Here is a 56945-nt window from a genome sequence, read left to right on the forward strand (position 1 = left end):
AAATACTGTATAGTGTGCAAGCAAAATGGTGATCACTCTGAATCCAGCTAATAAACACTAAATGACTATCTCACCTCCCAAAGGCTCTTAAACTCTCTCTGTTCAATCCGGAGCAGCTCACTGGTTTCTCTACTGACAATGGTCGCATGTCGTGGTGTGTTGTCCAGGATGGACTCTCCGAACGCTGTGCCAATCCCCAGAGTGCAGATAGTGACAGCATCCTTAACACATGGAAACACAATATTTATTCCTCACCAAACGCTCATTGGAGAACAAATGTAGTGGGTAATTCTGATGATGAGCCATTCTTGTCATAACATATTTCATAAACGTAAATTACTACACCAAACTAATTTGTGTGAATGTGAACGGTCGGATGTGGGAAGCTGACAAATTTATATATATGAGAAACCAACACATTTTATGCAAAATTCACCACTTCAGGTGGTGGAAATGAACAGCCAGAGGCTAGTCATCACATGGATCACAGAAAGAGATACATGATGTCTATCAAGTCACCAATATATTATGTATGCTATTAAAACCTTTTCAATTGTCTAAACTGACATTTCAAATATAGATAGAGAAAGTAGGCCACCAACAGCACTTAAGGGCTACATAAATGAAAAGGCTATTGTACCATTTTTTTCATCTTTCACAGGGAATAAATCCCACCCTCTCCCTCTCCCCCTCCCTCTCTCTAACCCCCTTCTCTCTCTTTCTCCTCTCCAATGTCATTTCTCTGCCTCTATCTTTACTGAATAATTCTTTTTCACACTCATTCTAAAATGGTGTAGCAGTAACCATGACCCTCAAAGGACTTGTTTTTTCGACTGTGCAGCTTTACTCTGGTACACCAAGCAGCATGATGCATGAACTAATGTGCAACAACAATGTCAGCATCCAAGACCGATATGCCAGAGTACTTCTCTGGCTTGAGAGGCACTTTGCAATTATTTTCAACCCTCTCAGACAATTTTTTGATGTTCCCCAAGAGTTATGCAAGTTGCGGCCGTAAAAAACACAGCATCTTCAAATCACATACACAAGAAATTATGAAAAATCTTAACATGAATAGAAGATCTTACCTGGTGGTTGGCGGTTTCAGACACTTTTACATCTAAAGAACCAGACAGAACAGCATACCAGCTGGTGCCAATGTCTCCCTGTCGAAACACTGTTGATAACATAAATACATTAGGGACAGTTTAGATCTACGGTTCTCATACTAGGTTCTGGGGACCCTAAGGTTGAACTTTTGGGTTCACTAGATAATTTGCAATCCATTTTTAAAGTGTTTAAAGGTTAAAAAAAGCTCACAACTATGAAAAATTTAAAGAATAATTCTTATTGCATTCATGGGTAAAATTGTGTTAAAAATTTTTAATTGGCATGAGGATTATGGGGGGGGCCCCTGCCAAATTATCTTCCCTGTAAGATAAGATGTAAGATGTATCCCTGAACCAAAGAGATTTGAGTACCACTGGTTTAGACACCTGCTCAACACATCTGTCCACTTATCATCATCATCAGATACGTCATATTCATCAGATTATTATATATTAACATTCCAATTCATTCTTAAACTACCTATATTCCTATTGTATTAACTTTTTAAAGGGAAGAATTTCAAATTTAGTTTTGAGACAGTCGGTAGCGTCCACCTGGAGGCTCAGAATGGAAACAGCTTTGCTGTATTTCATTCTGATACCTTTGGGCTTATGACAGTTGATCAAACAAAGCCTATTCCAAAATGACACCTTGGTATAAATAGGTTTTATCTAGAATAATATTTCTTGCCTTAGACTCTCAGGTATGTTTCTATCTGCCATTCAGTGTGTCTCTGCAAGAAGGGATTAAATGCCATTTATTTTCCTTCAAAGCAGTCTAAAGAAAAAGCGAAGACTGCAACATTACCACTTTAATGTGGCGTAAAAGAGAGCCCGCCTCTTTAATCCAAGTGTTGTTTATGGTTATGAATCTGCGAGTGATTCTTTTATACATACATGTGATGCCTTTCTCCAAGCATTCATAGAAGGCACAGGCACAGATCTGGAGTAAGAGTGGAGGTGGAAACCTGTGGAAGGCTTTTACTTCTCTCAGTCTGGTCAGAATAATATCCACATCCTCTCCTGAGCGTTCCGAAGGCCTGGACAGAGACCAGACAAGAAAAGGGAATTGTAATGTAAGAATTCCCAATATAATGATTCCAACTGTCTATGATTATCTTTATCAGGGTTGATTTGCAACACATTGTCAATCCACAGAAAAGGCACTGGCAAGAAAAATGGCTAAGCGATAGGCAGAAAATAATGATGAGCTCCATTTTTTAATATCCTGCACTATTAGTCAACCATAGCCAAACAGCTGGCATTTTTGACGAATGAGTGATTACATCTGGACATTTCCTGAACAATTCTTGCCATGGTGATCTTCTTTGAAATTCTATTTGGGTCACAGCTCAGACATACCTTTCCATCCTACAAATGAAACATCTTGCAGGCTACAAATCTATTCACAAAGAAAAGATCAGCAGCATCACAAGGATTGTGACTCGGAATAAATACCAGAAAGAAGGGGAGAAAAAAAAATGTGCATGTGTGTGTAAATGTGTATGCGAACAAGCTTGCTTCTTTGTTGTAGCTGGTGTCAAAGCAATAACAGTTGAGCACTGCAGGCGCCACCTAAAGCTTTGACCCCCCCAAAATGTGACAGTAAAAAACCTAATCGGTGTGGCTTCTTTTTCAAATGCAGTTAAAATCTCAATGTGCATGCATACAAGCACGTACGCACACACTGACAGAAGCATATCTTTGCTTCCGCGCAAGCACAAAGACAGAATAATGCAAAAGGTTGATCTGAGAGCTTAAACATTCTGTTCTACAGCAGGCTTGTAGTAGTGTAACAGTCTGGAGCCAAAACACCTCCAATTATAAAAAAAAAAAAAAACTGCAGTTAGTGTTATTCATTCATTTATTTGCCTACAGTGGTGACTCACTCTTGTATGTGTTCCAGTGTGTGTGTGTGTGTGTGTGTGTGCAGGTTCATACGGAATTGTTAATGCACTGTGGTCTTCTTCCATTACAGACAGGAGGCTGTCTATCAACTACCCTCTTTTAGCTACTTCCTCCTCCCTTGCTCCGAGCATTATCCTCTGTTTTTTCCCTTCTGCTAATCATTCCTCTCATCTCAATGTTTGTCCCTACCTCTCTCCTCTTACCACTTGCCTGTTTCTGACTGAAACATCGAAGACTGATTGAAAAAAATAACCTAATATTTTAAGTGGTCCATTTTCTCTCCTCCATTTCTGGTGCGGTCAATTTTTCCTCTAGCCATTAAGTCTCAACACTCGCACAACCTCACTTACTCTCATCCCATTATTCCATGCTTTGAAAGTGCTCAGGCAGTGATAACTGCTGCTTTTCCCCCACATGCACAACATAGTGATAAACACACACATATTTGAGTCACTGAGCGATGGTCTGCCCTGTCTTCGCAGAAAGGTACTCCCAGACAGAGCGCAAAACATTTTCCAGTCCCACATCTGCCACAAGCTTTGGGATATTACGGGCTGGTCTTAGCCCCCCCACCCCCACCCCCTTTAGTTGTCTCTGACTCATCCTCCCATCACCCACCTCTTCCTGCCGCTGAAGAGGCCGTCATTGTATCGACAGAGCAACATATACGAGTAGGATGGGATAATGATTTAGACATTTGGACTCCTGCACACTGCAATAGGGAGAGACAAGGACGTGGACAGTGTAGGGTTGAGTGCATCACCCCACTATCACCCTTCACCTATCCATCTACAGTGAAACGGTTAGGATCTGTCAGTCGCCTTTTCTCTTGTTCTTTTTCTGTCATTGCCTTGCTCCTGGTTGTGCCATGTCTGTCCAAGGGAATCTGAATCCTCCCGTTAGTGTGAGACAGATGTGACCTGAGAGCTCTTCACCTTGCTTCATTTTCCCTCTATCTCTGCTGTAAACCCCCCTCTGCTCTCCCACACAAATAATGGCAACACGTGTATTCTTGCACAAACATAGGATTTATTGGTCAAATGAAAATGAAAAATATGTTGGAAAGAACATTGTTGCAGGTAACAAATTGTCAAATAGCCAAAACTCAATCTCCCTAAACTACGTAACTATTTCATTATGCAAGAGTCACTTTCGTTAACTTTAAGTTCATACGTAACTAAGGACATATACAAAACACAAAAAAGAATTACCAAAAAAAATGTGAAAAATGAATCTCCATTTAATCTCCAATTAATCTTTAGTGGGATAACTTCAATTTCATGCCCCTAAACATGCAGTATTTCAGAATGCTATGACATTGTAATTCTGGCCAAATAAGGTTAATCTCTGCTCTAAACTTGTCATTTCCAAGTGTTAGAAGTTCCCCTATGTGTCCATTTCCCTTCAGGACAGAATATCAAACTCTCAACGGCATCTGGACTGGACTTTGTGCGTGTTAACAAGACCATCTATGACACACTCAGGGCGACGCTTTACAAAACAAATCAGATCTTATCTACCATACTTCACACTCAGCGGCCATAAATGTCTGTAGACAGATTTATTAGTCACAGTCTTATCTTAACCTCTGTATTTCCTTCAATGTTTCTTTCCTCCCCTCCATTTATTCTTCTCATGCACCCATCAACAGTTATCAAGGATGAAAGCTCCAAAGGACGCACACTCATCCACACACACACACACACACACACACACACACACACACACACACACACACACACACACACACACACACACACACACACACACACACACACACACACACACGTCTGGATATTGATTTAATAAGAGGAGCATTACTGAGGAGCACTTAGTGCTATACAATAAGATCCTGTCACAATCTAATCCGATCCAGACTGCTTTGTTGGACACTCATCAGTTATTCTATGTAGTTGGATGCTGGTTAAACACCTTTCTCTCAAAAAAAGTCTTGAAAGTATCGTGATGATCTGGATTACAATGATTTATATGATAATAAGATCATATCACGTTTGACACATACACCTGCAAATGAAGCAATTAAGTTCAATTCATTATGGAAATGAATTGAATGAAAACTATGACCCTTTCATTACAAGTTCGTGATAAGGACAAGAGCAAAGAGAAATAATAACGCAACTGGTTACTTCTCCAGCAATGCCAGTGATGATACAATGAGCTCTAGCACTAGATAGGAATGAATCCTACTTTAGGTGGGGATGAGAAGATGGTTGATTCACGTTGCTCTTGGTAACGTGATGATGTTTCGCACTGAGGTGTGTACAGTACGTGTGGGCGTAGGAACTGTGGGGTGCCTGGCATTTTATATCTTGTCTCAGGTGGCAACTGTATCTCTTTCGGTGGTTTGCTGTTTATTTGTTGATACTTAGTAGACAATTTCCCTCGTTAGATATTAGTTTTCATCACCTTCCATCACTGGTAGGGTAAAGCTTTTTTTTTCCCAATGCCAGGTAAATTTTAAAATCTGGATTGGGCCGCGGCGATAATTAAAAACATGTTGAAAATGCCGGTGTAGTTCCATTATTCTAAGCAGATAACGCACAGCCACGAACAACAGCATTGTTGCGGAAAGGCATGAAACCACGGCGTGACCTGCCTCCGAGCCTTTCGCGACGTGAAAACCCGTACATCACAGAACCGTACATGCCACGGGGGTTTTCATAGCGTAGACCGTGAATCACCGTGGGATTTAAGAGGACGGACATAAAAACCATGTGCGTCCAGTCAGCCATCTATCACAGCCTGTGCGGCGCGGAGACATCCCGGTGAACCGCGAAGCCACCAACGCCTTTTTGACCGAGGATACACAAAAGCTTGTTACCTTATCTTTATTACAGACTATAGTATGATGCACTGCAGCCCTTTGAAATCAGGACGTCACAACGCTAACAGCGCGTATTCATTTACCGCTCCTTTAATAAACCGCGTGGTGGAAAAAACAAGGCGCATCGTGTCATGATGGCACACACGCTACACATGCGGCGATCGCCGGCGCGATCGATCACGTTGAACGGGAGGCGATCGGTGAAGTGTGTCGCAGGGCGCGTTCACCCACCGTTTATCCAGGCAGCAGATCCACTCCGCCGACGGAGACAAACTGGGGGACGTCTGCACCGCGACCATCTTTCCCGGCCGTGTGTTGATAGAAGCTGCGATGCTGCCGGAGGCTTCCCGGCTGTCAAAGGGTGGTTGATGGAGGCTCCGGCAGCGCCCCCTCCTCCTCCTTCTCCTCCTCCTCCTCCTTCTCCTCCTCCTCCCCTCCGTTTCAAGCTGCCTCACACAGCCTCAGACTGCTGCTGCCGTCGTCCTGGCATGCGGATGACTGGTGTCAGTCTGCCGTAATGGGCCTTCTGGGGGCACGGAAACAGCAATGCAATCCGCGGATGACGGTATTTTTCTGCAGTTACCACATGACATTTGGTATGAACTGCTCAAGTTTAGGGTCTGTTGCCTCACTAATAGGTCACCTACACTGTGTGGACAAGCACCACACTGGATTCCCGAGTCGTGACCCCGACATAAACTTGCAATCTCTGTCACCTTATGGGGGCAGCTGAAGTTAGATGTGTCGCTGTGGAGCAGAAGTCCAATGCTGTAAGTGATGTGTGGCACCACACTGAGTTTCAAAAGACCTTGATGTTTAATCATAAGTGAAATTATGTCAAGTCCACACGAGTAAATAGATAACTGTTAAGTGGCCAGCATTCCAGGTTTAGGCGACAAATCTGTAGCACAGCTGCCAGAGAAATCAACTAATTTCAAATTTTTTGTTATGTATTTTTTTCAGCCCCCACACCTTTCTACAATCAAGATGTTTTCCAGTGAGTTCGTAACAAGTGAGCCTATCACAATCAATAATTTGGGGTGGGGCAGGACTTCAATCATAAGTGAGGTATAAAAAAAAAAAAAAAAATGCCATACTGAATCAGACACGCACCAAACACTTTCTATAGGACATCGTGCCTACAATGATCCGAGCAATGACATTCCGCAGCCTGCATCCAGCAGGGATGTTGCTGGATTCTGTATGTCTCCAACAAAAGAGAGTATATGGCAAAGGTTTGGACCACAGCATGAGGGAGGATTACTGGCTTGGGAATTAAAGCACACAAGGCATTAGAAGACAAGACTAACTACACTGAGAGGATTGTTGCGTTAATGAAAAGTACTATTTAAAAAAAAAAAAAAAAAAAGAGAGAGAGAAGCAGAGATATGGACAAGCACTGACAAAATGAATGCACTGGTAAGTTTAAGGCAGCAAAGAGGTAAGGCAGACAGTATTGGCCAACCGAAATACAGGCCCTATTTTGGGCATATGCTTACTGGTTATGGTTATACAGTAAGTCTTTTTCTGGTTCTGGTGGTGACTCTGTCCTGGTTGTGTGGAGGGTGCACATGGGCCTTTGTCCTTCAGGTGAAGGTGGACCGCGGAGTCCTGTCCTGAAGTGAGCGCCATCCAGATGGCACAACACAGGGGAGATTCGCACATCTGTACCCCCCGAACAACCAAGAATGATTCACCATCAAAACCAGCCCTCGGTAACTTCGACATGAGCCTCTGCTCATGTGATCCAACAGGTTACACTTCTCTGTCTAGCTTTACTTTTTCACATTCCCATCCAGGTAATCCCACAAAAGTTGCTCCTTTGTCCCCAACGAACGACACCCCATTAGCATAACAACCCCCTTAGACCTAGTTTCTGCCGATCAACTCATACATTTACGTAACAAGCCACCGTGACCTAGACCCGACCAAAACCCTGGCAGTTATATTCAGAAACTCCCCACAGATCATTAGAACTGAAGAAGCCTCTTGGATGAGGGATGAAACATCTTCAAGTGAGGAAATTCAAGTCCAGTTGCCACAACAAGAACATTTTGACAATAATTGGAGTATGGAGTATGAGCATTACAAAAAGGAGGGACACCTGTGTTGCAGAGTTGAGAGGACTATTACGAATCAGGCCAGGTTAATGAAAGCAATTTGCAAACTTTGACTGCTCAAGGAGATTATGGCTTACAAATTCCAGATTAATTTGCGAGAGGACTCCCATGTGCTTATTCATGGGTCACAAGGAACATTTGATTTAATTAGTGAATCGTGATCGAATGGGAGAGGAAATTGTGCCAGGCTGAAAATGCGACCTGGGTTTTGGGTCTGTCCTGAAAGGCAGTGCAAACAGTTAAACAATGCATTAGCTTTTTGATGTCTGCCTGGATGTGTTCTGGCCTTGTCATGATGAGAAGGCTTGTGCCTTGATCTGTAAAGGGTTACCCGGCAGAGCTAGCTCCTGCAGGGTCACCTTGGTGAGCTAGTCTCTCGGGGAGGTTTCAGACAAAGACTCCTGCTTCAGGATGCTCACTGACGATTACAACACTTCAACACGGTCACCCTCACAAACTCGCCCAGAAAATGTCCACCTATGTCCTGCAACCCGCCCTCTGTGACTGGCTCATAGACTTCCTGATTGGAAGACCCCAGTCTGTCAGGATAAGTAATTGAACTTCAGCCAGTATCATCACAAACACGGGCACTCCTCAGGGATGTGTCCTTAGCCCCATCCTCTAAACTCTGTTCACCCACGACTTTATCACCCCCATGAGGAAAACAGTATTCTGAAGTTTGCAGATAACATTGTAGTGACAGAATGCATCACTAGCAGGGTAGAAATGGCCTGTGGTTTGGAGGTGGTCAGTCTGGTATTATGGTGTGAGGACAAAAACCTCAGCCCTGACATGGTCTGTTCAGACGCCTAACTTCAGCTAGAGTTACAGGAGTGTTAAATGTAGGACAATACAACCAAAGAACTTGTTCTACACAACTGCCACGAAACTCCTGAACAACTGACAGGGGTCAACAAGCATGTACTACCCTGGGACAATTCTGCAATACTGTACAACCACTTCACATCCAGTAAAGCTAGTACTGGACACAACCTCACATTGCTTACATTATATGGCCAAAAGCATCCACTCACCTGCCTTGACTAGCATATGAACTTAAGGGACATCCCATTCCTAATCCATAGGGTTCAGTAAGATGTCGGTCCACCCTTTGCAGTTGTAACAGCCTCAACTCTTCTGGTAACGCTGTCCACAAGGTTCAGGAGTGTGTTTTGGGTAATTTTTGAAGTCACACATTGATGCTGGACAAGAAGGCCTGGCTTTAAGTTTCCACTCAAATTCATCCCAAAGGTTTTCCATCGGGCTGAGGTCAGTTCAGGCCAGTCGAGTTCATCCACACTAGACTCTATCATCCATGTCTTTATGGACCTTGCTTTGTGCACTGGTGTGGGGTCATATTGGAAAAGGAAGGAAAACTGTTCCCACAAAGTTGGGAGCATGGAATTGTCCAAAATGTCCTAGTACGCTGAAGCTTTCAGAGTTCTTTTCACTGAAACTAAGGGGCCAAGCCCAGCTCTGAAAAACAACCCCACACCATAATCCCCCCTCAACCAAACTTCATACTTGGCACTATGCAGTCAGACAATTAACGTTCTCCGCCAAAGACAGACTCAGCCATCAGATTGTCAGATGGAGAAGCACAATTCGTCACACCAGAAAACGTGTCGCCACTGCTCTAAAGTCATGTGGCAGCATGCTTTACACCACTGCATCTGACGCTTTGCATTGTACTTGGTAGCTTGGATGCAGCTGATCGGCCAGGGACACCAGCTCTATGAAGCTGTCTGAGCACTGTTCTTAAGCTAATATGAAGGTCACATGAAGTTTAGCAATCTGAAGCAATTGATTCTGCAGAAAGTTGGCAACCTCTTAGCCCTGTGCATGTCAGCATCCGCTGCCCCTGCTCTGTCAGTTTACGTTGCCTACCACTTCGTGGCTGAGTTGCTGTCATTTCCAAACACTTCCATGTTCTTATAATACAGCCGGACGGTAGAATATTTTGGAGCGAGGAAATTTTATGATTGGATTTGTTGCACAGGTGGCATCCTAGCACAGATCCATGCTGGAATCCACTGAGCTCCTGAAAGCAACCCATTCTTTTACAAATGTTTGTAAAAACACTCTGGATGCCTAGGTGATTGATTTTATAAACCTGTGGCCATGGAAGTGATTGGAACACCTGATTCTGATTATTTGGATGGGTGAGCAAATATGTTTGCCCGTATAATGTATTTTACTTATTTTAACTATTTGCACACAACCTGCAGCTGCCACTTTGTGAGTTGCACATTCTAAGCTGCACTAAATTTTAACTTGCACATCTTGCCAATACTGTTTACGGTACGTTCTCTGTACTGTTTGCATTTCCCTGCAATGCTACATCAAGTCAGGCACATGTTAATTTTTATTTACTTATCAATACTCATCCGTATTCACTGGGGGCGACAAAGTAAGAATTTCATTTTACATAGAAAAACATTTCCAGACTGCACACATGACACTAAACACTTTGAATCTTGAATCTAACAGTGACCCACCAGCGTTCCGACTGTTCTGCAGATGTTCATCACCCCAGTTTGGAGAAACTTGCCATGTAATTAAATCAATTAGAAGTACAACCCCAACATCACGTCTGCATACTCCGGCTTCAGCACCAATGCCTTCACCACCCTGGCTGACAACATCAAGAACTGAGAGATCTTCAAGCTAAATGTCAAAAAGTTCACCAAGGACATCTCTGGACTATGAACATTCGAAGAGCAACCTATTACAAAATTGTGATTACATAAGCACAAGCCACAGTGCCCCCCAAGATTTTATACTGGTTATGTAGACATGTGACACAGCTGTGTTTAACAGATGCCCAATTAGCTGCAAATTTGTCACTTTAAAGCTGTCCTTGTATGTCTGCAACTAACATGGGAACAGCAGCTGCTGCAGAGATGTAACCAGCCCCCAGGACTGCACCCACCACAGCAGACTGAAATTGTAAAACAGGGCGGTTTGTTGGTGTGGACCAACGATGTTCAGGTAATTCAGCTGTGTCACAGATTAGGAATTCATTGTGCATGTGTACAAAAGATGCAAATGTTAAAGGGGATAAAAGAGAGAGAATTAGGGTCTCAAGTGGAAAAAGGAATCTACTTTGGTGTTTCTATCTGCTCCAGAGAAGCTATACCAGTCAAACACAAAAAGGGAGGACAAAGATTTCTGACATGATAAAAGAGAAATATGCAATTACAACTGAATCACTTACTCCCACCGAGGTTAATCCGTTTTGTCTCATTTGCGCTACACAAAGTATCTAAATCTATAATGTGTATTATATCTTGTGAGTTACATTGCAGGAACCTGCTGCAGCAAAGCTTGTTTATGTATACATGGCAAGAGAAATTACAGATCTTAATAAAAGCAGATGATTTAGGACATATAATGAGTTGTTTTATTGTTAAGAATTCTTGCTGAAAACAAATTCAAGACAGCTTGAAAAGCAGAAAAAATTAAGTGTTATTCAAATACTCTACAGACTGTCCTTTTTAGACCAACCTCATGCATTTGATAAAGATAGTAAATCTGTTCAAATGTCATTTAGTTTCGCATTTGAATTTTAACAAATTTTAGTAATTGTAGTAATCTAGTTACGACAGATTGTGCCATAGTGGCACATAGAAATAGAAAGAAATGGGAAAAAAAGGCTCTTAACAAGATGTAGTGAGGCCAAAGCTCTGACCACTGCGCCACCGTGCCGCCTGAATACCAAACTTATTAATTAATTTGATTGGTTTTCCATATTTTGGTATTAGTGCTGTATGTTCATTTACCAGATGAAATCATGGATATTGATGCAGTTTGCAGTACACAAACCTAGACACAGAGTGGCAGCAGGATTGCTTATTGAATAAACAAGGGACACATTAGACTAATTCACTTCATCATCTGATCAACAGAGCTGCAGTAGCGTGTTTTTCAATATTTAAAAAGCTGACTTGTGCATTCATCCAAATCATGACTCAAGTTTTGTGTGTCTGCATTTAAATGTTCAGAGGATTGACTGCAATTCCCTTTACAAGAAAAGAGTACGGTTCACTGAACAGATATCCATATGGGGCATAAGAGTCTGCCAAACAGAATACACGATACAAAATATCACATTGAGTAAGCATGTTCTTTGCTCAAAATATTTGCCTAAAATGAAATAAGCCCCAATTGATCCCATTCTTATGTTAAAGATACATCAACAATATTAGTCAAATTAGATTGGTAAAGACATAGTGGTGAGATTAACACAAAAATTTAGGCAGCCACTAGTTAACAAAATGAAAACATTTGTTTATGCTACTGAACAAAATCCTTAAGGGTCATTTTACATTGTACTTTTCTTAATTTATATAGGATTCTGGGACTCACCCAGCACTGTGTTATGAATAAGCTCCCCTTAGAAAGGCAGATTACAGAGTAAACCCCCCCCCCCGGTGTGTTGTAGGTCTGCCTTGGGTTCTCCTAAAAGTTGAATATCTTGGAAGTTGGAATATTTTTAGAGACACTAAACATATCCACATTATTTCACCTACTATCTTTCAATGTAAAATACCAGTAGCTCTTGTCTGAGCTCCAATGGATGGTTTAGCTCCTCCACCGTTCTCCTGGGATGTGCCCTAGACAACATGATGAGGGAATGCATTTCAGCTGCTTCAGTCCAATTCTTTGAGGCCAAAAAAATAGCGTTGAAAAGTATTCATGAATATCAAATGAGCGCCCAGGTAGACAAAGGAGCAGAGCTGTCACTAGTTGACAGCAAGGTTGATCTGGTGACTACCACATATAGTGCGGATGAATAACTAGAATCACTGTCTTTCTAATATTCAAATGGAATCTGAGAAGGTGATACCTCTGACTTGAAGGTGGACATTGTGAGTAAATGTGTCTGGAACAGCTGAGAAACTGTTGCACTTCACGTTTGCATACCTGTAGAGACTGCTATCTAGAATACCCATGTCATGAAGAGGTATAAGTGAGCATTTTTTTTATGATTTTAAATACTGGTAACTATGAATCAGTAAATCAAAGGCCATTTACATTTTCCAACCATTTGGAATACATCGAACTGGATCATTTATCTTGACTATTATGTTTGGAAAACCTCCTTTTCCTTTAATATAATTTCCTTCAAGGATTACTCGTGGTTTAATGGTACCACTCCAGTGAACAACTATGAAATATTGTTAACTAAAGATATTTTCTTCATAACCAAAAATAAACTACTTACTTAGTCCCAATATATACCACTTGAATCTATACCACTCCTGCCCACAGCCCACAGGGTCATGGTGGCTAGAGCTAATCCCAGCTGACATTTGGTGAGAGATGGGGTAGAAAATGGAGCAGTTGCCAATCGATCATTGGGCCACATACTGAGACATAGAAGCATTTTCTATTACTTTCCATCCCCGCAGGCAATGTAAAGTCTTCAATTAATCTACTGCCTGTTTTTGGACCACCAAAGGAAGCAAAAGAACCTGGAAGGAGAAATTGAAATCCCACACAGAATGGCCCCTGTTTGCAACTGGTTTCAAACATGTGAAGCAAGATTGCTAATGTCTGCAGTACCCTACAGCACAAGATGAAATATTGACAAGGAAAATGAGAATATCAGTCAATATAAACTGTCGTTTTGTGCATAATTTCGTTTTAGTTTGCTTCTGGCCGAGTATCAGTTTGACAAAAATTCTACTTAAGATTATTTCCTCTAAAAAACAAGACGTGATGAGCTTAAATGTAACTTAGGACAAAATTAGTTTGATATGTCAGTAAGTCATAGATAAATAAGACTTTATTTATCCCCATTGGAGAAGACTCTGAGACTGAGACTCAACAGGAACAGTTTGCTATGTGATCACACTCCGCCCGCTAGATTTGTGCAATCTCTAACACATTTATTTATTGAAAATATTATTTTGTAACTATCTTTTCATATGCCTTTCACCTTTATACACTTGCAACATATACCTATGCCTTTGAGCATTTTAACAAAAAAAATAAGGACATTGTGGACCAGTTTATGAGACCATCATTATACCCGAGAGTAAATTTTCACTTAGCCTAAGGCAGAGCAAACACACTTCTTTTCAAGTCAAGGTGAATTGCTATTGAAAAGCAAAATGACAGTTTAGGACTACTTTTGCTCAGAAATATCATTGTATTTTACTTCAGAAATGGTAACCAACTCAAAACCCTTCTTATATCATTTAGATTTCTCAATTATAACTACCACCCACAGACCCTTCCTTATTTTTCCTGCTTCAACTATTCTAAATTAACCCCCTACCTGCACTTGCAACTTTGCTGCCCCTGTCTGTTCAAAATGCACTTTGTCACCTGCTGTAGCCTTCATTTTCTTTTTCTCCTACCATTCACTTTCCTCCCCTAAGTCCATTGGTTAGCCTCATTCAAAGGAGAGCCTTTTTTTGATTGGCTAGTATTTATATCAACTAGGTCCCATTGCCACCTGGGACAATGGTTTCCAGTCAGATCCAGGTCACAGCCAGAGCCAGAACCATTCTTCGACATTGAAAAGATCAATCCAGTCCAGTTTGGTCCTGTCCATCTGCCACACAAGCCAGCTTCATAGGCATAGGCACTGCACCGGCTCTCACCCAGGTACACACACTTGCATCCGCAGGTGCTGCATCATTGCTCTCATTTGTCTCTCTCTCTCACACACACTCACTCACACACACACACACACACACAGGTTAATTTGGCATAGGTGACCATGTCTACTAACCTGCATCATGCACACAGCTGAATATTGACTGTCTTATGACGCCCGGAGGTCTATCTGGTCCACATCACTTGCAGCAGTGGACAACAGTGGTACTGATGCTGGATGCAGGTAAAGGTAAGTAGGTGCATGAGTTTAATATGCAGCAATTAATTTGATTATAAAGATACCAAAATGGTAACAAGGCACAGTAATAGAAATCATTACACGACGCCTGTGAAACTACCAATTGGGTGATGACGTATGCTAATATACCAAAGCGTCGGTACCGTCAGTGTTTCAAACAAACCGGAGTCGTTTACACAGGATTATCGCAGGATAATCCACTTACAGTATTTAGAACCATGAGTCGCCATCTGTCTGTATTTATCACAGCGAGGGAGCCGTCGTCGCCGGTGGCTCTGAGGCAGTAGTAGTCGAAGTAAAAAGGCGAAACTATCAAGGGAGGTATATGACATTGTCAAAGTTACAGCCACAATGTGTCGCTACCAAAGGCTGTTCACTTCATCTTTGAAACGGCCGCGCGTTGCATCCAGATCGGCGGGTGAGTTATGCTGCCTTCACGGAATGTCGTAATGTTTTCTTTTTTTTACAATTCCCGCTAATTGCTTCTACGGGGAATAATTTGGGCCACAATTCGGTGCTAGAAAATGGAAAAGAAAAATACAGGAAATATGTTAATAATAAATAAAGTTTGAAAAAACAAAGCTTAGTATACGCTATTTAAAGTGCCTGCTGGTAAATTTCAAACAGCCAGTGAAAGCAGCAAGTAAGCTAATAGTAATTGCCTGTGTTGAGCAGCTGTGGACGAACACGCCGAACTGCTTTGCTTGCATTTACACGGTAAGTATTTTTCTTTTGCCCAATGTCGTTTATTATATCTTTTGTGGATCGTTGGGCAGCCAAACTGATCAATTATCACAGTTTAAAAGTTGACCATCTTTCGAACATCTCTTTCAGGTAATGTCAACTGTGGACAATACATTTCAGAGGACTTGTCTGAAGACTATGAAGTTTACAGACCACAAACCTGCCTTTGTCACTTGTAGACCCAAAAGCAAATCATATCTGAAAAGTCCAGCTTTATAGGCCATTTTTATCACTTGACTTAATTGTACTATTTCACAGCACCAGCATCACATTAAGATTTGGTGCTTTTGTTTGACCAGGAGCTTTTATCAGCTTTGAATACTATTACCCCGCAGTTTCTTCCAGTTTTTTTTCTCTTGTATTGACCAACATCCATTGATGATGCGGACAGACAGCAAAGGCCGAAGTGCCTCCCCTCACAGGATAACCTACAAGTCCGATTTCCATGCCATCAAATGCTCATTCGACGCTGTAACCAGTCTGCAACCATGGACTAAAGCTGCTTCTGTTCTGCAACAAAGAAGGCCATCATCCAGCCTGTCAGATCACATAGTTTCTGTTGCCAGCAGCAGCTGCATCAGAGGGAGGGTCAGCAGTACCAGAGGAACCAAGATCAGAGACAATATCTTCCTCCAAATGGATAGCCAGCAGCTGAAACAAGACATTGGCTCCACACTGAGTTCTGGGTCCCCAACAGTCCTCCCTCCTCAAAATCTCAGCCAGCAGGTTCAAGCGTCACCTTTCTCTGGAGCCAGACATTCAGGCAAGGGTTCTTCATACGCTCTGAACACTGTAGCCTCCATTTCTTCACCAGAAATGTCATTGCTGAATAAATTATCCAGGTCAGAGGAGATAAAGGATATTGATAGAGCTGCCCTTGCACAGAAGTTCTCTGTGACCAGGCGGTTATTCGAGGCGAAGATGATGGCTGTTGAAAGTGGTGGAGGTCAAAATTTGAAAGATATTACCGACAAGGTGAGCAGGGGACCAACCAATGAGAAGACAGAGGGAGATGAGGATAGAGAAGGAGATAAAGACTTGATTAGCGAGGAAGAGCCAAACAAAAAATCGAGTCACATGGAGGAGGATGGCCCGGATATAGGCCAATCCATACACATACCCATCATAAATATCTCCTCACCAAAGCCTCCTGCGCAGGCCTCTCTGACAAGGCAGTTTAAATCGCTTATGCCAGATGCCCCCAGTGAGACATCCAACAAATCTCCCTCCAATGCTGATGAGCACAGTCAAGCGACTGTATCACATGAAAAGAGAGCAACACAAACAGAGGAAAAATCATCAGAAAGTGATACTCTTGCACCCCCCTCAACGCCTGAGGAATCAGTCAGGGCCGAACTAGTCGACATTAAGAACGAGTCATCAGAGAGTGATGAGAATGAAGATGACAAGGTGTACAAACAGGAGAAAAATTTGTGTGAACATGTGGAAGAAACATTTATGTCCAGCAACATAGCGGCAAGTGTGCAGGACATTGTGGATGATGTTTTTGAAGAACCTGATGTTGAGGCAACCCGATTTAGCCCCCACACCAGGGAGGATAGATTGGATCAAGACGGTGAGAGTATGTCCAGTCAAGATATTTCCATTCAGAAAAGTGAGGGTGATTTTTCTCAAAGCATGCATTGTAAAACAGAGCACGATGATGATGACGAGGAGGAGGAGGAGGAGGAGGAGGGTAGAGGCAAGTATCAGCAGGTGAAAGAAAGTGAAAGGGAGGAGCAGGGAAGACAGTTGCAGGCTGATGAAGTGACAGGAGAGAGGTGGCTTGATAAAGGGGTGGAAATGAGGTCTGGAAAAAGAACAGGAGGAATTTTAAAATATGTTGACAAGAGAACCAAGTGCAGGCAACCTCAAGAAGAAGACACACAACTCGGACATCAAGAGGACCATGTGGATGTGGGGGTCAAAGATGAGGTGCTTAGGGGAGACGAGTTCAGCAGACGAGAAACAGAGAGCGAAGTCAACCAAACTGAATCATCAACTGTCGCTGGAATTGAGAGCAAGACCTTTGTGAACGATCAAGATGGACAGTCTCATTTAGAGCATTCAGTATCTCCAACATTAAACTATGAAGAACTTCCCGGTTTTCCTGAACTGTTCGATCAGGATGATGAAGACGTTAGTAACAAAAAGGTCAAGTTCTCCTCCATACCCATCAAGGTGAGGATATGTTGAAGAAAAATTAATTCAAATGAGGTATTCAGCTGTTGTAATTGAATTCTATAGATACACTGGCAGATTTTCCATTTCAACTAGTTCTTGAGTTAATGCAATAGAAATGTTAGCCCTAAGCCATATTTGTGATGTATTTGGGGAGGAGAAAAGGCAAGAACACACATGCTCCTTTCTGTCAACATTCAGATCAGGCCGGCTTTAGAATAAATGCACTGCAAACATTCTTGTGCTTTATATGGTTGTAATGTGGCTCACTACATTCAAGGCTGTCTGTGCAGCACATCTGACTAGACACTGACTTCAAAATCTTGTGATCAAGCTTATACAGTTTGCATAAATACTGCTCCTTTTGCAATTCCTGAATTTCTCCCTCGCTTACACTCTCACTGATCAAGCTGCCAACATAAACAGTGTCTTGTAGTGTCAATAGCTGCAGATGGTTCCCTCTGCAGTCTGCTCTGTGATGAACACAACACATGCTTTGACATTGGTGTTAACATTTGCAGACACTGTTTAAATGTTTCTAAAAGTTCGACTGTCCTCTAGGTGTACAGTACCTACTCTAATGCAGAATATGACAGACTCAATGACGATATTGACCCAGTTTCCGCTTCTGCTGAGTATGAGCTGGAGAAAAGAGTGGAAAAAATGGATGTGTTTCCTGTTGAGGTAGAAAAAGGTCTGTATCAAATTGTGTTTTTTGATATTTCATCTGTGTTTTGAGATATTTTGGGGGATTTAGGGTCAAATAATGAGAGCTAAAGCAAACCAAATCATGACACTATTTATTAAGACTAAAATAGTTGCAAAATATTTGATATGTTATGTATTTTCATTATAAAATCTATTCATGTTTTATTAAATGTTTTATATTAGATGTAATCTGGTTACAACTAATTCAAATGTGGTAATAATTTGTCATTTAGATTTAAAAATAAATTTAATAGCTAATTAGCCCTCTTAAAAATGTAAATCATTGAAAACCATCACATTAGTAATCTAGGAAATGGTATGTAAAGAAAACATTTCAAAAAAAGAGTTAAAAAAAAGGCTAGTGAGTAGTTACTAGACAATGGCCAGAAAAGTGTCAAAAAATTAGGACATCTTTTTTTTTTTTTTAATTTTACATTTGGATTTTATTATAATTGTGCTCACCAAAATTAGATCAGTTAGGTCAGTTGACTGTTAATGCCTCAACACACATGAATAAAAGTCAAACCAAAATGATTAGCATTTCGGCTACACTCAATATATACTGTTGCTTATTCCCCAATTGTCCACAACAAGTCAGGCATCCTGATGTTTATCAACAACAGTCTTAAAACTGATTTTTTTTTTTTTTTTTAACATGCTTTTTATTCATCTGACATTCCTCTAGGTAGTGAAGGTCTTGGTATCAGTATTATAGGGATGGGCGTAGGAGCTGACCAGGGCCTGGAAAAATTAGGAATCTTCGTCAAAACAATTACAGAAGGAGGAGCAACACAGATGGATGGAAGGTAGATTATTTTGATATGCTTTTACTTGTATTGATCTTCACACAACCCAGTTTCATGTTTTTTGTGTACACACTAGGATTCAGGTGAATGACCAGATTGTTGAAGTCGATGGAGTGAGTTTGGTTGGAGTATCCCAGCTGTTTGCAGCCACAGTCCTCAAGAATACATCAGGTCGCGTCAAGTAAGTTTTTGTTTTTATTTTTTAAAATAATTCTATATCCTGATGCTACATCCTCAGGATACTGAAGAGGCGTGTTCTTTTTTGCTTCGGCAGCTAAGTCCAACTATATATTTTTGACCCAGTATTTAGGTCAGTAATTGCTGTAAAACCTATTTCTGAGACTGAGACAGGTTAGTATATGTGATTAAACAGGGGTAGATACACTTACTGCAGTGCTGTATTTTTAGAAAGAAAATTCAGACAAATATGTTGTTTTTTGGAATACAATAGTACTTTTTTTGTTGCAGGTTTTTGATTGGTCGAGAAAAGGAGGGTGTGGAGAGTGAGGTGGCACGACTAATTAATGAAAGTCTGGAAATGGATAAAAACAAAAAGGTTGGATTTGTCAGTCGTACAGAGGGTATGGTATTGTGTTAAATATAACCAGTTTGATCTCCGTGCACTGTCTTTGTGCTTGATGTATGACAGCAAGGGCCTGAAAGTGGAAGTGAAGACACTGTCTTTTGCATATCAGACAAAAGCTTGATGGCTGAGGAAGAAGATGAAAATGAAGAGACAGATGTGGCTGTACTTTCCGGCCTGGATAGCTACCAGCTTTGCCTCAGATACCAGCAGGTATATTAAATGCACATTTTTTGAAAACTATAAAAAAGTAATAAGTGTTGTCTCGCACAGGGTTGGTGTAATTTGAAAAATGACTAAACAAGGTTGCATTTTTTTGCAATTAGATTAATTATACTTATGTCTTAACATGTTTGTAGTAACAGATCCCTGTCACAGAAGAATCAAGATTTTAAATCCTAATAATTACTCCAGTAAATACTATTCTGTGTCTGCCTTTTTTTTTTTTTGCATTAACAAAAATATAATTACATAATTAGAATCCTTAAATGGCTTATTTACCCCAATGGTCATGTCATAAAATATTTGCCCTTTTCTTTTTATAGCTTCATTCAAAACTGCAAAGAAGAACAGCTCAGCTTCATCATGCCAGAGAAAAGGTATGTCATTAAGTAATGCCCAAAATGTCAGTCACACAACTGCTAAATTTACTCCACTTATTCATGCACTACCTTTGCATGCATATTTGGAACACTCAGACCCATTTCACTGTGCATGAAATGGCTTGGTGTGAAGTTATGAGGACATGGGCCTTGTTCCAAATCTTCTCCCTGTCTGACTTTGCCTTGAAGTAATCACAGTGGTGCTTTTTTTTCTGGGTTGGTGAAACCCTTTCTGTCAAAAAATCTGTCTCTCTTCTATCCAACTGTGAAGATCAAGAAGCACAACATTTGTTATGTTAACAGTTTGTTTCTACAGCCTTTCCAACTCCAATTAATGTTAACGTCATTCTGAAAATAAATATCATCATATGCTGCAAACATACATGAACATTACACCTATAATATTATCTTCCTTGTCTCTCAGTTAAAAGCATGGAAGGAGCAGCAGGCATGCTGGGATAGCCAGAAGGCTGAGCTGGAGCAAAAAGTGGAGGATGGAGAAGAGAAAGCTGACAAACTTGAGAAGTATTACATTAAAGCCGTTCAACGTTCCCACAGTCTAACGTTGCATCAAAAGATTTATAGTTTGTCATCTTAGACATGCATCTCTTTCAAAAAGAGAAAAGATTTAGTAAAGATTTAGAGAATGGTAAGGAGGAGATGTAAATAATGTTGAATACCTGTTTCACAGGTACTGGCAAGAGGCCCAGACATTGTGCAGGGTTGTAAGCCAGAGACTGGCTGATGCCCAGAGCCAATCAGAAAGCCTGGAGATCAAATATAGTAAGGCCAAGAGACTGGTCAGAGAATACCAGAGCAGGTAATTGCGAATTTGTCCAAAAAAAGGACAAATAGGCTTTTATGAAAACAGGAAAATGCTTTAAGTATTTGGGGCCCATCTTTTGAAACTGTGTGTTCTCTGTCCTCAGAGAGGACGAGCAGGAGAAAAGAGAAGCAGATTTGCAAAGAGAAATGGCTGAGAGAGATAAGCAGCATAGAGAGACTGTTGAAAGACTGCAAATCCAGGCAAGAGGAGCTTCTGCCAATCCCTCGTGGATTTATTTCAGAGAAATTGCCATTTCTCTGTTGTCAATGTTTTGACTTTGTTCTTCACAGCTAGAGATAAAAGATCCAATAGCTGAAAAAACGAACAACCCTGTGGACTCTTCAGCCGCAGGTAAGCAACTATACATTTTCTGAAGAATAATACATTAAGTGTCAGTTTCAGGTTCAAGTTTTGTTGTTTTGTTTTCATCATCTTGTGTGGTTTTTCACACCAAAGTATTAATGATCTGAAACAAATTTTATTTAATCGAATAATCTGGTTCTGTCTTAAATAAGCACCTACATGTATGATGACCTTAAATCCAAAAAATACCCCTCAGGGTTTTCATTTTTTTACTGCTATTCACAAAACTTTTAAAACACAAAGCAATTATTGACTTCATGCAAATCATTTTTATTGTGGCTGTACCTTCGGACTACTTTAGATGAACCGGGTCAGCACATGCAAGACAGGACCATGAGGGTTGCCACATGGTTTTGCCTATCTTTGTTTCTTTTGTGTTTTTAATAATTCACAAAGAAAGTTGTAAATGTGTTTTGTAAGAAAACAGTGTAATCATTTTTGGGAGGACAAAAATCAACAATCATTTTTGTTTGCGTTGATTTGTTGTTTTTTTTTTTTGTTTGTTTTTTTTGTCTCAGATCCAGATTGGTATCTTCCACTTCCTGATACAGGACGTTTAGACTCCAGTGCTCACATTGCTAGAGCTCAGCTGGCCCAGAAATCTAAGCGCCATCCACCCTCAAGAGACAAACTCAGAGAGAGTTTTAGAAAACCGGTCCAAAATGTACTTAAGTCATTTTAATTGTCAAAAAATGTGAATTTTACTTTTGGTGATGCAAACCTTAACATATATCCTCTGTTGTTATAGCAAGATGAGGTTCAGACGGCTCAGGAGAAACAATTTCTGCCTGCCCCTACTGCAGTAGGGACATTACAAAGAAGCAGAGGTGATCGTTCCAGTACATCGTCCTTCGTCAGTCCTCCCACCACGTCAACCTTCACCCCACCCATCTACATCAATGACACTGTCATCCCCTTGTCAGTGAAGTCTTCCATATCCAGAAAATCAAAAAGGAAATTTCCTGACTTCAGGTTGAATATCAAGATCTCGCATATCAGTGGTTTATTCCTTATTCCACATAATATCAGAATATTGCTCCACCAGTGTTTTTATAAAGTCTGTGCTTTACAGTGGTCTTCGTAAGTCTCTCAGCAAGAGAAGAACCGAGAAACACGGTAGAAGGTCCTCAAACAGCAGGTAAGCAAACATTCCACTGAGTTAGTCATATTCATATAAACCTTCTAAAGTACTGACTTGCATCTTATAAATAACTTTTTTCATTTAACCATTGAAAGGAAATCTATAGGGTTTATATTGTGACTGACTTCACAAAAGTATTTGTACATGTATTTGTATTATGTTAGTACCTTTTTTAAGATGCATTGTCTTGATTTTTCATTTTTCTCATCCAGTAGGCAAAGATAATTATTAGTTCTGCCTTTTTTTTTCAAAGCATTCTGTGTTTTTGTTTTGAGACTGCCGTCATTAATTCTTTTCAGGGGGTCCTGTGGTGACTTGGTGGATGAGCCTGCTGGAGCTTCCCCATCTTCATCAGTAACCTCCATGCCTTCGTGTTTGCCTTTCCCTTGGTTTGGAGAGCGAGGGAGGGAAAAAGGAGAGGAGGCGGACAGATGCCGGGAGAGGCTTCGGTCTGTGTCAAGCAGCAGTTTGCCATACCTGACCACTACAGGTAGAAGAGATCAGGTCAGAAAACTTTTGCTTACAGTGTGCACTCCACTCGGTGTACAAATAGCAAGGCTCACAGCCTACAGTGCACACCTTTCTCCTACTCTTTCCCAACCTCTCGGTGTAGAGTCTGCCCTAGCTATCTCATCTGTTGGTTCCAGAGTATTGGCACTCCATTGGATAGCTCCAGTATGGTGGGTCATGTCTCAGATCACTCCCTCTGTGGACATACTCCCTCTTTAACCTTTTCCTCCACAGAGGTAAGCCTGTCCTTCCCTTCCCTGTCTTTGCTTGCTCCTGTCTACTTTCTTCCTTGGAGCTCACAAAATTCTAAAGACCTTTCGTCTTCGTTATAACAGCACTTTCTTTTCTTTCCACCCTGGCGCTGTCTCTGTCCTGTTAGACCCTAGATGATGATGATCCGGTACCCACAAATAACAATCAGTGGCAAAGTCGACCCATTCTGGAATGGAACAACCACCAGGTTTGTCTCTGGTTGATCGCAATGAACATGGATCATTACACAGCTGAGTTTGCTGCCCGAGGTGTGGATGGAACAAAGCTGCTTAGCATGGACAGTGAAACACTCAAGGTAAGAGGTTCAGCTTCTGAGGGAAATTAGATATTGTCAAACTTTCCAATATCAACAGTGAAGATGCTTCTTATTTTTACATTTAAACAAGTTTGCAAAATTGTAGATGTTAATGTTGTTGACCTCCAGATTGTTCTTATTTGAACACACACACACACACACACACACACACACATCTATGTCATTCTGTCTATTTTTGTGAGGGGTAGATTGCACTGACTATTACCAGAATAATAAGGGCACAAAATATTTTGTCGTTTTCAGTTAATGGCTGTGGTTGATTGCACTATGCTGTATAGACAGTGCAGCGACAGCATGAAAACAAATGTGTCAGTGCTCTCTGGTGGTCAAATGTTACAGCCACAGCCTAGGAACACCGCATCCACACTGCTTTGCTAATTAACTATAATAATTTATCCTTTATTAATCCCCGTGGGGAAATTCGTTCTTTGCAATTAACCCATCATGGATGAACCATGAGCAGTAGGCTGCCGTCCACCAGTGCCAGGGGAGCAGTTAGGGGTTCAGTGTCTTGCTCAACAACACTTCGACACACTAGGAGGAGCCGGGAATTGAACCAGGAATGTTTGTTTGTCACTGCTTTGTTCTGTTAGGTATATACTTTAAATGCAAATGTTTTTTTGTTCTTATTTCCTTGTCTGCTGTCAGGCTTTGGGGGTATGCAATCAAAGTGACCGGTCAGCCCTCAAGAAGAAGCTGAAGGACATGAAAAAAAGGCTGGAAAAAGAAGAGCGTGGAAGAGAGAAAAGACAGAAAGGGGAAAAGGAAAAAGATAAAAACTCTGTACTGGACAAGGAGGGTGACCAAAAACAGAGTGTTACGATGGAGGAAAAAACAGCAATGGAAGCAGATCGCAGTGGCAAAACTACAAGAACAGAGTCACTCCTGTAAAGGAAATGTAGTAGGAAGCGTTATTTCAACCTACTTTGAGAGCTTTAAGCTCTCTGCCTTGTTGCCACCAGCATGAATGTGTGTTTGCAGTCGTAAACCTTGAACAAGTTAGCTGATAGAAAAACCCAATAAACACCTTCCTTTTTTTGTCAACCATTATATTCTTCAGAAAACCTGGTTGTATTCAGAAATTTTAAGACCACTGCAATTCTAGCATCAAAGTTGCAAACACTTGTATCCTGGTTTTTAAGTGTGATCATGTACTGCTGTTTTTAAGTTTGTTTTAGTTTATGTATTCTAAATTATCTCAATGTTTTTAACATGAAATGTGTCAGCATAAGCTCAGTTTTCTGATGTAAATGCTTTTTTTTTCTATGATTTAATAAATAATCAATCCTTATCCTTTCCAATAGCTCTTATTTCTAGATGACAAAACAATTACAAGAAACACACTAACAAAACTTTAACTCTTTATTGAAAAATGTGTGTGGCATTGCAAATCAAATACTTAGTTTCTCCTTTTAGTGAAGTCTGAGGAACCATTCATTTGAAAGACTGACACAAAGACACTTTGTTGAACAAATGAAAAACCAAGGAGAAATAAACAGATTTAAGTTACCCATATATGCATTTGACTCTTTGGCTTATAGAGTTTACAAACACAAAGTAGTAGATAAAAAGAATAAATACAGTTCCGCAAAACATTCAAAAAACATACAAAAATCTAAAAACCCTCCCTCATTCCCACTCTCCTCCTTCCTTCTTGTCAATGCTGAAGTAAATGTACAAAAGAAGCTCCAAAGCCCCAACAAATGCCACTTGTGCAGGACCACCTAGAACATGGCTACTGTCCTTCCAGTGATTCAAAGAGACTTTTAAGACTAAATGGGTTCCCTGAAGCAAGAAAGTTTGATCAAGTATTTTATTCTTGTGACACTGTGTGTTTTGTTTTTTGGGGCATTGTTTTTTTCAATCGTGATATTCATAGTCCAGACTGCAAAGGCAGAGCAGCAGAAATTGAATTGACCAGTTAGTGGCAGGAATCTGTGGAATTGTCTTTATCTGTCCGTTAGGAATAATGTTCATTGTCATGCCAGGTTGCCATCCAGGGTTTCTTTCTCAAGTTTGCCTCATCACAATTTCCAGAGTTTATAGCTCTCTCCTCCCATTTGATGCGAACAGCGCTGTAACTGGGCACATTGTCTTCATATTTGGCACGCTCAAAAAATCCACACTGCAACAGAAACAGTAATTAGTACAATATTTCTCAGTGGACATTCATAGAAAAACCTAAAAAAAAGTTGATCACACATTTAATGTTTGTTACTGATAAGTACTAATCGGGGATGAATCCATTAAAAGGTGTAGAGGACACTGCGTCCTTCTACATGGAAAGGATGTCAAAACACCTGTTTTTCCCATTGATAGAGCAGACCCTTCACATTAAGTGGTTATAGTGTGACAGAAAAAAAGAAATGAAGACAGAAAACCAAAGGAAAGCAGCATAGCCACCATGATGAAGTTCAACAACATTGTTAAATATAAGTCACGTATTACTAGGCATCACCCCTATGCCATGCAAATCATCTGCGGTAATCCAGGCACAACCATTGTGAAAATGCCTCAGGCAGTAAGTCTGCTAAGGAAGTTCAGTTAGAGTTTACAATCACGCTATTGTCACAGTGTGAGAAGCCCAGGGCCTAGCACCAGAAAGCAGTTACTCTTGTAGCAGAAGGGAGGGAGAAAAAGTTTTGTGCCACATCTACAGGCACTCAGGGCCAGCCTGGTAAATTTACCCTCTATGTATTTATGCATTTGATGTCAGTCTCTCTTTTTCCGACGGTTCTTCTTTATTCTTTTTGTCAAAGACTCCACACTGAGGAGAGGCAAATTGTTAGAAAATCTGTGGAATTATTTCTATGTTCACGTGCATTTGAGTGTGAATGGTGCTTTTCAGACTTCTCGATGTCAAAAATGTAAATCCAGTGAAATGGACTATCTTGAGTTGCAGTGTTTCCCTTCTTGTGTGCTGTATATTATCTTACCTTCCAGAGGAGGAATGCCAGCAGGGCCAACAACAAAAGGCCAAAAAGGATGGACAACACAATGATCCACCATGGCACTCCTCCATGCTGGGCCTCACGTCTATCAGGGAACACAGACAGTTTCACCTAAAAAAAAATATACAATGGAATTAATTAACAAGATGAGATTTGTAAATACATCAAGATAAGAAAAACATCAAAATATTAATGTATTTTTATTCATATTTTTAGAAATATAAATCTTGAAAAAAATATGTTTCATGTTTCTTAAATTCAAATGTTTCTTATAGAATGTTGTTCATTTGAATTTAAATACAAGTGGAATTAAAGCTTTGCTATTTCTGGTTTGTTTTGTGCATCTTACATTGGATTGTCCATAACTAATCAGTCACACACACACACACACACACACACACACACACACACACACACACACATATATATATATATACATTGATATAAAATGAAGCCCCTTTATATTGCCATAGTCATTTTGTCAAATCTCATCCAGCCCTATGGCAGATACCAGAGACAGAAAGACTATAAAGCTTCCTGTACATAGTATAAAGTTAAGTATATTTTCACTTCTCTTACTAAAAACAGCTCAAGTCCTATTTTTTGTCTTTATGCACCACATTTATAAGAATGTCCCATTCTATTTTGTTTACCTTGGTATTAGAATTTTGCAGCACTGTGTTCTTTGTTGCGCTCTCAATATATAGTACAGCCTTCACAATCACTTCGGTATGATGATAGTTGGAGTAATGCTGGTCAACAAAAGAAAAGAAAGAAAAAAACAAATTTGTTTTCATTTCCCAAACTCAATCTCATGGGGCTAATGACAATAGAATAATACAAATACTGAATGCAATTGTTATAGAAAGATTAGAAATGTATGCATTATTGAAAAACTAAAAAATACAAATATTTTACGCAAATGCTCTTGACTTTTTTTCATCTTGACTGCTTTTTTAAAGATATTCTCTGAATGTATAAAACTGGAAAATGTAAGAGATCTGTGAAAACTGTGTTTGTGGGTTTGTGGTTAATTTTGTCTTTACATCAGCTGGTGAGTGAGGCCTATTAAGATGCATTTCACTCTGCCAATAGAAATGGGTCAGTGGCTTAATACAGTTCCTGACACATGGTTATGGAGTACCAAAGACTGTCGGTATTGATCTGTTGAAAGTTCTTAAGAGATTACATTTAGTACACCACTAATTTCTTAAAATGAATTATTTTAACTGGAGGTTTATACACAATGGCAAATTCTTAGAGCAAGCAAAAATCAAATACTGATAAATGTGAGTTGCAATGTATGACCTTGATGTAAGCAGTCCTGTTACCTGTGACAAAGTTTTGTTCCACAGGCGAGAGTGCAGGGTGATGACTGCGTTACTGTCAAAGCCTATCAGGGGGCACTTGATTTTCATACAAGTGGCCCCATCTTCACAAGACTATGAAGAGAGAAGGGAAGTCACTCACAATCAGAGTTTATAAAATGGTAATGCATTGTAAATATCATGGAATAAGCACAAAATATAAAATTTTGTCATACCAAAGATTTTGAATTCTTCTCAGATAAGCGTGAAATAATGCCCTCTCCCCATCCCCTGGTATTTTCTGCGGCTCTTTTCTTCCTTGAATTTAGTTCCTTAAATCAGAAAAAAACTGCACCATAAGTACTATAGTAACCACAAATATTCTTACATCACATCACCTAAGGCAGAGTCACCACCACACCTCTAAGTGTTGTTCCACTGACCATTTTCAGATTGTTTATCTCATCTTTTGGAGTGCACTCTTCACGAGTTATGCCTTTGGAAGTGATCTTAGTCAGGTAGAGCAGCCCATCGTTGCCCGATGTCTTCATTGGCCAGTCAATCTCAAGGGTGGCAGTGCCCAAATCTCTCAAACTCTTTCCCAAGTTGATAATCTGTAAATTACAGCAAGACAAGATTCAACCTCTGATAGTATAAATATGAAAACCAGAACATGCATGTTGAAAAGAAAGACAATCTTGCAAACAGTGCAAACTTTAAAAATGCTAAAGTAAGCTGACCACTCTAAATAGTAAATAACTTTTTGTGTCAGTACTCACTCTGAATTGGTGCGTAATGGCACTTCCAATGTCGCTTTCAGACTTTTGGACTCCCCCTTTGGCATTGTTGGTATAGTAGACCTGAGATGGAAAGGCTTGTCTGGAGAGACAAATATGAGGAGTTAGTGGTTCTTTGCACATCTATAGTTTTGTGTCATGATCCTATTAGTTTGTACAGAATTCTTACCCTGACAAGGACAATTGTAACATTATGGTAACCTTTGCCACGGCTTTGATAGGGCCTTTATTCTGCTGTTCACTGGTTCTGTTTTAGGGTTCAAAACATTTGATCAAACAAAATATTTGAAAATCAAACATCAATATGGAAAGGTATAAACAGATTTTTATTCAGCTGCATTGTGCCAGAGTCAGAAAGTAAAATATACATACGTTTCCAAGTGAAGATCAACTTGCAGGTCAGTGGTGTTAGGAGAAATACGCGCTGTGCTCATAATAATGTAGAAAGTCGTCTGTATATATAGACAACATACATATGCTTATATTAATGTTTTTCATAATTTCTGTTGAACGATTTTTGTGCACAGGAGGATTGCTTACCTTGGAGTCCCGTTTGAAGGGGTTTCCAAGGTCACATTCAGCCTTAGACCCATTTCTGTTGGCTGTGCAAGTTACTGGTTTCTCCTGGAGTCAAAAACAAGTGTTAGTTGGTGTGTGTGTGTGTGTGTGTGTGTGTGCGCTTGACATCAACTGAGTCCATCTGAATAAAGACACTAGTTAAAAAACATATAACACCTTTTCATCTTAGTAGACAAATTTAAATTGTCTGTTCATTGGTATAGGGCATAGAATCTTAGCTCCAGAAATAAGCGATCATCGAGAGAATTCTGTCAATGGCAGGAGTGACTGGATAACAGAGGGATGAATGCTTATTCCAAATCTGAAAAGGATCAGAGGACTTACATTAGGTGGACTGCGGTAAGTGGCGTAGGTGAGAGTACGTGGTAAGGAAGCAACCACAAATGCTTCATGAGCATCATCTCCATTTTCATTGGTCACACTGATTTCCAAGGCAATGTCCTTCTGGTTGCTAAGTGAAATAACAGGTACGCCATTCTCCCTTCAAACAGACCATAGTTACATAATTAAGAGTGGTGTGTGTCCTTGTATGCACTTTCCAATAAGCAGCATTGTGGGGTTATAATGTAGTAACAGTGGATAGAAAAAAATAACAAATAAAGAAGCTCCTCTGAGAAGAGTGTTCTTTTGTTTTACTCACAGTTGTAATGGAGTGAAGGTGTTGCCATCAATGGACCTGTGCCCATAGCGATAATTGACCCGCAAGTTACTCTGACAAATTTTGTCTTGCCCACAACCCTCCTTCACAAAATTCACCTTCAGACACAAATTAGAGACACAGATAAGAACTCTGCTTGTGTGCGTCTATCAAATCTCATCCTTACCATGTTCTAAAAATGAGACATCGCACGTACCTCCTCACGGGTCGTGGCTGGCTCATTGGCATCAAGAACTGGTGCCATCTGAGCAGTGTCACTCTGTCTGCGTTTACGTTTTGACTCTTGGATAGCCACAGACACGTCAATTGGGATTCCACGGAGCTTGTCTCGAATATTTTCCTTCAAAATTACATCACCACGTAAGAATCTCTTTGTCCCAAACAACTTCAACAGAACTCCTAAATGCTTTTCAATAGGGATGACATACCTGAATAGCAAGCTGACGTGTAATGCATTGCTTCTTTCCTTTGCCATCAATGTTGATGATCCCTTTGGACTCATAGTTTTTGTCAGAGCCAGACACAGGGGTAAAGGTAGCCCTTGGAATGAGACCATTCTTTCTGTGATCTGCATCAGCCTCCAGGGAGTATGCAACAGCTGAACAGGACAGAAAGAACAACTATGTAAAGAAACAGGACAAGAAACAGATAACGAAAGAGCAAAGTATTCTATGAGGCAAAGTTGAAGTGTATCACAATTTCTACTGTTTTTGAATCCCTGCTGATTTCTGTATCAAATTTAGAGCAACATGAAAATGGCAATTTGCCTAAGGAGTGGCAAAGGTGACTCAACCTACTCAGTCTGGGCGCGTAGCTTTTGGGGTTGGCAGAGTAGCTGAAGCAAGCTTCGACTGTCACACTGGGAAAACAAGGTAGTTTATCCACAATTGGACAACACTTTCAAAACAGCATTTATAAGTGATCATAAAGTACTAGGGATTGGTTAAAAAAAATACAGATTAACAGACACACTTTATATTTAAACATAATTTTTCATTAATTATTGTGATCTGAGAAGATTTACCAGAAGTTATTGCCACAGTTCTTCGTGGTAAGGTCGATCTCCTTTGGGGTGAAATTGATTTCTTTCTTGATGTTGATGACTGGACGAGCTCTGAAACAACAAATGATGATAATTTCTGTAAAAGTGAAGGGAGTTTTTAAGTGAGCAAAATGGAACGGTTCGCTCACCTGAAGACAAAAACGGAATCAGAGAGGGATCCAACAGCCAGGTCAGGGTAAGAGTTTTTGTCGAGGTCCATATTACCTGCTAAGGAGTAGCCAAACAGTGTCACTCCTAATGGGCTGCCAGACAATATCTGAAACAGATTTGGAAAGAATATGATATTTGTAACTAAACAAATTAAAAATACTTAAATTCACCAACTCTTAAACTAATTTGAGTTTGGACAAGCTAATAATGATTTCCACATTTAGTATTCAATAGATGACAGATCCTAAAAAGTGGGTGTCCCCAAGATAATGAGGGAGAATTCCAAGGACCACCATGTTTAGTCAAATGCTGATAAAACCAACAATTTTAAATAAAAATCTGGCCAGTATCATTTATCTAATTTTAAATGAATTGTTTTAAAAATGTTTAGAAGTGTTTCTTTTGGTGATCTCTTGCTTATTTACATGAAACATTTCTTCTGTGATTTTTGAAATCAAAGTGAAATTATTGGAAAAAAAAGGAAGTATGCCACTTAAAAAGGTTATATTTGAATGAAACTACATTTCACTTTCTTCAGTGCAAGCAGCTAGCCAAAGTAAAGTTTACAGAGATTTTAAACACATTTCTCAACCTCACAGTCTTCACGGTCAGCACATGATTCTGCAGCAGCCTGTTAGTCAACATGATAAGATAATGAGTTAATAACCACCTGCGCAGCTTTTTTGGATGTGATTCCTTCAGCAGATCCATGGTAGATGTAAACACTCCCTATTCCGTCTTCATCATAAGGTGCTCCCACTGCAAAATCTGTCAAAAGTGAGCACAGTGGTTAAGTTGCCACCCGACATTTCCTTTTTTTCTGTTTTAGTGAATTTCAGTTTTAGCAGATCAGAAATCTACAAACCCTTTTTAAAACACATGGCAAATGTTGTTGTTTTTGTACATAAATTGCGTTATGGGATAGCTATTCAGACAAGACAGCTGTGCATAAATGCAGTAACATTAGATACATACATATATTCATATACAAGCAGCAGCCTCACCATCGAAATTATCCTGATTGATATCCCCCAAGTTTTCCACAGCCAGGCCAAACATGGAGTTCAGCGGTCCATCTATTCTGAAGGGCTTGACTTTATTCCAATTGCCAGCTTTGTTGATATAGACATAAACAGCTCCACCAATTTCTCCATCCTTTTCAAAGTACTGTGGAGCTCCCACCACGATGTCTTCCCATCTAGCAAACAACAGCACATGTTTTTGAGTAAGCCCGAAGACGAAAATGATCTTTTTCTCCCGTTTTTTGTGTAATTTAAAGCACAACAGAGCAGGCTTTTTGTTATTCATTAAAACAAAAGTCATCTTTGAGAAAAGTGCCAGAGAAGTAAGTGAAAAATCATTTTGGGGTGTTTTGTTACAAGACTCGTGTTAGCCACAAGAATGTGACTACACTCCCATGTTCTAGGATCTTTATAGAAGAATCCTCACTTGCCTTTTAGGTTTTCTATATAATACTAAAAATGATCATGTTATACTTTTCATATCTTATCCCAAAAGGGAAAGTTGGACGTGTCACTCTACATTCCTTACCCATCTCTATTGAGATCCAGCACAGTTAAATCATAACCAAATGATGAAGCAAGCCCCTCCCCTTCAAGGGTGTGCTCTTCTACCAGGATGTTACTCGTTTCACCACCTGTCTTCAGCATCACCACTGCCCCGCTGTGGTTTGCTCTGGGAGCACCCGCTACCACTATTAGACCCCTTTTCTTTGTCAGCCTATTCCCAGTAGCCAGAGAGAACCCTGCAAGATGGAGATGAGATAAGAGGCCATTGATTCTGGTGGTGGTTAAATAACTGAATCCATTTATTGTGACATACCAAGGTAGCTGTTGGCAGGGGCAGGGACAAGATCTGGGTTCTTCTCACTTTCATCTCCCACCTCAAATGGACCATCATCATACACACCAAGATCTAATAAGGTTTCGTTCTTCTGTTCCAAGCGAACTATGCCTAAAAGAGATGAAAGATGTTTAGTCTCGCTCGGACCACGCGCACGCACATGCAAACAAACTTTAGTAACCTTTCCAGTTGTATGCTCCAGGAGCCCCAAAGATGATATAGTGGTAGTCCTTGTCAAACATGGCTGCGAGGCCCTGCTGGCAGGAGCCAAACATCTCATGGCCTCTGTTCCGGCTTTCACAGAAATGCCAATCCCCTCCGTCTTCGGCTTGTGCTGGATCAATACTCAAATCCTCACTCAATACGTAGCAACGACCTATAATATCACGGGATTCACGGGTTGTCCCCACATTCGCTCTGCGCTGGTACCTGTGAGCACAAGTCTACAGTGGGAAAACATAATCAATATGACGTGATAATAATTGGAACCTAACCATTCATTTCCTGAGCTATTTACTGAGTCAAGGGGACATTAAGTTCTGTGAATATATTGTTTATTGCATCAGTATACTTGAAAAATATCCCAGTTTCTTTGATGAATACATAGATCTTCTTCACGTTCATTTTACTTAAGATTTTTTTTTTTTTCAGGTAAGTGGATTGCTAAAATATTTGAAGTATTTGAAACTGTAAAGCAGTTATCCAAGTGACCAGTTCTCAAGGAAGACAAAAAGAAATAAGGCTATGGTGTTTTCAGACTTTAGTAGGTCAGATTCAAGGTCATGGATATTCACAAATTCTTACCACAATCTTCCCTCCTGGCCCCTGACTGTTGACTGACACTCCCATCCACTGATTTTCCTTGCTTTCTTTGGCTAGATTCTCTTCGCACAGATAGACAATTTACACAAACAAAAGTCATTAGACAGTCAATAAAGCATCAAACATTTGATTTGCAGGACAGACACACCAGGATATTGCACAAGGGGGCTGTCAGCAGATATCTCACCCTCATTGTCAAAATTGATTCTGTTGCACTGAGTGGAGGGGCTACTCATGTCACAGCCGTAGAGTCCTCCCGTCACCTTAGACTTCTGACCACTCAGGGCTTTTGCTTTTGGGGCACCAACCAGCAGCCTGCAACACACATTCGCATGAACACACACAAATAGTCTATTGAGCAAAACACCACATGCAGCTCAATCAAATGCACATTGTGAGAGGCTCAAGCCATAAAATACCTCTGTCAGGATGGACAGAATAAAACAGGAGCTCTCTGGTAGATCTTCTTCTCGCGCATTATTTTGTCACATACCAGCCCACCATGTCACAAAACTGTATTCACACACAACGGCACACACAAACACACACACACACACACACACATGCCATTGCTGAACTGATGTTCCATTTCCTCACCATCAGACACAGTGAAAGACCCTTTTCAAACATCTGCCTTGGTTGATTGAACTGGATTTTCTATTCCTACACACACACATACAGAGGCTGTCTTTGTGGACCAAGGACAGCAGCAAATGTCATAACCAGTCTTGACGAAGGACATCTATCTCCCAAAGTTTCACAAATTGTAAATTAAATCAGTCAAGGCGATAATGCCGCAATTCAACACTTCTTTGGAATTCTGCAGCATAGAGAAATAGAACAAATGATATCCATATATAAAAAAATCCAGCTAACTCCATGATGTCTTTCAGGCTTTTTTTTGACTATGCATTGACCTAGTACTGTTGCACAGTGCACTGTCTTCTTCGCCAGATCTGATTAGGCAAACTACTTTTAGCTAGAGCACAAAGCCTTCTCAGATATCCACTATTCATCTGGGAAGGAATTTTCAGAGGTATATAGACAAAGAAATGAAAAAGCTTAATGAGATCAGCATGTAGTAGAGTGCTGACCTCAACACTAACTGCATGTGGGAGAGGATTACAATTAGGTTGTTTGTTTATTTGTATCACTTAGAAAATCCCAAATAGCTTCTGAATGTACAGATTTCTCAGAAAAAAGTTGATATTAACAGAGGTTATCATATATATACACATATATGTGTGTGTGTGTGTGTGTGTGTGTGTGTATTGATAAACAGTATATACAGTATATGTGTGTGTATGTGTGTATGTATATAAATATATAAATATAAATTTAAGCAGATAGAAGAATAGAATAGAATGTTCCTTTAATCATCCCACAGAGGGGAATTTCAATAGATTCATACATTTACATGCATGATTACTACTAACTCATTATAAATTAAGAGAACATGTTTTTATTCCAAGATTTTTAAACGGCCTACTAAAGTCCTCTTTTGGACATTTAAAGGTCACCAATTTCCAACTTACTGATCATTTACCCAACGATTAACAAGTGTGGGGGAAATGTCAGTGTTAAGTCAGACAAAAAGACCAAATTAAAACAAAATTACTTTATCAAAGAGTGATCAATGTCTGAAAAAGGCCTATCATATTTTCAATCACAATTTTAGATAGAACGGAATAGAACGTGCCTTTAATAGCACTGTTGTCATAACCTGTAGGAAATATCTATTAGTTACTGAAGTATTACTGAGCCCTACCCTTTTGTATTTTACACTTTAAAAGCCATTGTTTACCATTTGATTCATCTGGCCTTGTTTCAACACCCTCAGTAGTATAATTTGGGAACGGTACTCCACCCATGAGGTACCAAATCCATGATTTTTTTTTCCAGGGGAGTGGCTTGACACTTGACATGTCTGGAAACTCATCACTCCAGCTGTTCATACACTCTGAAAGAACATATTTCATCCAAGTGCAACTGTTGGAGCATGTTCTTCTTCATCATTGATGAGTCTAAACTGAATAAGTGACTGATCTTAGGTGAGTGCATCCCCCATTATCCTCTCAGACACAGGAAGTCTGGAGAATGAGAGGAGAGACCTCTAACAGAATAAATTGTGGGGCTCTAGAAAGTGGGGTCATTTGGTCAGCGGTCTCTGCTGCCTTAACACAGAACAGACACCGCAGGTCCTCTTTCTACATGCAACCATATTACTACTATATTATTTCTTATGCTTTCTCTGGCAAAATAAGTAAAATCAATTTCCGAACACAATCTAAATGTCTTTATTAGCTAATTAGGCAGGAAAAAATACACCTATATTTACATGCATACAATACAAATATGTAAAAGTTAAATAATGTGTATCGGCATCTACCGCTGTAAACTAATATAATCTCCATTCAAGACTGCAGTGTTGGCATATATCAAGAACAAGCATACTGATCATGCTGACCCACTGTCAGTGATCCAGCAATTTATTTCATTATTTGCCCCAGCAGAGGAAACTCGAACACACAAGCTTAGTCCACAACACAGATCAAGGCAAAACAGACAGTGTGTTCCTGTGAAATGAGTTGCAAACAGAAGCACCAATCCTGCACCAAAACACCAGGAGACATGGGCCCTCTATTACTACAGTGTGACTGAAAGGTTGCTACGCGGTTGACAGAGATGTGTTTCTTTTCTTTCTTTCTTTTGTTCTTTTCTTTTTTCTTTTGGAGCAATAACGGGGGTTCCTGCCAAGGCAAGGCCCATCGCTTGGCAACAACCATCAGCACCTTATTGCCTCCAAACCATTTGCAGATCCAATTCTATGACGCATGACTTAGCTTCTTCTAGAATCTGAGTCTGATCCCTTAAATAGTGGGTTGAATTTGGTACACAGATGTACAGGTGATTTATGTCAGCATTCTTTCAGCCATCTCTCTTTTTTCCCTTCTTTGATGTTGAAAAAAAAGTAACCTGAGAGGAAAAAGCTGGATACTGACACTCGTGGTTTTCCTCTCTAGACCATATACACTCGTGTGTGAATCAAATTAAATTCTTGGCTCCACTTTGTTTCTAGCTATTATTAAAATTAGCTTCAGCCTGTTACAGTGTTGTCATATTATTTTGTACATTTTTTTTTTTTCCCCGAGAAAAATGGTATCCTTCTGAAACACAGGCAACACAGGCAGATGAATTGACTCATCAGGTCATTTCACATGCAGGATCACAAAAATTCCCAAACTCTCACTCTGTTCCTCCCCTTGCCTAACTTAAATTACCTATCTTCATGTTATCATCAGCTGTTAGGGCTGGCTGTGGAATGCCACTGTACATACAAAACACTCAGACACACAAGCACACAAAAGATCCTATTAGTTCCCACCCTCACCTGCAGATACATATCATGCTCACCCCCGTAGGGTACAAAAGACAAGCTGACAAAATTCACATGGGCTGACTCAGCGTGAACACCAAGCTAAGGGAGGAGACACTCACAATCACTCACTAACAACAGTACAACTTGTGTAGCTGCATCAGAAAACACTTTTTTTACACATTTTTATGTAAATGTTCCAAATATTAATGGAGATGAAAAGCACTGGCATTTCAATACTCCTGATTTGTAACATAATTTAGAATTTTCATATGAAAAAGTGCACAATTATTTTCCATATCAAAACCTATACTTTCAAGTACATTTAGCTTTTTCTACTATTTCCAAAGAGACTTGTAAAGCTAAAAAATTGTCTACAGCTTAAAGTTTATAAAAATATTTCAGAACTGAAATCACAAGAATGCATGCATGTAAATTAACTAACCACAAATACTGAAAGGCCAATTATAAAACATTGAGCTTGAACTCCTGTTCAAACATGCACACATATTTAGACCTGCTCTTGACAGCACACTAGAGCTCCTAACGTCTTCAAGTGTCTGAGAGATAATGTAGGAGAAATACTTAATGGAAAATTGATCAGTTATGTGGGACATTGAGCAAATAGTACATGAGTATGTTAAATAAACCCATTGAGTAATGACTACATCTCATGAGGATAACACCAAAGATGTTACTAATTCCTGAGTCATTGCAGTCTTATTCATTCTTAGTAAATCAGTCTTAGTAAATAATCAGGTTGGTAAAATGACATGCTGAGTTTCTTATTTTCATAAAATTATTGAGGAGTGAAAATTGGATCTTTCACTTAATAATGTGTTAAGAACTTGGTTTGCTTTTTTATTACCATGATTTTGACTTTTTCTACAGGGCAGCAAATTACTTGCTTCAGTATCAGATTCAGTTTCCCCTAAGTCTGCATTATCCATACTGGTATCTTTGTTACAATCTGAGGCAGGAGTCTGTTGCAGTGGCTTTGGTCTCATGTCGATCACCATGTGTCTTTCATTTAGACACGGTGTAAAACTAGGACCGGAGTGCAACTGTGTGCGTGAGTCTGTATTCAGTATTCTTGTGTGTGTGCCGTGGCAGTCACACTATTATGAGTTTAAGTTTAAGTATAAAGCTGAGGCTTTTATGGAAGAAGGTCACACCTTGCAATTCTTGGCTTGACGGTCCAAAATATCCCGTTGACGGGTAATGTATCAATCTGTATTCATGGTATAAACTCATTAGAGGCAAAGATTGTATGCTGTTGATTTTTGAGCAGAGAAAGTTGAGAGGAGGTCACGTATTTTAAACCTGTCATTGCAAGTGACATATTTTGATACAGTAAGCCAGGTAATAGTGCATAAAATACCCTCAAGGATTGTTACTGCAATTCACTGTCATTTCAGTTACATTCTTCATTTAAATATTGTTATCAAAAAGACCTGAGAAACATTAAATTGGGAGCGGTCAAATGCTGACATTTAAATCCACTCAATCATTTCTGCCACAAGTAATTGCCAAAGCTGATGTTTTCCTTTACAGTTTCTGTTGTTGATTGCTCCTTTTTGTCAAGGGAAGTAATGCAATTTCACTATAAAAATATTTTAAATAATGAAAAACGTTAGCGGCTCAATATTTTCCAGCATTCCATCACGGGATCTTTGCCTGAGTACCTTTAAAATAATTCCTATTTATGAAGCAGCTGTCATCAGCTGGTAATCTTCTATCACTGCCATTTTCAACTGCACTAATATACGCTTTATATAGTAGTAAGTGCTTAATAATCTCTCTATTAAAAAGTACATTTAAGGTTTGACTTTTTTTAATGTTCCCTCTGTCAATGCACCCTACTGTGTACGAATAAATTGAATTTATTATATAAATCAAACATTTGTATGAGACTTTGCATCACAGATTAGTGAAGTATGCTGCACTAACTGTGTTTCATTTTATACCTTTGTCTTTGTCTTTTTGTTTTGTGAAGTTTATGTAAAAAATAAGTGAGAAAAGTCTTCAATATGTATTTCACATTACCAATAACATCATTCCCAGTTCATTTCTTTCAGCTGTAAACTTGTTATTAACTGGTTAACCGCGTGTTAACGAACCTCCATATGAGCTTTACAAGGAATCTGCTTCTGTGCAAATGTTAGCAAAGAAAAAGTTCCGACTATACGTACTGAAACCTTATGGAAAGACCTCAGACGGCTTTCATGAGCATTTAAATCAAACAATTTCTGCACCTGATCACTGATCTGCTCTTTTCCAACATTTTCTGACTTCTTCAGACACAAGGTTTTAATTATTGACAGGCAGATTGTTGCAAAGTTATGCATGGTGTGCATCTCATTCCGATTAAAAGGGATTTACACCGCACCTAGTTGATGTTTGCCCAGAATTGTAATACATTTGAAGGAACTGATTTGGAAGGGGAATAAATATGCACTCTTGTAGAATGATATCCGCTAATATCCACGTTTTCCCTTAAATTCCTGTCAATAATCGACACAGGTCGGATCTAAAGTGAACACCAGGCCCTCCTCAGCTCCGGGACCCCACTGACAAAAGCGAGCCGCGGGGGCGCGCATCGGCCGTACACGAGCGCACCCACTCAACTAGTTAAACCTAGCAAATGAGTAACAAGAGGGGGGTAAAAAGGAAAGATATTGAGCAAACTCAAGCATTTGTATAAGGGGATAAGTGCTTTTCCTACCCCGTTGGAGGCGAAATAGTGAAATTTGGGCTAAAAACGGTCTGCTCGTACCTGCGACATACCTGAACTCAAACACTAGGCGCTGACGTCATCCGTCTGACATTGAGTTTGAAGTTCTTAGCTTTCAGTACTTTTCGATAATTTGGAACCGTCTTCAAAGACCCATTTTTTAAGGCGTAAAGTGGTAGAAAAAAGAAGCAAAAGTTAAAGTTACGAAGTTATTCTCACCATCTTTTATCCACCGGGCTAAGTTGCCGGTGTAAGGCGATGGAGAACCCGAAGAAGCTTCCCTTTTCGCCGTTTTTCCGAATGACATTGTCGGGATCCAGGTTGAAGGCAGACAGTCGCCCGCATCCAAAGAGAAGAGCCAGGAGCCACAGCCCTCCTGCCATCGCGCCCGCCATGACACTCGGCAAGGTGCACAGAAATGTGTGTTGGTGTGTATCTCCAAGGGAAGGGTGAAAGGTGAGTCGTCGGTGCGGGGAGAGTTCTGATTGCAGGAGGGTCGAGTGTTCTGCACTTTTTCCCTGGAGCTGCCCCTCCCACTGGCCTCTCCTGCCGGGACCTACACACACACACAAACACACACCGCATGACACGTTGCTCCAGAATTATTGTGCAAGTGCATTTCACTTGGTTCAGGGTAAAGGCAACCTCAGGCTACAGCAAATGCGCTTGGATGAGATAAAATGAATTTCATGCATTGAATGTCCCTGCAGCTGGTATTTTGGAACAGTGCATCTATTTGATATTTATATTTTTTTTTCATTGCCCTACAATGTTTACTTTAGAAATCAACAGAAGTATGAGGTACAAGGACGATTTGAATTCGGCTCCAAAGGCCTAAAGCTGTGTTTGTGTCACTGTATCTGCCTCAAAATGATCTTTTTTTTTTATTCAAGTCCTTTGAGGCACTCTTCCTCTGATCACTACATGCTATCACCTCAGGGTCTGTCTTGTCTGTTCTGACTCACCAGATGAGTCAGAGAGCCAGAAGGGAGCCGGGGATCCAGGCTCGACTCGGACCACACCTTAATTCAACTCCCTCACTGTACAATTTTCAAGGCATTCCATGAGATGCTGACCCAAAGCCTGTCCTCTCAACGCAGCATTTCAGTAGACAACAAGGGCTTTGTCTGCACACAGAGAAAGAGGGCAGACAGAAAGGGAGAGGGAAGAAACTGCCCACACTGTATAAAAGGCACAAATAATGGTGCAAGAGAGGAGTGCATCGGGGAAGAATGTGGGAGCTTTAGAGATCTGTTATTTAATTAAGTCTTGGTAAGCATGCTCCTGAGAGATCTCAAGGTTGCAAGAAAGATCTTTCAGGTTTCGGTGGTGAAAGTCCTTTTCTAGCCAAGGATGGTCATTGTTTATATGGAAATATCACCCACATTCCCTTTGACCTTTTATTTTACATTTTGTGTTGTTACAGTTAACCCCCAGGCAGCCCATATGAAAGGCGCCAGTGGTCAGACAACAGATCAGTGCATAAAATGATCAGATGTACTTTATGATCCCTCACACATGGATGGCATATTAAGATGAGATAAAATGGGAAAATTCAATTGTCACAGCAGCATTAAAGGGTGGAAAAGTGTGCAAATAGTCAGAACAGAAAGAATATGCAAGTAAAGAATAAACTGTAGATACAGCTAAACAACGAATACATACAATATATCCAATATAGTACAACAATATAGAACAAAATAAATTAAATGCCTATTTGAGGGAATGGCCGCTAATATTTGTCTAAATTACTATTTAATAATCCCTCATGGGGAAATTCCTTCTCTGCATTTAACCCATCATGGAGGACCCAGGAGCAGTTAGTTGCTGTCTATCAGCACCAGGGGAACAGTTAGGGGTTCAGTGTCTTGCTTAACAACACTGACACACCAGCAGGAGCCAGTGATGTTTGGTTCCAAAGATGAGCGCTCTACTTCCTGCGCCACACCACCCCACCCCTAAAGGCAAAACTACCATACTTGTGTCATGTTTGTTTCGTTTATCATTGCTCTTTAGGTTCATTATGCTAATGCATGAATATGCATCTCAGCTCTTTACCCTTCTCCTCTTCACTTACCGTATCATCCTTTAGGTAAATAAAGGTTACACAGCATCTCCTCCACTAATGGTACTCCAGTGCAGCAACAGCCAGACCACACAAAATAACACTCAGTCTGGATTTGACACTAAATTACAAACAATCTGATTTTACTAAGGAAGGGGAGTAATGTATAAAGAATAAAAGTCTAGTACTTCCCTGAGGAGCTCTCAACAATGTTTCCGATTGTATTATAAACAAAGCAGAGAGACAATGTCAGTGTGTCCGTGTTAAATGAGTACATCTGAAAAGTCAATTTCTAATATTTTTTAATAAACTCTGATTCAGAAGGTGAATTATCCACAACCAATGATGTCCATTTATGTGTTTATGCAGTGTTATTTTGCTCGTATAAAGATTTTGAATAATTCACCTCTAATGAAGTACCGTAAAGGAAAAGGTACTTAATATGCATGCATACCCAGCATATTTTTCAAATGTTTCCTCAAATATTTTTTGTGCTTTTTCTCCTTGCAAAGTATGTAGTGATAGCAGCAGAGTAATCTAGTCTCAGGTAAAGGATTTCCAGTGAAAGTAATGCTCATGTGAAGTGCCTCGACTAGCCTCAACCACAGCCCTGTATTTGTTCAAAACACTGCTGCTCAAGGTACACTCACAGGGAATAACAGCACACTCACTGGAGGGTGTGGCACAACAAGGCAAATGATAAGGTGTGTGTGTTTTTGTGGCACTGTTGAAACATGTAGCCTTGGGACACTGATAATCCTGTGATCATCTGTTTCACAATCACATTAAACTCCAAACTCAACACAGACTGCACTTTCTCAGGCTGCTATCATATAACCCTGTTATACATGGTGACATCATAAACATAAGGTAAAGTTAAATTAAGCAGTAAGGTGAATAACATTAGGTCATGAGAGGAAAAAGACAAATGTTCACATTCTCATTTTCTGCAATTTTTTTTCTTTTGATGTTTGTGGCCCCTTAGAATAATTTCCAAAGTTGATTTAAAAAAAAAAAAAACATAAAAAACTGAGCCATATGTTGAATAAGGAGTTGATTCAGGGTAATTATTTTAAGAAGGGAACAATATTTTGAGAGTAAAATGTCAGTGACATTTTGTATGCCTTTGAAGTTTCTTAGTAATCCCAGTCATGATACTCGTAAAATTTTGTTCTAGAAACCTTTTTTGTTTGTTTGTTTGTCTATAAGAGGAAAAGCTATTTGTTCGAGGGGATTCTTCAGTTCTAATCAAAACTGAAGAACTGAAAAAAGGATTATGGGTGAAACAACAAGAAATGAAATAAAACAAAGTAAAGTAAAATGAACAAGTTGAGTGCATAATAATTTTGCTTTTCTCTCATTGGTTTTGTTTCTCTAATAAAGACGTTAGTTTTGTCTTTCTACTATCACTTTGCTTTGCTCTACAGAAAGAACCAAAATGTTTCAATTAGGTTTTAAATAGGTGAAAAAGAATAAAAACTCTATTTAAAACAAAGGTTAAGGGTTTCTGTGTCACGCAGTTTCGTTGCTTTTATGATGGATGAGTCTCGGCTCACATGATGTTTGAATGAGAGAACAAGGTGGAATTGTAGAGAGAGAATGTAGAGAAATCAGCACTGAGATGACATGGTGGGGACAAACATCTACTTTACATTTACCTCTGTGGCTTCTCTTATTCCCATTATTGATTTCATTCCTGCCAAGGACTTATACTGTCATGATTGATACAGACAGGGACACATGCATGAGAATGCACAACTCATAGATCATCTACCCTTCTTGATGAGTGTATTGATTACATCCAATGAGAAGTAACTGGTTTCCTCTCTTGTCAAGCAGTGCTGTTATACCCAAGGGTCACGTTAAATCCCCACAGATTTTCCTCCGAAATGAGGTGTTTGTGCATGTGTGTGTGTGAAAGAGAGAGATAGAGTCTCCAATGGGCAGAGGTAGTAATTTGAGATGACAGTTGTCGTGGGAGGGGTTCCATTTATTAGTGGGTCTAGGTGTGTTTCACAATGCGAGTGACTGACCTAAGGGTGGCACATGGTGAGACTGCAATGGAATGCAATGCTTACAAACAGATTTCAGTAGTACGGCAGTATCTGAAATACTGTAGTTCAACCAATGTCATTTGGGATTTTTGTTATTTTTTCTACTTCCAGCCTGCATAATACCACAAAGTACTTCGCAGTCCCATGTTTAGTTCAACCTTATTTACATTTGAACCATTTGGTCAGGGTTGTTGTGAATGGTTTAAAGGGCATTTTCAAACTTATCTTGTTTGGTCCAGTGGACCGATTTCCCTTTCGTGCTGCTTTGTTTTTGAGCAGGGACCGACACCTTGCTCAGGAGGTGGATTCGGAGGATTACAAAGGCTCTCTGTTCTGGTTCACTGGAGGTATGGCATTGATGTGACTGCTATGTGACTCAACTACAGTTTGGCACTAAACCAGTTCTGGTAGCCAGTCCCAGGCTATTTGATCCTACTGAAAGGTTCATCTTCCTCACACAGCGAGCACACGGTGATACAATATTGTTTTGTTTAAATACAGCCTGTGTCAAATCAGGTTGAGCAATCAAATACAGCAAAATAGCAACTCATCCACTGATTTGGACTGAAGCAAACTATGGGTGTAAAAAGGCCTAAATTACATTACTCCATGAGATGGATTGCTATAAAATTAGAAAAACATACTCATGTACATTCGAAGAGAATTTTTACAACCTTGTAAAGACTTTTCATCATGCAACATCAACAGTTCAGAACTGACATTCTGTTTAGACTGGAATTTATAAATATAACGCTATCATTTCTGCCCCTTCTTCCTTTCATTTCCTTAGACAGGAAAAGACTCAATCTCTGTGTGTCTTTTTTTTGGTGTGTGTGTGAACAGATAAAACAGCTACTTTTTCGTCTACATAATATAATTTATAATAATAATAATGTGCGAAAGTACTTAACTCCAATAACAAGAGATCACTGCAGGCTTGTGGAGTGACATTTATCCAAACACATACTATCATAGAAAGTTTATCTTATCTTATCTTATCTTGTCTTATTTTATCTTGTCTTGTCTGGTCTTATCACAGCTGTCCTAGGATAGCCCAGGATGCATTCTAATGACATGCATAACAGGATCCAAAAATAACACCTAGAAATTGCTAAATTTGTAACCATGATTTGAAAAAAACAGCAGCACACAATCAAGGTTTCCTGTCAGCCAACAAACTTTTGTTATTGTTCTAGACCCTAAGCTTTGTATTGAGGCGATGACCGAACAAATTGAAAAACACATCACACCGTGACGCGTAGTTCCTCAAGCACTTTTATGAAGTCTATGAAGAAAATTTGTTATTGCATTTAAAGTTCTCAGCCTTGATCAGATGCCAAATTTAAAAGAGCAACAGAACTAATATTTCATTTTGAACTTGTACAGTGCTTGTAGCCCATAGATAATAGCAACAAGAAGAGCTGAGCTCTGTTCGAGTGTATGCACCGTAGAGCGCAGTGCATCTGACAAAAACAGATGGAAGTTTTCTCAGATAAAGAAAAAAAAATGGTGAAAAAGCAGTTAAAACAATCTGAAAGTGTGACAGTCCACACTAGTATTATCAATCAATATTTTGCTTTTCAAAGAAAAAACATAGGCCTGTATGTGTGCCTTTTGCCAGTTTGGAAAATTTTGGTTTTGAACACAAATTTTCACTTAACTTTATGTTCAGAATAAGAGAAAGTACTATAAGCACTGAATGCCCTCCCGATTGTGGAGAGCAAAATTTCTTGTGTGCATGTCTAAATTTACAATGGGCACACAATATATGTCCTCTCTGGCTGCCAGGCAAGGCTGGAGGAATCTGTTTTGTGAAGCTGCCAGTTTTGGCAATTCAGATGCATTTATGTGTGTATTCCACAATTGTGTGCATGCAGTTCCGAGACTCAGTGCATACTAACAGTACAGTTCACCTGGGCAGTCAAATTTACCACCAAATCAACATTTGGATTTCTGCCATTAAAGTAACCAGACAAAATCTGAATTGGGGTGATTTGTGGAAGACTTTTCTTCTAAATAAAACAGAAAAATGTATTTTTGTGATATGCCTATCTGACCCTGAGACCAGCACACACAAACACACACAGAAAGAGCCATTCAAACACACACATTTATGAATACCTCTAAAAGGGGTAATATCAATGAATTGCTTTGAAATAAGCAAATGATTTTGGTACAGTATAAGACAGATTGAGAGGGGGATTTGTGTACCAACCCCTTTGTGTGTGTGTGTGTGTGTGTGTGTGTGTGTGTGTGTCTCAATCATACAAATATATACATTGAAGTCATCAAACCCAGAACCAAGAGGATTATACTTAAATATATGAAAAAATATGGTTATTCAAATGTGGACTGGGAGCCCAAACCACTGCTTCAAAATATTTCCAACTCGTAAAAAAAGAGGCGAGCATTCCTGTGAATAAAGGGGTCAGGAGGTCAAAAAACAAGGTTTTCCACCCAGAAAGTCCCTGTAAGTGTCTATCAAGGGGGAAGCTTCTTTGCATCAGTCTGGTGACTTGTGTTTACAACTCATCTTCTGGCATGCGCGCACACACACACACACACACACACACACACACACACACACACACACACAAACACACACAAACACACACACATTCTTGCATATTAAGCGTAACTTGTGTGCAACATTTACACATCTAAAATGCTAACTTTATAAGGTGTGGTATTTTGGTGGTGCTGCTTATCAGATTAGGGTTTAGCAATTCAGTGAAATATCTTAAAGGTAATTACTTGGTGTGACATTTAACCTAAACCAATTATATAAACCAAGGTCATGTCCACTTGAAGATAAATTCACTTGGATTTACCATTAATGAGCCAAGCTATTTCCCTGTTTCCATGTTATATTATCCTGTCTTGTTTTATTATTCTACATAATGGAAAATTTCATTCGTTGCTGAGGTGTGCTTCAATAGCTCAAGTTTGTATTTCGTACTTTAATGTTGACATAAGAGAAGCCAGTATCTTGCTTTCTAAATCCGGCTTTATTTGTAGATATGTAAGAGCCCAACAGTCTGAAAACGTGTTCATGTTTTAGAGTCAACAAGAAATCAAGAATCCCTGTGGCCTTCCTGAGTTAAATCACAGGTAAGTGTGATATATCACAGTTTCACTCTTGTTCACATAAGAAAGGAATGTATGCACACCTGGAATGTGAGGTTTTTAGAGGACATTAGACATTAATCAAATATAACTACAACTAAGTTTGTACAAAAAAAACACCAGAGTGAGTAAATATTTGTCTTCTCACATATGCAGTGTGAGGATTGCATAGAGCAGGTATGGGCTCCATATGCAACTCTTAAATTCAGGATCGGCATGACTGGAAATTTTGTGTGTACCTGTGGCCATCAAATTATATAACTCCTCACCTTTCTGCAAAAAGGAAACCAGACAGCAATAAAATCAATATCATGTTTCGATGATTCAATGTGTGTAATGTTAGAGCTTTCCGGCAAAAGAATTTCCTTTGGGATTAATAAAGTTCTCTTCTATTTGCATGCTTTATCTACAGGACTGTCTCAGAAAATTAGAATATTGTGATAAAGTTCTGTATCTTCTGTGATGCAATCACAAAAACAAAAATGTCATATATTCTGGATTCATTAAAAATCAACTGAAATATTGCAAGCTTTTTATTATTGTAATATTGCTGCTTATGGCTTACATCTTAAGAAACTCAAAAATCCTACCTCAAAATATTAGAATATCATGAAAAAGTATTTTTTGTTTTTTGAATTGCATTACAGAAGATAAAGAACTTTATCACAATATTCTAATTTTCTGAGACAGTTCTGGATATGTTCTATCTATCTATGTGTATCTATGTCTTGCTTATTGTCAACATGCTAGAACTCAAGTTAAAAAAGAATTAAAAAGCAGTCTGATGAGACCAGCTGTCATTTAAGTTCCAAATTGTATCTTTATTTACAACAGGGCAGCATAATGGTTCAGTTGACGCACTTCTGATAAGGCTACCAAGAATTTTTCTGTATCAAATTGGCACGTTCTTAAAGGTGCTTGTACTTCAACCTCAAAACATTCAGTAGATGAATTAAATGCTACGACTTGTTAGTAAGTTAGTATGAGAGAGACTGAATGGCAGTATGTCAAATTGTCACCTGGCTGGTGAGTGGACCAAAATGTATACTATATACTCAAACTGTATATCCAATTTGACAGACAGCAGCATAAATAATGTATGAATATTGACATTGTCAGAGAAATTGTAAAAATAACATCCAAAAAAAGAAAATTGTGATCGAATATCTTCATGGATAATACTTAGTCATTCAGAATGACAATAAATCAGTTTCCATGACAAAACGGCATCTTTTATACATTATCCACATAAATGTACTCTAAATATGACGTTCAAGTTAAAGCCAAAACGCAATAAAACCTTCAGGGACTGAAGTAATGTGAAACTGCCCTTTCCTTGAAAAAACAGTGGATACTTCACATAACCAGATTCGAGCAGAGGTAAAGAGTGAGATGAGATGCAATGGAATGGGTCTCAACATGTAGAAAAAGAATGAAGCATAGGAGAGAACTCATGAACCCATTCCAACACCTCGCCCTGACACTCCCAACTCCTCCCACTCCCAACTACCATTTTACACAGTTTTATCCCCCAAAGGTCCACATTCTTCGATCCTTAATAACTGTTTCATGTAAAATGGCATAAGAAAACTGAAAGACATCTTATGTTTTCAAACATGACAACTATTAAATTGGTGAAAGATCCTACACACCCTGTGTTATTCTAGCAGTGTTCACTTTTTAACAAGTGGTCCCTAAACCTTTAAGTCAACAAAAATTTACTCCACAAACAAAGTCTATCTTTCTAATTTGAAACATAGATTTGTGCAGTTTGATTAATGTAAACAAAGGGAAGAAAGGCTTTCATTGTAGCATACATTTACACATATAGACTACGACATCAGTGAAATTTAACCACTGCATATAACCTGTCATGGATGAACCATGAGCAGAAGACAGCGAAGGAACAATACCAGGGGAACAGTTAGGGGTTCAATGTCTTGCTCAACAACACTTCAACAGGCTGGGAGGAGCCTGCAATCAAACCAGGAATGTTCAGTTCCAAGGACGACCGCTCCTCATCGAATTAGAACATTGCTATTCTGACCCGTCCCTCAGAAACTGTTGATATAATCCTTAACCCCGACTCAAAGTTAGAACTGTTTCTGATGCTATTGTCATAACTGTGTATAAGAAGGGTGACCATCAATGAGGGATGATGTGTTTAAATGGTCATTACACAAGGAAATGGCTTTGTGACAATTGTTATATGTGATTAATAAAATTATGTTGCGTGAATCATTTCCTGACTGAAAGATTAACAGTCCCACCTATATTCGTCAAATCCTGCCCCACCCACTGATTGAAACAAACAAGTGGATGCATGTATGCACTCTCCAGTGTGCATACACACACACCCACAAACACCCACACACACACACACACACACACACACACACACACACACACACACACACACACACACACACACACACACACACACACACACACACACACACACACACACACACACACACACACCTTTTAACAGATTGGCTGGAACACAATCCCCTTGGGAATGTAGATTCCCTAGTGGAACTCAAATCATTTTTCCTGTTTTCGCATTTGCATTTTTTTCCCCTCTTTCTTTTCCAAAGCTCTTTAGGGCACAACCTGGAATATGACGTCAAGACACCATAATATAAAATGTTTATTTTAATCAACTCCCCAATGTGGATAAAATTTTGTGGAATTCAAATTCATTATTGTTTAAATTAATAAGTGATAAAACTGACAGCTGTGAAAATTAGGTGCACGTGTTGCCCACATCTGACCTTGAATAATGAACTTGACTCAAGGCGAACTACCTAATCTCAACCACACACGTTCATGTGGTTTGGCCCACATCATTTGCAACACTCAAAAAAGTAAATATGTTTTAGATTAGGTGGCATGCTCCATGAGAGCAAGAAATGTGGAAAATATCGCACTGATTGCCTCAAATCTGAACACATAAGACGGTGGGTAAAGTGGTTTGCCTTCAATTCATGTACTCCTTGGTTTTCTTTATGTACAAGACAGCAAATACTGAAAGCATAGACCACTCATTTATTGCCATGACTGGTATAACAACCCTAGGCAGCATTTCAGACTTAAGCTTTTGTCTTTTTCTTCACACTTCAATGTGCACTGCATCAAACTGCCAAACTTTAGCCGCTGAGATGTCGTACGGCTTAGTGATACATACTCACATAAGGTAATAAATTAATAACCTGGGATTGGTATTACATATCCTTGTAATGAATCGATGTAACCATGTCAGTGTTCAAATCCAGCTTTGGCATGGCATGGTTCACTAGAATTACTTCCCAACATATTTATGTGACATTGTCATTTCTAATGCTGAGAGGGGAATTACAAGGCCTATTCGTCCACAACCTGCTATAGATTGTTTCTAGTGTGGAATCATGTCATCTACTGGCAGCAGTACAGAATTGCATTTGCCATGCAATAGATCAGCATGGCACTGCACTTCACTGAATATGTAATTGAAAAACTGCATATGAGAAAAATCTCCAATGTACACAGTAGTCAACCACGCAAAATCCAATTTAAGATCATTCAAGAATGGAGCATTTGCCCAAGCAAAACAGCAAAGGGGTTATGAGGCAAATTTTCCCCAAACATAGTCTATTTTCCCCCCATCTGAGCATTCTCTCTAGATAAGTGGATATCTTGTAATATTCTCATCAAAACAGTGATTAAAAAACACCATCGATACAGAGTAAAAATAAACAGGGCTATCCTGTGAAGGATTTATCTCCAGACATGGGGTTTTCTTTTACGGCAATACTTGCAGTGAGTTACAAATAGTTGTATTATGTATCATAATTCAGGTTACTTTAATGCGCACGGAAATCTGGGGCATTTAGTAATAAAAAGGCAAGTGAACAGGCAAATCACAGGATTGTATGATATAATTCAGATCTCTTTGAATTGACACCTGAGTTTATTAAAAAATAAAAACAAATATGATTTACAGTTCTCTGATACAATTACTGATGTGGAGAAAAAAGTAAAATCATTGAGTGAAGGAGGCATGATACAATCTACGAAACAAAATAAGTTGATAAGACATAATTAAATGGTATCTTTTCTGCATGTCATGTTAAAAATGTGGATATGCTTCTACTAAGTGCAGTTCTAGTCTAGAAGACGAATCAACTCATTCAACATCCAACTGCACAGAAAGGCCAGCCAGCCTTGATGAAGCAACTGTGCTATCCAGTGAAAGCAACGGTTACATAACCAAATGCAACTGCATCAAGTCCCTAATGTTTAACAAAATACTTATTAATTAGGCAAACTTTGTGGCTTCAAAGTTATTATTCCAAAATGTAACAGCTCCTTAAGTGACTGAGAATGCAATGTAAATGTTTATCTCTACAGGTTAGAAATACCTTTGGAAAATATCCAGATGAACGAGCATCTCAGTTCTTAAGATTCTTTTAATAGCAAAATTAAAGGAATTGAGACTGATGTAAACAGTTTTCTAAAAAAGCCAATGGTGAGGTCTGTAGCTCATTTCATGTCACGGATGGCTCTCCTCTGGAAGTTTTGTGAGAATATCCACTCCGTCTGATGTGATGACCACTGTGTGTTCAAATTGAGCTGATCTGAAGGAATATAAACCACACAACTGAGTTCGGATGATTGTGATTTTTTTGTGATACCTTTTCAGATGACAGCTAATCAGCTGTGGCAGAGAAACAACATCCATCACAAACCGTTTATCATCTGCAGACACTGCAGTCCAGTTGTCCCTTAGGATTCTGAACTCCTGGGATCCCTCCATCAGTATGGGCTCTGCAAAAAAAAAACAGCCTAAGCCTAAAACTAACTGTTACATCTTGAGTTACACACCAAACTAGGATTTTTAACTTACCGATTGTGAAAGTCATCCCTTCATCCATAGTCATGTCATTGTCATTGGCTGAACATAAAGGCAAAAAACGGCATTATGGTATTTTCAAGACATTTTGATAAAAATCTATGTGGGTATAAATAAATCATACATTCAAGTCATTTGTATTTTAATATTAGAAGGGAATATTAGATGATCAGTTCATGGGCAGAACTCTTAAAACAAGACAGGCATTATAGTCATCCCCTCCTAACTGCCTGACTTAGGCTTACAGATATGGAGCAACTTTAAAAGCTGACTGAGGGCATTAGAAAGTCAAAAAATTATTTTTGGGAAACCACATGAAATTTAAAAATGATAAGGGACCTTGATTAGAGACCGATAAAGGAATGGTTATTGCAAAATAAAAAATGAAAGATTGTTCTGCAAAACAACAAAAAACGATGTGAAAAAACACCTTCTGGAAAGTGTTTTAATTATTTTTATTTATCAGAATAACAATTATTTTTTACAATTATTTTAATTATTATTATATATATAATTATATATATAATTATTATTTTATGCAAAGGTAGTGTGTGTCACAAGTCTATGCCACTACTATATGCCACTTGGACATGGTCTATGTTCCAGAAACAGATAGTCTACATGTACACAAAAATGGGACACTTTGCATCTCATCTGAGCAGATTAAAAACTTACCATGATGCCAGATCTCAGGATGGCAATGAAAATACGAGCCAATTCCATGTCCAATGAAATAAGGACACACTTGGAAGCCATTTGAAGTAGCTATTTCACTGCAGAGTACAAATATGTTGAAAAAAGAAATATGTGCAAGTTAAGTATCTTTTAATATCAATGTAATACTCTGTTTTATTTGTATGTTCATACCTAATAGTGTTTCCTATCACACAAAGTGGTGCACCTGGTTTACAGGCAGCAATAGCTTCATCTCTACAATGCCTGGCAGTTTCAACCAGTCGCTGCCCAACCTCATCCACCTGACCTATCAAGAAGGTTTCAGATGTGTCACCATGGTAACCATCCAAATACACCTGTTGGGTAGAGGTAGGAGTGAGTTACAGAAGTAGTATTGATGGATCCCAACGGCAATATTGTCTCATGGAGGGCCTGAAGCTAATGACTTACGGTGACATCAATGTTGATAATATCACCATCTTGAAGATGCCGACTGGAAGAATGATACAATAATAATGCTCTATAAGGAAATCTCCTACATTTCTTTAACATATGACTTATGTGACACAATACAGCTACTAGGGGATATCACAATACTATCTCATCTTGAATGTACAGATACAGTGTTTAGTGTATCAATATAAGGTCATATTTCATACACTCATCTTCTAAAATCACACAGGCTTGTTATGGTGAGAAGAGATAGGGCTACATTTCTTTAACGTCAGTTACACTTTTGGAACAAAAAATGTCTTAATAGGTGAATTGCTTATACCTGTCAGGTATGCCATGACAGACCACATTGTTGACAGATGTACAGACTGATTTTGGAAACCCCCCATATCTCAGAGGGGATGGGTAGGCGTTGTGCTTTATTGTCTCTTGATGTACAATAAAATCTATTTCATCTGTTGACATCCCAACCTGGAAGTAAAATGTCAAAACTGTTACTTTGCTCTGTTTAATGCCACATGCAAACAAGGAATACTTGCTGTGATTATGTTCTCACTTTCAAGCTGCGTCCAGCTAGTAGCAATACATGTCTGGCCAGCTGACAGGCTCTGGCAAGGCCCTCGATCTGCTCTTGATTTTTGATCTCTATGTAGTCAGGCCATTCAGGTATCAGATCAGACCCAACATAGTCAGGTCGCACAATGTGCTGAAGTGGGACAGAAACAAAAGACATGGTATGAAGGTTGGACCTAATAGTTCAAAAATTTCATATGAAAATAAAAGTTGCTATTAAGTGAAAGCACTAATGTGATTTTCCAATTTCCACATGGACAGGTTTGACATATTATTTGACTCATCTAATCATTATTTCTTTTTTTAATTTTGAGTGTACAAAATAAACACTATAAACAGAAGAGCACAAAATTACAAAGTTTTCACTGTGACTGCCCTACCTGCTCACAAATACAACTAACAAACAAAAAGAACAAACAATGTGTTATATGTACTGTAATTGTTAAACCACACAAATGTAGAAACTGTCTTTCCAAAATAAAAATTTACATTATGGCTACTTGTTGAAAATCATGTCAATGAATCCAAACAAAAGGAAATTCTCTTTTCTTCTTTGGAGAGTGAGTGACATAAATATCTATTGTTGAGCAGTTCTGTGGATTTTTTCTTGTGCAAGTGGATTAAGAAACATTTTAGGATATAATACAGTTTATGTCACCTTAAATCTTGCAGCATTAAGTTATTGTTTACCCTTTGCCCCTAATCACACAATCCAAAGTTGTACTTGCATTTGAGGGTAAAATGTTGTAATCGAGTGCTGTACCTTGGGTACTGCGTAGGCAGGCCTAACAGTCGCTGGGCGAACCACATGGCGTAAGTGAGAATTTGTCCACTTCCTCCAGAAAAAGTGCTTATGCTGCTGACACAGAAAGTGTGAGGGGGAACCTCTATTGCTTGGACTAGAGATTCTTTGCAGGAATTTGCCCAGTCCTTTAGGGGGAGAGAGAAAGTACTTTTATTGCACAATACATTTGTGATTTCCTGCAAAATTAAAAGCCTGATAGAGCATTCTAGTTTGAAGCTGTTTTAAATTCTAATCACTTGTTATCCCATTTTAGTCATGCACTGTATATGAAGAGGATTGAGAGTAATAAACATTTCTTAAAATAATGCCACAATCAGTATAGTTTCTGTTCCCACTTGGTGGCTGCAAACATTTGCTAATGGTCAGTATATATTGTATTCCGTAATAAGTAGATCGCATCAAATATTGGCCCTTCACAAACCAGCATCACTATAAATTTTGATGGTGCCGATGGTTACATAATAATAATATCATACAAGATGTCAAATGTGTATTCTGTTCTAGGGGGTACATGACAGTCAATAATATCAAATTATATCAATCTAAACTGATCTACATTGAAAACATTGAGTCAACATAATGCATCAAACATAAGCAATAGTTATACTGCTTGGCGGTATAATTCAATCTTAAGGTTGTGTAACTTTACTGACATTCGTCATAGAAACTTAAATGCTTTGGATACATTCAAAATTATATTTAAATACAACTTAGTAGTCATGACAAAGGTCGTTGCAGTGAGGTAGCATATGTGTGTTGTGTTGGATTAGATGAGCTGAGCTCGGTACAAGTACGACTACCATTGGTGTGAAAGAACCTAAATTTCGTCAGTATATAAAGTTTACTTGTAACCCAGGCTGGATTACTGTAAAGAATCGCATTTGTAAGACTTCTCTTAGGTATGCACTCATCTGTTTATTCGAACTGGTTTAAAAGTCAACCCATAACTCTAGCACATGTTGTGACGATAAAATAGCGAGCTAGCAAGCTAGCGTCAAAGGGTGACATATTACCGTTTAGGCAATGACTACTATGTTAATTCGTCTTGTTGTAGTTGTTCCACTCGCCGGCTATTTGACTAGATATGGACCGAGACCATTTAAGCCAGTACCTGATCTTAAGACATGACCCGCAGAGCAGTGCGCCGCCATGAAGGACAAAACGGTCACGTGACTCCAGAATCATGTGACCCAATTTTGACCTCTCAGTGTGCAACGTCACAGCGTGGAACTAGACCTCAGATCACAATGCGATCCTTGTACGGCCCATTACAATCATTTCAAATGGAGACTGAAGTTAAAAGGGAGTAAACTATCATAGTAAACCGTTATTCTCAGTAATCCAACACTCCGCAATAATTTAGATTCTTAATATGCTTTTAAAAAAAGACACAGAACCCTTAAGTGCTCCCCTAGCCCACTGTTCATCCATGACGGGTTCATTGCAGGGAATTTCCCCATAAAAAAATAATAATGATAATTAAAAAAAAAAAAAAAAAAATATATATATATATATATATATATATATATATAATTATAAATAAAAAATAAATTATATAAATTGTAATGGGGGGGGACTTTTTGGCTCACTGACTTTTAAAATTTGACAGATGGGCTGGGTCAGCACAAGATATGATACTTATAAAAAAAAAATGTTAACAGTACATATCAGACTCATATCAGACTCATCTGACATTTGTCTGAACGTTGTCTGACATTTGCTTTGAAAATTAAATCGACTTGGTTTTGAAGCCTCTGATGTTTGCTTGCATTTCATGCACAAACCGTTTTTTTCCCTTGTAGCTTCACGTCCAGCTCATTCATATGTCAGTTTGTCCACAGTAAAGGCTAAATCACAAAGTCAATCTGTGTCTTTCAGCGCAGGAAAATTCTCCAGGATTCTGCATGGGTAAGTAAGATTCAAGATTGAAAGTGTATGTACAGTCATATGTACAGTCTGGAAACGTGTTTCCCTGTGCAATGAAATTCTAACTTTGCTGTCCACAGTAAAGCCAGACAGGTAGCAAAAAAAAAAAAAAACAGTTAATACTATGCATGTTATTGCATTGTTGTACTTAATGCTTTTACAGATTAGTAATCA

General features: G+C 39.3%; 4 protein-coding genes across 5 annotated transcripts in view; 1 reads left to right on the forward strand and 3 right to left on the reverse strand.

Annotated features, from left to right (window-relative positions):
- Nucleotides 1–6239, reverse strand: part of LOC147219018 (rap guanine nucleotide exchange factor 4-like) — an 18878-nt gene extending 12639 nt beyond the window's left edge. Inside the window, exons 1-4 of the mRNA XM_086172875.1 lie at nt 6094–6239; nt 2007–2149; nt 1089–1177; nt 75–221 (exon numbers count right to left, since the gene is read on the reverse strand). Of these exons, the coding sequence (XP_086029001.1) occupies nt 75–221; nt 1089–1177; nt 2007–2149; nt 6094–6161 (447 nt within the window). The 5' untranslated portion in view covers nt 6162–6239. The remainder of the gene's footprint in view (nt 1–74; nt 222–1088; nt 1178–2006; nt 2150–6093) is intronic.
- Nucleotides 6240–15112: 8873 nt separating this feature from the next.
- On the forward strand, nt 15113–25168 carry LOC147219019 (uncharacterized). The gene is made up of 19 exons (XM_086172624.1): nt 15113–15567; nt 15685–17775; nt 18337–18469; nt 19169–19289; nt 19366–19470; nt 19758–19845; nt 19939–20085; nt 20418–20471; nt 20899–20999; nt 21166–21294; nt 21404–21500; nt 21591–21651; nt 22182–22327; nt 22412–22635; nt 22736–22801; nt 23104–23308; nt 23452–23550; nt 23694–23882; nt 24552–25168. Exons 2-19 carry the CDS (start codon nt 15973–15975, stop codon nt 24792–24794), a joined length of 4011 nt encoding a protein of 1336 aa, XP_086028750.1. The 5' UTR covers nt 15113–15567; nt 15685–15972; the 3' UTR covers nt 24795–25168.
- Nucleotides 25169–25251: 83 nt separating this feature from the next.
- On the reverse strand, nt 25252–41514 carry LOC147219020 (integrin alpha-6-like). Of its 2 annotated transcripts, XM_086172626.1 has the most exons (27): nt 41169–41514; nt 40423–40759; nt 34281–34408; nt 34076–34155; nt 33453–33714; nt 33251–33382; nt 32960–33173; nt 32413–32606; nt 32079–32176; nt 31387–31514; nt 31220–31309; nt 30993–31054; nt 30624–30793; nt 30392–30535; nt 30178–30293; nt 29862–30018; nt 29499–29582; nt 29331–29410; nt 29128–29205; nt 28941–29040; nt 28605–28775; nt 28398–28493; nt 28186–28296; nt 27508–27606; nt 26840–26965; nt 26591–26670; nt 25252–26028 (listed from the first exon to the last, which is right to left on the reverse strand). In XM_086172626.1, the coding sequence occupies exons 2-26, from the start codon at nt 40596–40598 to the stop codon at nt 26602–26604; spliced, it is 3165 nt and encodes a 1054-aa protein (XP_086028752.1). In that variant the 5' UTR covers nt 40599–40759; nt 41169–41514; the 3' UTR covers nt 25252–26028; nt 26591–26601. The 2 variants fall into 2 exon arrangements, with proteins under 2 accessions (XP_086028752.1, XP_086028751.1); XM_086172625.1 differs by lacking the exon at nt 26591–26670.
- Nucleotides 41515–51378: 9864 nt separating this feature from the next.
- Nucleotides 51379–56018, reverse strand: metap1d (methionyl aminopeptidase type 1D (mitochondrial)). The gene is made up of 10 exons (XM_086172554.1): nt 55957–56018; nt 54804–54970; nt 54024–54173; nt 53790–53938; nt 53465–53507; nt 53207–53370; nt 53015–53112; nt 52334–52381; nt 52176–52254; nt 51379–52064 (listed from the first exon to the last, which is right to left on the reverse strand). Exons 1-10 carry the CDS (start codon nt 55994–55996, stop codon nt 51980–51982), a joined length of 1023 nt encoding a protein of 340 aa, XP_086028680.1. The 5' UTR covers nt 55997–56018; the 3' UTR covers nt 51379–51979.
- Nucleotides 56019–56945: the final 927 nt, after the last annotated feature.

The sequence above is a fragment of the Fistularia commersonii genome, chromosome 25, assembly GCF_037954325.1.
Source record: "Fistularia commersonii isolate RoL2024-O1a breed Wild chromosome 25, RoL_Fcom_v1.0, whole genome shotgun sequence".
Classification (NCBI taxonomy): Eukaryota; Metazoa; Chordata; class Actinopteri; order Syngnathiformes; family Fistulariidae; genus Fistularia; species Fistularia commersonii.

What these genes read in the sequence shown, in the direction of transcription:
- LOC147219020 (XM_086172625.1), bottom strand. Translation starts at nt 40,598, where the DNA reads ATGGCGGGCGCGATGGCAGGAGGGCTGTGGCTCCTGGCTCTTCTCTTT. An exon ending in TGGAGCATACAACTGGAAAG is followed by an intron (nt 33,383 to 33,452) that starts GTTACTAAAGTT and finishes CATCTCTTTTAG; the next exon opens with GCATAGTTCGCTTGGAACAG. An exon ending in CAGCCACGACCCGTGAGGAG is followed by an intron (nt 30,294 to 30,391) that starts GTACGTGCGATG and finishes TTGTGTCTGAAG; the next exon opens with GTGAATTTTGTGAAGGAGGG.
- metap1d (XM_086172554.1), bottom strand. Translation starts at nt 55,996, where the DNA reads ATGGCGGCGCACTGCTCTGCGGGTCATGTCTTAAGATCAG. An exon ending in TAGCTGGACGCAGCTTGAAA is followed by an intron (nt 53,939 to 54,023) that starts GTGAGAACATAA and finishes TTTTACTTCCAG; the next exon opens with GTTGGGATGTCAACAGATGA. An exon ending in AGGGATGACTTTCACAATCG is followed by an intron (nt 52,255 to 52,333) that starts GTAAGTTAAAAA and finishes TTTTTTTTGCAG; the next exon opens with AGCCCATACTGATGGAGGGA.
- LOC147219019 (XM_086172624.1), top strand. Translation starts at nt 15,973, where the DNA reads ATGATGCGGACAGACAGCAAAGGCCGAAGTGCCTCCCCTCACAGGATA. An exon ending in TTGAAAGACTGCAAATCCAG is followed by an intron (nt 21,501 to 21,590) that starts GCAAGAGGAGCT and finishes TGTTCTTCACAG; the next exon opens with CTAGAGATAAAAGATCCAAT. An exon ending in AGGAAATTTCCTGACTTCAG is followed by an intron (nt 22,636 to 22,735) that starts GTTGAATATCAA and finishes TGTGCTTTACAG; the next exon opens with TGGTCTTCGTAAGTCTCTCA.